General features: G+C 44.2%; 2 protein-coding genes across 2 annotated transcripts; one reads left to right on the forward strand and one right to left on the reverse strand.

Moving 5' to 3' along the window:
- The first annotated feature begins 26,513 nt into the window (after positions 1–26,513).
- Positions 26,514–38,223, forward strand: LOC127306179 (DExH-box ATP-dependent RNA helicase DExH15 chloroplastic). The gene is made up of 16 exons (XM_051336794.2): positions 26,514–27,078; positions 28,948–29,123; positions 29,652–29,765; positions 30,099–30,207; positions 30,290–30,376; positions 30,692–30,810; positions 31,710–31,887; positions 32,059–32,658; positions 32,734–33,012; positions 33,832–34,038; positions 34,346–34,690; positions 35,075–35,311; positions 36,645–36,865; positions 37,327–37,426; positions 37,525–37,671; positions 37,910–38,223. The coding sequence occupies exons 1-16, from the start codon at positions 26,566–26,568 to the stop codon at positions 38,006–38,008; spliced, it is 3,531 nt and encodes a 1,176-aa protein (XP_051192754.1). The 5' UTR covers positions 26,514–26,565; the 3' UTR covers positions 38,009–38,223.
- LOC127306180 (formin-like protein 16) lies at positions 38,169–42,844 on the reverse strand. Its single transcript, XM_051336795.2, has 2 exons — positions 41,460–42,844; positions 38,169–39,770 (listed from the first exon to the last, which is right to left on the reverse strand). Exons 1-2 carry the CDS (start codon positions 42,707–42,709, stop codon positions 38,324–38,326), a joined length of 2,697 nt encoding a protein of 898 aa, XP_051192755.1. The 5' UTR covers positions 42,710–42,844; the 3' UTR covers positions 38,169–38,323.
- Positions 42,845–72,089: the final 29,245 nt, after the last annotated feature.

The following is a 72,089-nucleotide window of genomic DNA, read 5'->3' on the forward strand; positions in this document are numbered from 1 at the left end:
TGGAGACGGTGGTGGAGATGACTCCGGGGGCAATTCCCCGTCCCGGCAGGGTGCCGGAACAGAGACTTCTGTCCCCCGAATTGGAGTTTCGCGATGGCGGCGGCTCTGGAAGGTTTTCTCGGATTTCGTCAATCGGTGTCGATGTTTTAGGTCAGGAGGCAACTTATAGGCAAAGAGGCGAAGTTGGAGGGGCCACAGGGCCACCTCACACTAGGGGGCGCCCCCCTGGGCCGCGCCGCCACCACGTGTGGGGCCCCCAGGCCCCCCCTCTGGTCCCCCTTTGACTTTCTGGAAGCTCCCGGGAAATATAAGATGTTGGGCGTTGATTTCGTCCGATTCCGAGAATATTTCCTTTGTAGGATTTCTGAAACCAAAAACAATGAAAACGACAGCGGCACTTCGGCATCTCGTCAATAGGTTAGTTCCGAAAAACGCATAAAAACGATATAAAGTGTGAACAAAACATGTAGGTATTGTCATAAAACAAGCATGGAACATCAGAAATTATAGATACGTTGGAGACGTATCAGCATCCCCAAGCTTAGTTCCCACTCGTCCCGAGTAGGTAAACGATAACAAAGATACTTTATGAAGTGACATGCTACCAACATAATCTTGATCATACTATTGTAAAGCATATAAGATGAATGCAGCGATTCAAAGCAATGATAAAGATAATGATTAAACAACTGAATCATATAGCAAAGACTTTTCATGAATAGTACTTTCAAGACAAGCATCAATAAGTATTGCATAAGAGTTAACTCATAAAGCAATAGATTCTAAATAAAGGCATTGAAGCAACACAAAGGAAGATATAAGTTTCAGCGGTTGCTTTCAACTTGTAACATGTATATCTCATGGATAGTTGTCAATGCAAAGTAATATAATAAGTGCAATAGGTAAACATGTAAGAATCAATGCACAGTTAACACAAGTGTTTGCTTCTAAGATAGAAGGAAGTAGGTAAACTGACTCAACATAAAAGTAAAAGAATGGCCCTTCGCAGAGGGAAGCAGGGATAAATCATGTGCTAGAGCTTTTCAAGTTTTAAAATCATATAGAGAGCAAAAAAGTAAAATTTTGAGAGGTGTTTGTTGTTGTCAACGAATGGTAGTGGGTACTCTAACTACCTTATCAACCAGACTTTCAAGAGCGGCTCCCATGAAGGACGTTATCTCTACCAGCAAGGTAGATCATCCCTCTTCTCTTTTGTTTACACATGTATTTTAGTTTCATTATTGATGACACTCCTCCCAACCTTTTGCTTACACAAGCCATGGCTAACCGAATCCTCGGGTGCCTTCCAACATTCACATACCATGAAGGAGTGTCTATTTGCAAAATTAAGTTGCTTACTGATGAATCAGAGCAAAACATGTGAAGAGAATTATTAATGCAAGTTGTAATTAATTGGGGCTGGGAACCCCATTGCTAGCTCTTTTTGCAAAATTATTGGATAAGCGGATGAAGCCACTAGTCCATTGTGAAAGTCTATCAAAAGTAAATGACAAGATCGAAAGATAAAACACCACATACTTCCTCATGAGCTATAAAACATTGACACAAATAAGAGATAATAGCTTTTGAATTGTTTAAAGGTAGCACATGAAGTATTTACTTGGAATGGCGGAGAAATACCATGTAGTAGGTAGGTATGGTGGACACAAATGGCATAGTATTTGGCTCAAGGATTTTGGATGCATGAGAAGTATTCCCTCTCGATACAAGGTTTAGGCTAGCAAGGTTGTTTAAAGCAAACACAAGTATGAACCGGTACAACAAAACTCACATAAAAGACATATTGCAAGCATTATAAGACTCTACACCGTCTTCCTTGTTGTTCGACCCTTACTAGAAAATATCTAGACCTTAGAGAGACCAATTATGCAAACCAAATTTTAGCAAGCTCTATGTATTTCTTCACTAATAGGTGCAAAGTATATGATGCAAGAGCTTAATCATGAGCACAACAATTGCCAAGTATCACATTGTTCAAGACATTATACCAATTACTACATGTAGCATTTCCCGTTTCCAACCATATAACAATGAACGAAGCAGTTTCAACCTTCGCCATGAACATTAAAAGTAAAGCTAAGGACACATGTGTTCATATGAACCAGCGGAGCGTGTCTCTCCCACACAAGCATTTATTCAAACAAAACAAAAATAAAAACAAACAGACGCTCCAAGTAAAGTACATAAGGTGTGACCGAATAAAAATATAGTTTCAAGAGAAGTGACCTGATAAGTTGTTGATGAAGAAGGGGATGCCTTGGGCATCCCCAAGCTTAGACGCTTGAGTCTTCTTGAAATATGCAGGGATGAACCACGGGGGCATCCCCAAGCTTAGACCTTTCACTCTCCTTGATCATATTATATCATCCTCCTCTCTTGACCCTTGAAAACTTCCTCCACACCAAACTCAAAACAAACTCATTAGAGGGTTAGTGCATAATCAAAAATTCACATGTTCAGAGGTGACACAATCATTCTTAACACTTCTGGACATTGCACAAAGCTACTGGAGGTTAATGGAATAAAGAAATCCATCCAACACAGCAAAAGAGGCAATGTGAAATAAAAGGCAGAATCTGTCAAAATAGAACAGTCCGTAAAGAAGAATTTTTTAGAGGCACCAGACTTGCTCAAATGAAAATGCTCAAATTGAATGAAAGTTGCGTACATATCTGAGGATCACTCACGTAAATTGGCAGAATTTTCTGAGTTACCTACAGAGAATTCAACCCAAATTCGTGACAGCAAGAAATCTGTTTCTGCGCAGTAATCCAAATCTAGTATGAACCTTACTATCAAAGACTTTACTTGGCACAACAATGCAATAAAGTAAGATAAGGAGAGGTTTCTACAGTAGTAACAACTTCCAAGACACAAATATAAAACAAAAGTACTGTAGCAAAATAAACACATGGGTTATCTCCCAAGAAGTGCTTTCTTTATAGCCATTAAGATGGGCTCAGCAATTTCAATGATGCACTCCTAAAAAATAAGAGTTGAAGCAAAATGAGAGCATCAAGAAGCAAATTCAAAACACATTTAAGTCTAACCCACTTACTATGCAAAGGAATCTTGTACACAAATGAATTCATGAAGAACAAAGTGACAAGCATAGGAAGATAAAACAGGAGTAACTTCAAGATTCTCAACATAAAGAGGGGAAACTTAATATTATTAAGATGCATATAACCATATTTCCCTCTCTCATAATAACTTTCAGTAGCATCATTGATGAAATCCACAATATACCCATCACTTGAAACATTCTTATCATGATTCATATGCATAGAAGTATCATTAATTTTGGCATAAGAAGAGTTCTTCTCATTAATAATAATTGGAGCAAGATTATTATCAAGAATTTGAACATGGTAAACAAGTTGCATACTAAGGGAATTGTTTTTGGCAATCCAATCATAACTATGACAAGTTTCATAAGGATAGTTATAACCTATATCATAGCATTCTTTATAATAATCATCAAAGGTCGGAGGCATAGTGTCATCATAAGAAATAGAATAGTTATCTTTCACCGTATGTTCACCTGTGACCATACCATCATTGTTACTAGAAGGAGATGTATCAATCATATAATGATCAGTAGCAAAAGGATTTTCAAACACCTCATCCCCAAGCTTAGAGCTTTCTATATCATTATGGGAGGAAGCATGGATAGTACTGATATTATGGCAATTATTATTATCATCATTTTCAGAATTAGTTTCCCAGAGATTTGCAATATCAAAAGTAGTGTGCTCCTTCAAATCATGATCACTAATGTAGGTAAAGGGCATAGGAAGATCATTGTATTCAGATTCATTATCATAATAATCATCAGGAGCAACATACTTACGGTTACCTATCGTTATCTCATACACGCGGGGATATGCCGTTACCTCTTTCTCTTTATTTCCCTTCTTCTTCTTCTTCTTCTTCTTCTTCTTCTTCGTTCCCTTCTTCTTCGCTCCCTCCTTCTTTTTATTCTTCTCTTCCTTCTCCCCGTTCCCTTCTTTAGGAGGAAGAGGCTTGAAGGGAGGCTTCTCCACATTACCTGATTCATTTCTAGAAACAATAGAAGAAACTTGGGAGGATTCCTCCTTTTCATTAATAAGTTCAAAACACACAGCAGTCCTATCATATTTTGGCAAGGTGTCATCTTCTAAAATATTTTGTATGTAAGTATTTGTATGGCAATTATTAATGCAATAAGAAAAACACCCATGCAGGACATCATCAATATCAAGATCACTCACATGTAACAAAGAGATTTTTCTTGATAACTCTTCACACCACAAAAATAAAGTAAGTTCATCATGCTGATTAGGAGTAATTTCATCATCACAATACGAATTTGCAGCACTCATGGGGTTCGAATTATCATTGGAGGAGCATTGAAAATTAAAATGACCCACTCTATGGCAAACTTCACAAATAAAAGGATAGAGGGCACAAACTTTTTTACCAAGATCATCTAGAGCCCTAGACCACTTTCTAGTTTTTTCATTAATATGATGGATACAATATTCATCTTCGATTTGATTAATTCCACAAGGTCTATGCATTCCACAAAAATTAACATGCTTATAGGAAATAGCATTCTTAGGAATTTGAGCATGTTTATTGCAATCATTAATAACAATTTCATCCTTCATGCAAGCATCTTTAAAAGGTTCATGATACTTATCAAAATTCTTCTTAGGCAATTCAAAATGAGAGGCAAAAGCTTTATAAAGATTTGCAGCAACTTGAGAGTCAAGACCATAAGTAGCACTCATATTTCGAAATTTACCAGTATCCATAAAAGTTTCAATGCATTCATAATCATAATTTATACCTGACTCTTTACCTTTGTTGTTCTCCCATCCTTCAGCGTTCTCCTCAATCCGATCAAGAAGATCCCACCTAGCTTCAACCTCCTTGCTTGTGAAAGATCCCTCCGAACAGGCATCTAGATAGTCCTTGTGATGTCCTGAAAGCCTTGCATAAAAATTATTAATAATAACATTACGGGGGAGCTCATGAATGGGACATTTGAGCATTAGTGACTTCAATCTGCCCCATGCTTGAGAAATACTCTCTCCATCACGAGGATAAAAGTTATAAATGTAATTCCTATCAATATGCACTTCATGAGGAGGATAAAATTTAGAATAAAAGAGAGATACAATTTCCTCCCAACCAAGAGAATGACTATTCTTCAGCAATTTATACCAATGCGCCGCTTTACCAGACAGCGAAAAAGAGAATAATTTCTTCCTCACTTCATCCATAGAGATACCTGCACACTTGAATAACCCGCATAATTCATGCAAAAACAGTAAATGATCTCCAGGATGGACAGTTCCATCCCCTTCATAGCGGTTATCCATAACACGCTCAATAATTTTCATGGGTATCTTGAAAGGAATACTTTCAGTAGGTGGATTTAAAATATCACAAGCATCATTAGAGTTATCGCATAAAGTGTTATCAGAGCAAAATATTTCTTCCAAAGCTGAGGAGCAAAAAAGATTATTTTTATATAAACTAGCTTCCCCAAGCTTAGACTTCTCCATAGCATTAGCAGTAATTGCGTTCATACTAATAACATTGCTACTAGCATGCAAATAAGGTTCCATAGGTTTTTAAATTTTCGCATCAAATAATTCATGTCTTAACTTAGGAAATAGAATAAGAAGCTCATTGTTGTCCATTATGCCTTACTAGTGTAAAACAAGAAACAAAAAGATGCAATTGCAGGATCTAAAGGAAATAGCTTCGAGCACTTACAACGGCGCCGAAAAATAGCTTAGTAGCCGAGATCCGGAGTGTGAGTACCTTTTACCTTTCCTCCCCGGCAACGGCGCAAGAAAATAGCTTGATGTCTACGCTCGCTTCTATTCCTGTAGACAATGTTGGGCCTCCAAGAGCAGAGGTTTGTAGAACAGCAGCAAGTTTTCCCTTAAGTGGATCACCCAAGGTTTATCGAACTCAGGGAGGAAGAGGTCAAAGATATCCCTCTCATGCAACCCTGCGATCACAATGCAAGAAGTCTCTTGTGTCCCCAACACACCCAATACACTTGTCAGATGTATAGGTGCACTAGTTCGGCGAAGAGATAGTGAGATGCAAATGATATGGATGAATATGAGTAGCAATAGCAATCTGAATGAAATATGGCAGCGAGTAAAAATGCAACGGAACAGTAAACAAACGGAGATTCGATGTTTAGAAACAAGGCCTAGGGATCCTACTTTCACTAGTGGACACTCTCAATATTGATCACATAATAAAACCACTCTACACTCTCTTGTTGGATGATGAACACCGCTATTTGTGTAGGGCTACAAGAGCACCTCAATGCCGGAGTTAACAAGCTCCACAACATTCGATATTCATATTTAAATAACCTTAGAGTGCATGATAGATCAACACAATTATACCGAGTACTAACATATCATGCACACTGTCACCGACAAGCTATGAAAGGGGGAATAGATCACATTAATACCATCATAGTAATAGTTAACTTCATAATCTACAAGAGATCACAATCATAGCATATACCAAGTACTTCATGATGCACACACTGTCACAATTACATCATGGAGGAGGAATAGACTACTTTAATAACATCACTAGAGTAGCACATAGATGATATTCAACTAGATCACAAAGAGAGAGATGAACCACATAGCTACAGCGGAGCCCTTAGCCCCAGGGGTGAATTACTCCCTCCTCATCATGGAGACAGCGATGGCGGTGAAGATGGCGGTGGAGACGGCGGTGGAGATGACTCCGGGGGCAATTCCCCGTCCCAGCAGGGTGCCGGAACAAAGACTTCTGTCCCCCGAATTGGAGTTTCGCGATGGCGGCGGCTCGGGAAGGTTTTCTCGGGTTTCGTCAATCGGTGTCGATGTTTTAGGTCAGGAGGCAACTTATAGGCGAAGAGGCGAAGTTGGAGGGGCCACGGGGCCACCTCACACTAGGGGGGCGCCCCCCCTGGGCCGCGCCGCCGCCACGTGTGGGGCCCCCAGGGCCCCCCTCTGGCCCCCCTTTGACTTTCTGGAAGCTCCCGGGAAATATAAGATGTTGGGCGTTGATTTCGTCCGATTCCGAGAATATTTCCTTTGTAGGATTTCTGAAACCAAAAACAGCAGAAAACAGCAACTGGCACTTCGGCATCTCGTCAATAGGTTAGTTCCGGAAAACGCATAAAAACGATATAAAGTGTGAACAAAACATGTAGGTATTGTCATAAAACAAGCATGGAACATCAGAAATTATTGATACGTTGGAGACGTATCAGTCCTTTACCTCTACAATGGGAGCCTTGGAAGGGACCGGAGCCAAAAGCTCGGCAATCATCTTTTTCATGCTTTCCATTTGGGCTTCCATGGAGGACTTCAACGAATTAAAGTCTTCCATGGAGACCGTCTTAGCGGCCCCTTCCGAGGGCTCCTCGTTCGGCATACTCTTAGGCGGTTAAGCCCGAAATAAGAGCCGAGGCTCTGATACCAATTGAAAGGATCGTATGCCGCACCTAGAGGGGGGGGGGGGTGAATAGGTGCTAACCAATTTTTAGTTCTTTTTCAATTTAGGCTTGACACAAAGGTAAATTCTCTAGATATGCAACTAAGTGAATTTACCTATATGACAAGATAAGCAACTAAGCAAGATATAGCTACACAATATAAGAGATAGAATAGGATAGAGGTAACCGAGAGTGGAGCACGCGATGACACGGAGATGATTCCCGTAGTTCCCTTCCTTTGCAAGAAGGTACGTCTATGTTTGGAAGAGTGTGGTTGCTACGAAAGCCAAACCAACAACCACGAAGGCTTCACTCAGATCTCCGGTGAGCAACGCCATGAAGGCCTAGCCCACTTCCACTAAGGAATTTCCTCGAGGCGGAAACCGGGCCTTTACAAGGTTCTTGGGGCACACATCCACAACTGAATTGGAGGCTCCCAAATCTGTAACGATACAACAATCAACAACAACACATCAACACAAATCAACTAGGGAACCAAATAGGAACACTAGTGCTTGCGCACAGTTGATGTGGCGTAGTAGCTTCCTTGTGACGGTAAAGCACTCGTCCGTTGGGAACCCCAAGAGGAAGGTATGATGTGTACAGCAGCAAGTTTTCCCTCAGTAAGAAACCAAGGTTTATCGAACCAGTAGGAGCCAAGAAGCACGTTGAAGGTTGATGGTGACGGAGTGTAGTGCGGCGCAACACCAGGGATTCCGGCGCCAACGTGGAACCTGCACAACACAACCAAAGTACTTTGTCCCAACGAAACAGTGAGGTTGTCAATCTCACCGGCTTGCTGTAACAAAGGATTAGATGTATAGTGTGGATGATGATTGTTTGCAGAAAGTAGTAAAACAAGTATTGCAGTAGATTGTATTCGATTAAAAGAATGGACCGGGGTCCACAGTTCACTAGAGGTGTCTCTCCCATAAGATAAATAGCATGTTGGGTGAACAAATTAGAGCATCCCCACTCGTTGGCGCTCCCCACGTCCAAATCCGGCGAATTTTTCGTCCGGATTGGAGGAAGATTTGGCGTGGGGAGGAGTAGTTTCCCAGTCGTGTGCTCCCCAAGCGGCGTTTCTCGGGGAAAAAGAGGATGGCTCGGGGAATCCGGACGAAAGAGGAGACACGTGGGCGTGGGCGGTTGGTTTAGCTTCGCCGGGGGGCCCCGCGCGCGCCCCGGGGGGCCGGGGATGGCGTGGGCTCGCCGGATGGATGAAGGGTCAAATCCGGACGAAAACGAGGAACCGGGGGCGCGACTGGGCCGAATTTCGCCGTCCGGATGGAAAAAACGTCGCTCGGGGGCCTCGTCGGGGGGACGAGTGGAGATGCTCTTACAGTTAGGCAATTGACAAATAGAGAGGGCATGACAATGCACATACATGACATGATGAGTATTGTGAGATTCAATTGGGCATTACGACAAAGTACATAGACCGCTATCCAGCATGCATCTATGCCTAAAAAGTCCACTTTCAGGTTATCATCCGAACCCCTTCCGGTATTAAGTTGCAAGCAACAGACAATTGCATTAAGTATGGTGCGTAATGTAATCAATAACTATATCCTCGAACATAGCATCAATGTTTTATCCCTAGTGGCAACAGCACATCCACAACCTTAGAACTTTCTCTCACTGTCCCAGATTTAATGGAGGCATGAACCCACTATCGAGCATAAATACTCCCTCTTGGAGTTACTAGCAAAAACTTGGCCAGAGCCTCTACTAACAACGGAGAGCATGCAAGATCATAAACAACACATAGGTAATAGATTGATAATCAACATAACATAGTATTCTCTATCCATCGGATCCCAACAAACACAACATATAGCATTACAGATAGATGATCTTGATCATGTTAGGCAGCTCACAAGATCCGACAATGAAGCACATGAGGAGAAGACAACCATCTAGCTACTGCTATGGACCCATAGTCCAGGGGTGAACTACTCACTCATCAATCCGGAGGCGACCATGGCGGTGTAGAGTCCTCCGGGAGATGAATCCCCTCTCCGGCAGGGTGCCGGAGGCGATCTCCTGAATCCCCGAGATGGGATTGGCGGCGGCGGCGTCTCAGTAAGGTTTTCCGTATCGTGGCTCTCATGCTTTGGGGGTTTCGCGACGGAGGCTTTAAGTAGGCGGAAGGGCAACGCGGGGGGCCACACGAGGGGCCCACACACTAGGTCGGCGCGGCCAGGGCTTGGGCCGCGCCGCCCTGTGGTGTGGCCACCTCGTGGCCCACTTCCTTTCCCCCTCGGTCTTCTGGAAGCTTCGTGTGAAAATAGGCCCCTGGGCGTTGATTTCGTCCAATTCCGAGAATATTTCCTTACTAGGATTTCTGAAACCAAAAACATCAGAAAACAAAGAATCGGCTCTTCGGCATCTCGTTAATAGGTTAGTGCTTGGGAAAATGCATAATAATGACATATAAAGTGTATAAAACATGTGAGTATCATCATAAAAGTAGCATGGAACATAAGAAATTATAGATACGTTTGAGACGTATCAAGCATCCCCAAGCTTAGTTCCTACTCGTCCCGAGTAGGTAAACGATAACAAAGATAATTTCTTAGTGACAATGCTACCAACATAATCTTGATCAATACTATTGTAAGCACATGTAATGAATGCAGCGATTTGAAACAATGGTAAATGACATGAGTAAACAATTGAATCATAAAGCAAAGACTTTTCATGAATAGTACTTAAAGACAAGCATCAATAAGTCTTGCATAAGAGTTAACTCATAAAGCAATAATTCAAAGTAAAGGTATTGAAGCAACACAAAGGAAGATAAAGTTTCAGCGGTTGCTTTCAACTTGTAATATGTATATCTCATGGATATTGTCAATGTAAAGTAATATAACAAGTGCAATATGCAAGTATGTAGGAATCAATGCACAGTTCACACAAGTGTTTGCTTCTTGAGGTGGAGAGAAATAGGTGAACTGACTCAACAATAAAAGTAAAAGAAAGGCCCTTCGCAGAGGGAAGCATTGATTGCTATATTTGTGCTAGAGCTTTGGTTTTGAAAACAAGAAACAATTTTGTCAACGGTAGTAATAAAGCATATGAGTTATGTAAATTATATCTTACAAGTTGCAAACCTCATGCATAGTATACTAATAGTGCCCGCACCTTGTCCTAATTAGCTTGGATTACCGGGATTATCATTGCAATACACATGTTTTAACCAAGTGTCACAAAGGGGTACCTCTATGCCGCCTGTACAAAGGTCTAAGGAGAAAGTTCGCATTGGATTTCTCGCTTTTGATTATTCTCAACTTAGACATCCATACCGGGACAACATAGACAACAGATAATGGACTCCTCTTTAATGCATAAGCTTGTAGCAACAATTAATGTTCTCATATGAGATTGAGGATATATGTCCAAAACTGAAACTTCCACCATGATTCATGGCTTTAGTTAGCGGCCCAATGTTCTTCTCTAACAATATGCATGCTCTAACCATTAAATGAGTGGTAAATCGCCCTTACTTCAGACAAGACAAACATGCATAGCAACTCACATGATATTCAACAAAGAAATAGTTGATGGCGTCCCCAGAAACATGGTTATCGCTCAACAAGCAACTTAATAAGAGATAAAGTGCATAAGTACATATTCAATACCACAATAGTTTTTAAGCTATTTATCCCATGAGCTATATATTGCAAAGGTAAAGAATGGAAATTTTAAAGGTAGCACTCAAGCAATTTACTTTGGAATGGCGGAGAAATACCATGTAGTAGGTAGGTATGGTGGACACAAATGGCATAGTGGTTGGCTCAAGGATTTTGGATGCATGAGAAGTATTCCCTCTCGATACAAGGGTAGGCTAGCAAGGTTGTTTGAAACAAACACAAGGATGAAGCGGTGCAGCAAAACTCACATAAAAGACATATTGTAAACATTATAAGACTCTATACCGTCTTCCTTGTTGTTCAAACTCAATACTAGAAATTATCTAGACCTTAGAGAAACCAAACATGCAAATCAGATTTTAGCATGCTCTATGTATTTCTTCATTAATAGGTGCAAAGTATATGATGCAAGAGCTTAAATATGAGCACAACAATTGCCAAGTATCACATTATTCAAGATATTATACCAATTACCACATATATCATTTTCCAATTCCAACCATATAACAATTTAACGAAGAAGAAACTTTCGCCATGAATACTATGAGTAAAGCCTAAGGACATATTTGTCCATATGCAACAGCGGAGCGTGTCTCTCTCCCACACAATGAATGCTAGGATCCAACTTTATTCAAACAAAACAAAAACAAAAACAAACCGACGCTCCAAGCAAAGTACATAAGATGTGACGGAATAAAAATATAGTTTCACTAGAGGAACCTGATAATGTTGTCGATGAAGAAGGGGATGCCTTGGGCATCCCCAAGCTTAGACGCTTGAGTCTTCTTGATATATGCAGGGGTGAACCACCGGGGCATCCCCAAGCTTAGAGCTTTCACTCTCCTTGATCATAGTGTATATCATCCTCCTCTCTTGATCCTTGAAAACTTCCTCCACACCAAACTCGAAACAAACTCATTAGAGGATTAGTGCATAATCAAAATTCATATATTCAGAGGTGACACAATCATTCTTTATACTTCTGGACATTGCACAAAGCTACTGAAAGTCAATGGAACAAAGAAATCCATCTAACATAGCAAAACAGGCAATGCAAAATAAAAGGCAGAATCTGTCAAAACAGAACAGTTCGTAAAGATGAATTTTTAACAGGCACCAGACTTGCTCAGATGAGAAAACTTAAAACTAATGAAAGTTGCGTACATATCTGAGGATCACTCACGTAAATTGGCATAATTTTCTGAGTTTCCTACAGAGAATTTTACCCATATTCGTGACAGCAAAGAAAACTATTTCTGCGCAGTAATCCAAATCTAGTATCTTACTTCTATTAGAGACTTTACTTGGCACAAAAATGCAATAAAACTAAGATAAGGAGAGGTTGCTACAGTAGTAAACAACTTCCAAGACTCAAATATAAAACAAAATTACTGTAGTAAAATTATGGGTTGTCTCCCATAAGCGCTTTTCTTTAACGCCTTTCAGCTAGGCGCAGAAAGTGTGTATCAAGTATTATCAAGAGATGAAGCATCAACATCATAATTTGTTCTAATAATAGAATCAAAAGGTAACTTCATTCTCTTTCTAGGGAAGTGTTCCATACCTTTCTTGAGAGGAAATTGATATTTAATATTACCTTCCTTCATATCAATGGTAGCACCAACAGTTCGAAGAAAAGGTCTTCCCAATATAATGGGACAAGATGCATTGCATTCAATATCCAAGACAACAAAATCAACGGGGACAAGGTTATTGTTAACGGTAATGCGAACATTATCAACTCTCCCCAAAGGTTTCTTCGTAGAATTATCAGCAAGATTGACATCCAAATAACAATTTTTCAATGGTGGCAAGTCAAGCATATCATAAATTTTCTTATGCATAACAGAAATACTTGCACCAAGATCACATAAAGCATTACAACCAAAGTCATTGACCTTCATCTTAATGATGGGCTCCCAACCATCTTCTAACTTCCTAGGAATAGAAGTTTCGCGATTTAGTTTCTCTTCTCTAGCTTTTATGAGAGCATTTGTAATATGTTTCGTGAAAGCCAAATTTATAGCACTAGCATTAGGACTCTTAGCAAGTTTTTGTAAGAACTTTATAACTTCAGAGATATGACAATCATCAAAATCCAAACCATTATGATCTAAAGCAATGAGATCATTATCCCCAATGTTGGAAAAAATTTCAGCAGTTTTATCACGACGATTTAGCGATTTAGCGATTTCAGCGGTTTTCGCGCTTTGCATTAGAAGTGGAAACATTTCCTACACTAATTCTTTTACCATTATTAGTAGGAGGTGCAGCAACATGTGTAGCATTAGCATTGCTAGTGGTAGTAATAGTCCAAACTTTAGCTACATTATTCTCTTTAGCTAGTTTTTCATTTTCTTCTTTTTCCCACCTAGCATGCAGTTCAGCCATTAATCTTATATTCTCATTAATTCTAACTTGGATGGCATTTGATGTAGTAACAATTTTATTTTCATTATCCCTATTAGGCATAACTTTCAATTTCAAAAGATCAACATCAGCAGCAAGACTATCAACTTTAGAAGCAAGTATATCAATTTTCCCAAGCTTTTCTCCAACAGATTTGTTAAAAGCAGTTTGTGTACTAATAAATTCTTTAAGCATGGCTTCAAGTCCAGGTGGTGTATTCCTATTATTGTTGTAAGAATTCCCATAAGAATTACCATAACCGTTACCATTATTATAAGGATATGGCCTATAGTTGTTACTAGAATTGTTCCGATAAGCATTGTTGTTGAAATTATTATTTTTAATGAAGTTCACATCAACATGTTCTTCTTGAGCAACCAAGGAAGCTAACGAAACATTACTAGGATCAACATTAGTCCTACCACTCACAAGCATAGACATAATAGCATCAATCTTATCACTCAAGGAGGAGGTTTCTTCGACATAATTTACCTTCTTACCTTGTGGAGCTCTTTCCGTGTGCCATTCAGAGTAATTCATCATCATTTCATCAAGAAGCTTTGTTGCTGCCCCCAAAGTGATGGACATAAAGGTACCTCCAGCAGCTGAATCCAATAGGTTCCGTGAAGAATTACCATAGCCGTTGCCATTATTATAAGGATATGGCCTATAGTTGTTACTAGAATTGTTCCGGTAAGCATTGTTGTTGAAATTATTATTTTTAATGTAGTTTACATCAACATGTTATTCTTGTGCAACCAATGAAGCTAACGGAACATTATTAGGATAAAAGGTTTGGATGATCATCCAAGTAGTCAGTCCATGGGTAGGGCAATTTTTAACCAAAGATTTCATTCTTTCCCATGCTTGTGCAACATGCTCAGTATCTAATTGTTTAAAATTCATTATGCTACTCCTCAAAGATATAATTTTAGCAGGGGGATAATATCTACCAATAAAAGCATCCTTGCATTTAGTCCATGAATCAATACTATTCTTAGGCAGAGATAACAACCAATCTTTAGCTCTTCCTCTTAGTGAGAAAGGGAACAATTTTAATTTTATTATGTCACCATCTACATCTTTATACTTTTGCATTTCACAAAGTTCAACAAAATTATTTAGATGGGCAGCAGCATCATCAGAACTAACACCAGAAAATTGCTCTCGCATAACAAGATTCAGTAAAGCAGGTTTAATTTCAAAGAACTCCGCTGTAGTAGCGGGTGGAGCAATAGGTGTGCATAAGAAATCATTATTATTTGTGGTTGTGAAGTCACACAACTTAGTATTCTCAGCAGCATTCATTTTAGCAACAGTAAATAAAGCAAACTAGATAAAGTAAATGCAAGTAACTAATTTTTTGTGTGTTTTTGATATAGCAAACAAGATAGTAAATAAAGTAAACTAGCAACTAATTATTTTGTGTTTTGTTTTAGTGCAGCAAACAAAATAGTAAATAAAATAAAGCAAGACAAAAACAAAATAAAGAGATTGGATTGTGAAGACTCCCCTTGCAGCGTGTCTTGATCTCCCCGACAACGACGCCAGAAAAAGAGCTGTTGTCGTGGGAGTTGGCAATCTCTGAGGTGTAACTTCTCTTTCGTTCCCCGGCAACGGTGCCAGAAAAAGAGCTGCTTGCGCACAGTTGATGTGGCGTAGTAGCTTCCTTGTGACGGTAAAGCACTCGTTCGTTGGGAACCCCAAGAGGAAGGTATGATGTGTACAGCAGCAAGTTTTCCCTCAGTAAGAAACCAAGGTTTATCGAACCAGTAGGAGCCAAGAAGCATGTTGAAGGTTGATGGTGACGGAGTGTAGTGCGGTGCAACACCAGGGATTCCGGCGCCAACGTGGAACCTGCACAACACAACCAAAATACTTTGTCCCAACAAAACAGTGAGGTTGTCAATCTCACCGGCTTGCTGTAACAAAGGATTAGATGTATAGTGTGGATGATGATTGTTTGCAGAAAATAGTAAAACAAGTATTGCAGTAGATTGTATTCGATTAAAAGAATGGACCGGGGTCCACAGTTCACTAGAGGTGTCTCTCCCATAAGATAAATAGCATGTTGGGTGAACAAATTACAGTTAGGCAATTGACAAATAGAGAGGGCATGACAATGCACATACATGACATGATGAGTATTGTGAGATTCAATTGGGCATTATGACAAAGTACATAGACCGCTATCCAGCATGCATCTATGCCTAAAAAGTCCACTTTCAGGTTATCATCCGAACCCCTTCCGGTATTAAGTTGCAAGCAACAGACAATTGCATTAAGTATGGTGCGTAATGTAATCAATAACTATATCCTCGAACATAGCATCAATGTTTTATCCCTAGTGGCAACAGCACATCCACAACCTTAGAACTTTCTCACATCCTTGTCCCAGATTTAATGGAGGCATGAACCCACTATCGAGCATAAATACTCCCTCTTGGAGTTACTAGCAAAAACTTGGCCAGAGCCTCTACTAACAACGGAGAGCATGCAAGATCATAAACAACACATAGGTAATAGATTGATAATCAACATAACATAGTATTCTCTATCCATCGGATCCCAACAAACACAACATATAGCATTACAGATAGATGATCTTGATCATGTTAGGCAGCTCACAAGATCCGACAATGAAGCACATGAGGAGAAGACAACCATCTAGCTACTGCTATGGACCCATAGTCCAGGGGTGAACTACTCACTCATCAATCCGGAGGCGACCATGGCGGTGTAGAGTCCTCCGGGAGATGAATCCCCTCTCCGGCAGGGTGCCGGAGGCGATCTCCTGAATCCCCCGAGATGGGATTGGCGGCGGCGGCGTCTCAGTAAGGTTTTCCGTATCGTGGCTCTCGGTACTGGGGGTTTCGCAACGGAGGCTTTAAGTAGGCGGAAGGGCAACGCGGGGGGCCACACGAGGGGCCCACACACTAGGTCGGCGCGGCCAGGGCTTGGGCCGCGCCGCCCTGTGGTGTGGCCACCTCGTGGCCCCACTTCCTTTCCCCCTCGGTCTTCTGGAAGCTTCGTGTGAAAATAGGCCCCTGGGCGTTGATTTCGTCCAATTCCGATAATATTTCCTTACTAGGATTTCTGAAACCAAAAACAGCAGAAAACAACAACTGGCTCTTCGGCATCTCGTTAATAGGTTAGTGCCGGAAAATGCATAATAATGACATATAAAGTGTATAAAACATGTGAGTATCATCATAAAAGTAGCATGGAACATAAGAAATTATAGATACGTTTGAGACGTATCAACTAGCATGAGATCCCTCAAACAAATGAGGGGGAAATGAAAAACGCTTCGGTGAGGATGTAGATCGGTGTCTTCTCCTTCGAATCTCCAAAGATCAAGAGCTTTGGTTGGGGGAGGAAGGAGATCTTGCAAATCTTGTGTTTCTTGAGGTGGCTCTAATGGAGGTGAAGCTTGGCAGATTTCTTGTGCAATGATTGAGCAAAGGGGGAAGGAAGAAGAAGAAGAGGGGTATAAATACCCCGCCCCAAAATCCAGCCGTTGCCAGGACAAAACCGGGACAATGTCCGGCCAAAAATCCGGCCTCTAACCAGACAAGCTTTTCTTCAGGTCCTTAGTCATTTTCGAGGGGGCCGGATATTTCCGAAATGTCCGGCCCGGATAATCCGGCCTTGGGACAAAACCGGGACAATATCCGGGCAAATGTCCGGCCCCTATCCAGAAGCATACTGAGCTGCAATTCCTCAAGTCCTTAGCCGAAAATCTGGGGGCCAGATATTTTGGAAATATCCGGCCCGGATTATCCGGCCTGATGATCTTTTTGCTGTTTATTTTTCACAGAACTGACCACATCCAACACACATACAAATGTATCTATATAATCCCTGTACCACTTAAACAAACATTAGTGTATCACATACATTGACATCAAACACACAAAACATAATATGAGAGATGTTCTTTCACGCTCCCGAAGAAGGCAATAGTCACACTTGACGATATATTGAAGCATGACTAATTATATTTCTTCGGTAGATAACTTTCTTTGTTGAAAAGAACTGTAACTAATTTGTAGAACAAAGACATGTATATATTTTTCTAGCCCCCGAGTGTTTCGGTGGCGATTTTCTGTATTGTATTTTTTGCGAGGTTTGAACCAAGGCAAATATTGAATATGTTATATTTGTGGGTATGAGCCCCCGAGCTTGTTGTTGATCACTATTTTGTATCTTTATTGACTTGCGAGGTATTTTATACCAAGGCAAAACTATTTTTTGTACTTTTGAAGAACTATATTGTATTTTGTCGGGCTTTTTAGCCCCCGAGCATGTCGAAGAAAAAGATGTATGTCATCACTATCTTTACTATATTGCAGCACCGCGAGCCCGCCTCATTAAAAACCTTTCCAGCCCCACTCGGTGCCCTAAAAAGGAAAAGAGTGCGTCTGAAAGCTCGCGGGCGTTTCAGTACATTGTATTTTTACAAAGGAGGATCTATATTTCGACTCTAGGCGTAGAACCGCCTGAGTTGCGCCACGTTCCAAGGGTTTTTCTCGGGAACCCCGGTCTTCTTATCCTTTATCCTGTACGCTCCTCCTTCGATAACTTCTGTGACGATGTAAGGGCCAAGCCATGGCGACTCGAGTTTCTCATGATTTTTTTGCGTGAGTCGAAGAACTAAGTCTCCCACCTGGAAGGATCTTGGTCGCAAACGTCGACTGTGATAGTTCTTCAAATCCTGCTGATACTTGGTGACCCGTGATTACACTTCGTCTCGAGCTTCATCAAGTGCATCGACATCATCCTCCAGTGCTTTCCTCGAAGTTTCTTCATCGTATTCCGTGACTCGTGGAGAATCGTGCTCTATTTCGGTTGGTAGTACTGCTTCAGCTCCGTGGACCAGGAAGAACGGAGTTTCTTGTGTCGCTGTATTTGGTGTTGTTCGTATACTCCATAGCTCACTGGGCAACTCTTCTGGCCAAGTGTGTCGAGCTTTCTCCAATGGTGCTAATAAGCGCTTCTTGATGCCATTGCAGATGATGCCATTGGCTTTCTCGACTTGGCCATTGGTTTGCGGGTGCGCAACCGATGCAAAGTGTAGTTTGATGCCTACTTCTGCACAATAGTCCTTGAATTCATTGGATGTGAAGTTACTACCATTGTCTGTTACGATGCTGTGCGGTACCCCAAACCTGAAGACGGTACTTTTTACGAATTTGATAGCAGACGCTCCGTCCGGCGAATTTATCGGCTTTGCTTCTATCCACTTTGTAAATTTATCGACTGCGACGAGCATATACTCGTATCCTCCTAGCGAAGCTTTGTGTAGTTTTCCCACCATGTCGAGACCCCATTGAGCAAAGGGCCAAGACAACGGTATTGGCATCAGCTCTGCTGCCGGAGAGTGAGGTTTTGCCGCAAATCTCTGGCACGCATCACAAGTACGAACAATTTCTTTTGCATCTTCGATTGCTGTTAACCAATAAAACCCTGCTCTGAAAACTTTGGCTGCTATAGCTCGACTACTTGCGTGATGGCCACAGATTCCTTCGTGTACGTCCTTCAAGATCATCCTTCCTTCTTCGGGTGTGACGCACCTTTGTAGCACTCCCGAAATACTTCGCTTGTATAACTCCCCTTTGACCACAGTAAAGGCTTTAGATCGTCTAATAACTCGCCTTGCTTCAACTGGATCGTCGGGTATCTCTTTCCTTAGAATGTATGATATGTACTCCTGGATCCAATGTATTTGTACCATCATAACCATGTCCTGTTCCTCTTCTTCTTCTGGTTCCTCTTTTGTAGCCCCCGAGGGTTTCTTTTCCTTCTCCTTTTTCTTTTGCTTCTTTGACTTCGTGGATCTCTCGGCTATCTCCTCCCAGAATACTCCTGGTGGAATTGCGAGACATTGCGACCCAATGTTTGCGAGAACATCGGCTTCATCATTGCTCAGCCTGCTGATATGATTTACTTCGCATCCATCAAACAGTTTCTCTAGCTCGTTGTATACTTCCTTGTATGCTATCATGCTATCGTTGACTGCATCACATTGGTTCATGACTTGCTGAGCCACTAATTGCGAGTCACCGAAGATTTTTAGTCGAGTTGCGCCACAAGCCTTCGCCATCTTCATCCCATGTATAAGAGCTTCATATTCTGTCTCGTTGTTAGATGCGTTTGGGAACGTCATCCTCAAGACATACTTCAGCTTGTCACCCTCAGGTGATATTAGTATCACGCCTGCTCCAGCTCCTTCCAATCTCTTGGACCCGTCGAAGTTCATGGTCCAAGTTCTCGATAAATCCGGTGGTCTTGTATTTTGTAACTCCATCCACTCTGCGATGAAGTCTGGTAGAATCTGCGACTTTATTGCTTTTCTTTTTTCATACGTGATGTCCCGAGGGGAAAGCTCTATTCCCCAAAGGGAGACACGACCCGTAGCTTCTGGGTTGTTTAGTATATTGGACAAGGGCGCCTCATTGACCACTATTATCGGGTGTGCCGAAAAATAGTGTCGCAATTTTCTTGCGGTTGTAAACACTCCATATGCTAACTTTTGGTACTGAGGATACCGCTGTTTTGAAGGCGATAAAACTTCGCTGATGAAATATATAGGCCTCTGTACTCCATGGAGTTTTCCTTCTTCCTCTCTTTCGACAACAAGTGCTGTGCTGACCACCTAAGGTGTAGCCGCAATGTATAGCAACAGAGGTTCCTTCTCCTTCGGCGCCACCAATATTGGTGGTGTCGAGATTGTGCATTTGAGATCTTCGAAAGCTTTATCTGCCTCTTCGTTTCATTGGAACTTCTCTCCCTGTTTGATCAAGGCGTAGAACGGCAACGCCTTTTCTCCTAACCTGGCGACGAATCTGCTCAAAGCTGCGACTCGCCCCATTAGTTGCTGTATTTCTTTTAACTTTGTTGGCTTCCTCATTGTTACAATAGCTTGTATTTTTTCTGGATTAGCTTCAATCCCTCTTGCTGAAACTAGGAACCCGAGAAGTTCTCCCGCAGGGACGCCGAAGGAGCACTTTGTCGGGTTCAGCTTGAGGCAGAACTTATCTAGGTTGTCGAAAGTTTCCCTTAGGTCTTCGATCAACGTTGCTCCTTTCTTTGTTGTTATGACGACATCGTCGATGTATACTTGTACGTTTTTTCCAATCAGTGTTGCCAGGCACTTCTGCATCATCCGCTGATATGTTGCTCCCGCGTTTTTAAACCAAAAGGCATTGTTTTGTAGCAAAACACGCCATAAGGTGTTATGAACGCTATCTTGACCTCATCTTCTTCTTTTAATCTGATCTGGTTATAACCAGAGTATGCGTCCAGGAAGGAAAGACGTTCGCAGCCTACCGTGGAGTCGATAATTTGATCGATCCTTGGGAGGGGAAAGTGATCCTTTGGACAGTGTTTATTTAGACACGTGAAGTCGATGCACATGCGAAGGACTTTCGTGTTTTTCTTCGGCACCAGCACTGGGTTAGCTACCCACGTGGCCTCTGTATGTAGTTCTTTGATGAAACCAGCTTCTCTTAGTCTATCAATTTCCGACAGCATAGCTTTGCGGTTTGGTTCCGAAAAACGCCGCAAAGGTTGTTTGATTGGTCTCGCTATTGGATCCAAATTTAGGTGGTGCTCGGCAAGTTCTCTGGGTACTCCTGGCATGTCAGCTGGAAACCATGCGAAGATTTTCCAGTGCTCACGGAGGAACTCGACGAGCGCGCTTTCCTATGCGAGGTCCATATCTTTTGCAATGGACGTCGTCTTCTTTGGATCTGTCGGGTGAATCTGCACTTCTTTGGAATTTTTCGTAGTGCTAAAGGTTGGCTCCCTTAGAGGCCTTCCTACATCTGGTAACACGTCATAATCGGTTGTGAGCCTTGACGCCATATATTCTGCCTGCATCCCGAAAGTTTCTGACAGCCTATGGAAATCCTTGTCGCACTTATCAGCTAACGCAAAGCTCCCTTTGACTGTGATTGGTCATTTAGGCCCAGGTAGCCTCCATAGCAGGTACGTGTAATGTGGTACCGCCATAAACCTGGCGTATGCTGGTCGTCCCAACAAGGCGTGGTATTGCGACGGGAAATCAACGACTTCGAACTCCAGCCTCTCTATTCTGTAGTTTTCTCGAGTACCAAACTGAACGTCGAGATTGATCTTCCCCAATGGGTAACTTGGCTTCTCTGGTGTGATGCCGTGAAAACGTGTGTCCGTTGGCTTAAGGTTTGCCAAGGATATGTTCATCTTCCTTAGTGTATCTGCATACATAAGGTTTAAACTGCTGCCTCCATCAATGAACACTAGAGATACGTCAAATCCTGCGATCACTGCTGGTAAGATAAGTGCTGACTAACACCTGTCGCGAAATTACTTTCTGAGCCCTGTTAGATGGCCTAGCCTTCTGAATCATCGACATCGCACCATTGGAATTGGGGTCGACATATGGAGGTGGATGTGGAGCTGCCGCTATTCTCAGCTGGTGCCGATTTTCGTCCGTAATTGCGGGAGGAGGTGGTAGGTGGATCTCACTCCTAGGTCCCTGAGGATTTCGACTCGCTGCCTGAGCATTGGCTTGCCCGGCGAACCTCAACATTGCTTGAAAGTTTCGGCAGTCTTTCTGCAAATGCCCCGACTGCCTCTTCCCGTTATTGTCGACATAGAAGTGCATCTGACACGGGCCGTTCATCATATCCTCGGGAGACACATACGGTTTCTGGAACCTTGGCCCACTATTTTGCCTGTTGTTTCGGGAATCATCTCTATTGTCGCTTTGCTGCTCGTTGCTTCGTTGGTAGTTATCTCTATTGCTTCCTCCACTGACTGCTCGAAAACCAACCGATATTTGGCCAGGAGCGTCATAACTCGAGAACTGCCGAAAAGAACGTCGTCTATTTTGAAAATTTCGACCACGGTCCTCCTCTGGTGACCTATGTCGTTTATTGTGAACAGCATCCTCTCCATCCGCCCACCTGTTTGCTATCTCCATCAGCGCTGATACTGTCTTTGGATTGGTTCTTCCCAAGTCCTCGACGAAATCGCCCCGCCGGATTCCTGCCACGAACGCATCTATTGCCCTCTCGTCAGATATGTTCTCTGCCGAGTTTTTAATTATGTTCCACCTCTGGATGTACTTTCTCATAGATTCGTCATGCTTTTGTCGACACGACCTCAGCTCCTCTAGCGATGCAGGCTTCTTGCAGGTGGATCGGAAATTCTTGACGAATATGTCCTCGAAGTCATCCCAGCTGTCGATGGAACCTGGAGGAAGCTTCTTTATCCAAGACCTTGCAGCTCCACTCAGGTGTACCTGAATGCTTTGCATGGCCGTTGCCCTTGTTCCGCCTATCAGCTTCACCGTCTCGAGGTAATCGACCAGCCAATCCTCGGGATCTTGCAGGCCATCGAATTTCTTGAAATTATCGGGTAACTTAAACCCCGAAGGCACCTGAGTTTTTCGAACCCTCCTCGTAAAACACGGTAGCCCACACATATCCTCTTCAGCTATGTCTGGAGAATGTCGATGCTCCCTTCTATTTTGTCGTGCCCTGTCTACCCTTGCTTGAATTTCTGTGTCTCTTGCTCCGCTTGTTCTCTCGGGAACTGGCGCTGCGACAGCAGGTCGTGGACTATTTTGCCTTGCTGATCCTTCGGGAGGTGAATTTACGAATGCCGCTCCCATGGCTCCAACTCCCGCCATGGACATGTTGTACAATGCCTCTCTTGGATCTCCGGCAGGTGGTTTGGACGCGAGGATGAAAGCTTGCGTCGCCATGTACCCTGCTTCTGGTGTCTTAGGAATAATGTTCCCCTCGTGTCTATCGACATAAAGGACATGTCGAGGTTTTGGACTAGATTCTCCCTCTCAGCTTCAGGTATGTTGTTTAGTCGAGACCTTGCCCTGTTGCGAGCCCCTCTGTGACTGCTTCCCGAAGTACCTGATTGTCGACTCAGTTCCGCTCTTCGCCTGCTCGATGCCGATGCTGCTTCTTGCCTCCTGTCTAGCTCGAGTTTCTGTTTTTCGAGTTCTCGCCTGGTACGCGCGAGCTTATATTGGTATGCCTGTAACTCCACTAGTGTCGCCGTTACAGTCATTGGCTCTGTCCCATTGATAGCTCTTTCCACTCAATCCCATACTGCATGCGGAAATCGCACCATCTCTCGCGTTGCCGTGCCGATATATTTTGTCCCTAGGCCTCGCGTGAGATCCGCATGATCAACGAACGGATTTCCCGCCTCGTCGAAGTTCTCTGATGTTTCTTCTTGAGGTCGGCTTGGTTCTCCGATCGCGTAGATCTGATGATACTTTATTTTTCTATTTTTTTGAGATCGGTGACACCGTCGTGTAGACTGGCGAAGACCTTTCCCACAGTGATGGATTTGTCGATGAAGTCGAAACCGTCGACACTGTCAGAATCACTGCTTATATTGGAGTCCGCAGACGACTCGAAGGACATGTCACTGAAGATCTTGACGAGTTTTTCGCTTGCCCTGGTACTGATGAAGCGTGGCGAGGAGATTTCTTCGCCGCCTGACTCGACTGATGATGTCGAGCTCGAAAAATCGGGATCGACCGCTGATAATCCCGACGAGATCGGAACTTCGAGACGATACGCTCCCTCCTTCTCGACGCGAAAGTGGAACCTTCCGAACGTCATCTCCATGGGCTCCTCCAGATACGCATATGCATCCAAACGGGAGGGCGGGTGAGGCACAAAATCGACTAGACCAGTTTCGATCTGTTTACCTCTGTCCATCGCTTTGCTTGCAGTTGATGAAGTCGACGATCTTGAACGTGCCATCGAGATCAGCTCCTTGACACCTCTAATCCCCACAGACGGCACCAATTGACAAGGGATTAACTTATCAATGCCTACAAGTTGTAGACTAGGGTTTTGCTGTAAGTAGAGGGCAAGTAGATCTCGAAGGTTTCTGCCGAAAAGTACTCGACGATTATGAAAACTATGGGTTTGTGAGACAATGATTCGATGCTTTCTTTGTCCCTCGACTCCCCCTTATATAGGAGGCGGAGCCGAGGGATTCGTGATACACAAGTTTACAGAGTCCGGGAGGGTTTCTGACCCGTCCCGCAAGATTACAAGTCTATGTTTCCTAATACAACCCTAGCTTTCCTTAATTCTATCTTGGGCTTCCGAACTTCATATTCTTCGAGTCATGGGCCTTCAATAAACCCCGGGTACCATCTTCGGCAGGCCCATTGGGGATGCCTATGTCACCACCACCACGAAGTAGCCTCTTCCTATCTGCGATGTCCGCCTTAGTCTCCTTCTACCAGGTCTTCATCCATGTTCTTTTTAGACATCATCGTGTGCTCCTTCTCCTCGGCCATGATCTCTTTCCATGCCTTTGCTTCCTTGAGCTTGATCATCCTCTCCTCCATTTCGACCTTTCAGTTGGTATCTTCCCGCCTAGCTTTCAGCTTTGCAAGTTTCACCTCTTTCTTTCTCTCAGTGATAAGGATTTTTGTCTCCAATGCCTTCAATGTCAATGTCTCCTTTGTCTTAATCATTTGATCAAGCTTGTCCTTCAAGCTTGATGCATCCGCTTCCAACTTCATCCTTTCCTTGGCCTTCTTGGGTACCTCGGGCTTGCCATGGTTCCTTCCTTCATCATTGGTATCATCCATATTGAGCATATCTGATTTCTTGGGGTTAGATAATTGATCCCTTACTTTCCACTTGTCAAGATCTTTAAGCAATTCCCAACAATGCTTGAAGGTAAAAGGTTTTCCCTTGGAACCGGCCATGTCCTTGTACCACAAATCCGCATATGTCTCCTACAATATGCATAATCGGAAGCATACCATGATCACAACCGTGCATAATGTAAAAATAGGCATGAACCAAAGAGTGAGATTGAGTATACTCACATAGTCACTCTCAACGGTGCCACTTGGTGGGGCGTTGATCACTTGGTCTGTTGTGGGTATACTTCATGGGTATACCATCGATAGTGCCTAGATCCGGCAAGGCCGGGTGACCCATAGACGGTGATGGAGGCATGAGGCCCATCGGGCGGCCCAGTTTAAGCGGTGATGGAGGCATGAGGCCCATCGGGCGGCCCAGTTTCTGTAGATCAAGATGGATGAAGTCCAGCTCAGGAACAAGGAGCCGGATCCACCGACTAACTCTAAAAGTCGGATCCAGCCTGGCCCATTAAGGGTAGCCGGATCTGGGACGACGTAGAAGGGAAGGCGGATCCTTGACGTAGAAGTGAAGACGGATCCTTGACGTACACGGCAAGATATTGTACCGTAGTTAGGCAATAACTATTTTATTTCCGTAGTTAGGCGGAACCTTGACGGATCCACCGACTAACTCTAAATGCATGATTTTATTTCTATTTGTTTGCCTGTATGAATAATTTAAGTACTATTTATTTATTGGGTTATGTGAATAATGTAAGTACATTTATTTGATTGATTATATGCATAATTTAAGTACTATTTATTTGATTAATTATATGAATAATTTAATTCTATTTGTGTGATTGTATGAACAAAATGAGATTGATATGGCAAACAGAGCTTGGCTCTGGTGGTTAGGTCCTTGTGGTGGAACCAGCCCACCCAGGTTCAAGTCCTAGACTTGACATGGGTGTTTGCATTTACCTGGATTTATTCCAGGATTTAACCGGCGCTATGCTTTCAGTGGTACGTGACGTGCCCGTCAACAGCCGAGCGCCATGGTGACTTCGTCAACCTCAAGATATGCCGGCTCAGTCCCTCGGAGGTGCTCATAGGGGTAGGGTGTGCGTGCGTGCGTTCATAGGGGTGTTTGTACGTGCGTGTTTGTGAGCGTCTGCGTTGTACTGTGTTCTAAAAAAAAAAAAAAAATGAGATTGATATGTTATTTTAAAATATTTTAATTTGTTTTGGGGAGTCGCCCGCGATTATTTGGGCCGCAGGTGGCAGATGCTCTTATCCCGTCTACCCCGCCTCTTCCGGCCGAATCACCACCTCCCGCCATGCACTGCCTCTCCCCGCACTTCCTCCTCCTCCTCCCTCTCCCCACCGCCTCCCGCCACGCGCTCCCCCAGACCCCGCCGCCGCCCTCTCTCCTCCCGCCGTCGCGCCCAGCCCAGCCCCGCCCCGCTCCGCTCCACCTCCGCTCCGCGCGCTCCCCGTCCCGCGCCGCCGCGCCGGTGTCAGACGACGACGAGGACGAGGAGGAGGCCGACGAGGAGGACGACGACGAGTTGGAAATACACGACGTAGACGCGGAGTACGACGAGGACGAGGATGGAGAAGGAGATGAGCGCGACGAGGAGCTGGAAGAGGAGAGCGGCGGCGAGTACGACGAGGAGGGGGACGCGGCCGGGGATTCCCGAGAGGAGACCGCGGCGCGGAGGCAGCGCTCCGAGGATTACAAGTCGCAGCAGGTGGCCAAGCTCGTCGCCGAGGTGCGGGAGTTCGGTGAGGATATGATCGACTACAACGAGCTCGCCGGGATCTACGACTTCCCTATCGACAAGTTTCAGGTACCTGACCGACCTGGATGAGCTAATTCTGGTTTCTCAGTGGAGCTGCATTGAGCTTTGCTGAGAGTTTTGTCGGATTTGGAGTACCGAAATGGTTAGCATTTTGAGCTAGCAGCGACGCGCGTGTGATTCTTTACTGCACTATGTTTTAAGTTTGTAGTTTCACGAATCCATCCATCTGTTTTATAAGGATAAGAACCAGATGAAATTTCCTTAAATCCGCTAAGGAAAGGGAGGGATAAGCTAAGAATTATCAAAAGATCTAACCCTTCCGTCTATTTTATAGTAAAAACCAGTGACAGTTGATTTTACATCCTCCATAACTCCATAAGAAAAGGGAGCAATATGCTAAAATTTATCAAAAAAACGGCCAACCTTAATTTTGTGGATCTAGTTTGAAAGGCTTACATTTTAAGTTTGCTAGAGATATAGGAATATGGGAAAATTCTAACATTGAGTTAGCTGAACCTAATTTTAAAAGCTTAAATTCAATGGTTGGATTAGGGACGCAGTGATTAGAAAATGGAAATAGAAAATAGGTAGATAGCATTAGCTACAATTCAGTCCTATCTTTCACATAATGGGAAGGAGATCTCAAATAAATCACGCTAATTAAACATGGTTTAAATGAGAAAAGTGTTTTTGGCCCCTCACCTAGTTGCAGAGTTTATTTTTCGGCCCTTGAAAAAAATACATATATATTTCGCCCCTCGTTTTCTTAAACCAGCTATTCATTCCTGAACCCAACTCGGCCACCGAGTGGTCGAGAGCCCCGGGATGATGGACCGGGGCCGGCACAGCATGTCGACACCGGTATCAGTCTGGAGGGGCAGGCATTGCTCTGCTAACGGGATTTCAACGACAGTGTTAAAACAATGGGTTAGCTGACACCAACTGCTCGGGGAAATGCCCACCAGAGAAACAGAGAGCACCAGGATATGGATGTCAACTTGGACCGCCACGTGTCAGCTTGGTTAAAAAAACCACACAACATCAGCTAAAAAACCATTTTGCTCGGATCAAATGTGTCTGGTTCAAGAAGATGTGGGACCATATGCGTACACATTTTCTTTAAGGGTCCAAAAGCAAACTCTGTGACAAGTTGAGGAACCAAAAAGTACTTTTCCCAAAATAATTATCCAAACTGTATGTTGTTTGCAAAATAGTTTTTCCAAAAGTTAACTTGCAAATAAAATTTTGCACCTATACCATAACAAGAGACGTCACAATTGTGCGGGCCAATCTGCTAGTTAGAATGTTAGATACGTGGGATTACATCAGGCACATCTCTTTTCTTTTTACCGCAACACACTTTCTAATTATAGCATTATAAAGCTCACAAATAGTGTCATGTTCTCTTTACCTAAAACACTTAGTTGCAGTTAATGATTGTGATAAGCAATGAACTCTACTGTATTTCCTTGCGGCACATTAGTTTGTGCTCCAGGCGGTATTATTTTGGAGATCTTCTCCACGTCCTTGTTTATGGTAATCTGAGTACATTTCAAGTTAACTGGAATAAATTTTGAAAATTATAGGCACTCATTGACACTGAAATAAGTAGAGGCAAAATTGTTGCTTTGGTTTCTGCAAATAAATCTCTACCTCTTCCTCTTTGGTAATGTAATAAGTTTGGAAGCCCGATGCTAATATTTACTGACACAAAAAGCATAGGACAACATTTTTTTCAAATATGAATCCAATTGTATACTTTTGGTGACATACAACTCATATTTTGTTGGTCAAATTATTAGTCAAAGTTCTACCTCGAAATACGTGATGGCCTTATATACAAAAACGGAGGGAGTACACAAAAAGTCTATACCATATTGCTTTCGTTTTTCTTACACTGCTTCCTTCTTATTTTAGCGCCTGGCTATACAAGCATTTCTAAGAGGCTCGTCCGTCGTAGTTTCTGCACCTACAAGTAGCGGAAAGACACTAATTGCAGAAGCTGCAGCTGTTGCAACAGTGGCCAGAGGAAGGCGTCTCTTCTACACAACACCGTTGAAGGCCTTGTCAAATCAGAAGTTCCGCGATTTCCGGTAAAATGCTCCTTTCATGATTCATGTCCTTCCTTTTGCAGGCTTGTGATAACCTGCAAAATTTATCTTTTGTCTTGTGTTTTTTGGGACATGCCTAGAGTTATCATCTTAATGGCATCTTCATGCTCCCAACAGACGGAGAGCCTTGCAAACCGCCCCCCTTTTCTTCATAAAATTGAGGCATACAATGAAATGCCTACCTTAAACTCTACCCTGCTGGATCCGGCGGCATAAGCCACAAAAGTGAAGATGCTCCTGCATCTTTACTTATCTAGTTATTTTGCTATGTTATAAAGTTATATCGTGCATGCTGTCAATTCTTGTGTAACTTGAAACTCTAGAGAGTTGCAAGTCCACTGTCCATATGATGAGTTCTGGAGAACATTTATGACTGCCGGAAAATTCCATAGCTGGGCTGTTGGAGTATTAGAGTACTGCAAGGCTGAGAGTCTTATATAATTTACCTAGATGGTCAGATTCTGAGTAATAAATTTATTTTGACACATTGTCGTTGTCTAATTATTTCAGGAATACCTTTGGTGATCATAATGTTGGTCTTCTTACAGGAGATTCTGCTATCAATAAAGATGCTCAGATCCTAATAATGACGACAGAGATTCTGCGTAATATGCTGTACCAAAGGTATTTATGCATGGATGACATATAATGTGATATAATTGAGATGCTACAAGTATTCACGCTGTAGCATACTGTTACTACTTTGACAATTTGCTACTTCCACTACTGCAATTAAATATTGCAGAGCATTCTGTGACAGGAATAGTTAGAGTATACCATAGTTCAACTTTACCTATATACGATACGTGTTAGTATTTCCCAAGTTGTGCATGTCCCTTTGAGGTAGTATTTGGGGGTTCAGGTGGGGAGATTAAGCTTTAGTGGTAGTTAACTATTGATTGTAACTGATGTTGCTTGTCCTTTCTGAAAGAATCCCGTCTTCTATTTGAACTGCAGTGTTGGTATGTCAGCATCCGAAGGTAGATTATTTGAAGTTGATGTCATTGTTTTGGATGAAGTCCATTACTTAAGTGATATCTCACGCGGTACTGTTTGGGAAGAAACGGTATGCTATTTTAAAACTCTCTTTGTCGTCTCCATGAGTTCACATTGGTCATTTGACTTACCTATTTTGACCACATCCTTAGGTGATATATTGTCCAAAGGAAGTCCAGCTTATATGCTTGTCTGCCACCGTCGCAAATCCTGATGAATTAGCTGGCTGGATAGGTCAGGTAACTGTTCGCATCTACACAACTAGTGGATTACCTGTGTTGTCATTGTTTTGATTCTTGCAGTAGCATGATAGGTGTAAGAGTTTCTCCAGCTCCCACTTTAAATGGATGTATTTGGTGATTAGCACCAGAAATACATGTGCAGTTTCGTTCTAAGAAAAGTACATTCACAAGCAAACTTGGTACATTCACAACTAGAAATACATGTGTGCTTGTGCAAATGTTGGGACCATACATTGTGATCTTCCTTTATTTCTGGTCTTGCAACGCTAATTTTGTGTTTGCGAAAATCACTCTTATGCTGTCTCTTTGTAGATCCATGGAAAAACAGAGCTGGTGACATCGAACAAACGTCCTGTTCCACTAACTTGGCACTTCTCGAAGAAATTTGCACTTCTACCCCTTCTCGATGAAAAGGGAAAGAAAATGAATAGGTAGCCACCTTGTTCTTGTTAGCACCATACGCTAGCTTACTTTTTAAACCACATGCCTATAAAGAAGTGTTACTATCGATATTCATCCAGCTGCCTTGCTTATTTTAACCATATCCACCGCTTTTGATAAATTGGACCATCCCATCAGAATGTGGGCAACTGCCATTAATTAATCTGAATAGGTGGATTCTATCTGCTAAAAAGTTAAACGTCTAATCTGAATAGTTTCCTCTCTGTGCCTGTGTGCGCGCGCGCCTGTTTACCAGTTGTCGAGTGTCAGAGTCAGGAGTTTGCTAAATTGTTACAAATATTAGTCGGGCACAAGACATATGAAGGGCTGTTTAATGTCTATTGATATCTTATGGTACTTGCGTTGTTTGGTCATTTGGGGATAACATAGCTGCACCTTTAGGCAGCTAAAATGGAAATATGTGCGCGTTATGTATAATAGATATTCTGAGCTTCTAAATAAGTGGGTTCATCTGAACCTAGTAGGGCCTAATTAGGTCTGCCTTGCCTACACCATTGGCTATGTTCATCCGGGTTAATATTATTGGATTATCAAAAATAATGCTAGAAGTGTATCAAAGGCATAATGAGTTCTTAATTTTTTTTCTTGAACATGCACCCAAGTGCATGTCATTTTGTATTAGGAGAAAAATTCATGACACAGGAGTCTTACAAATCGGCAAAATCAAAAGGAAAAGAAAACAAAACAACCTAGGTTATCAAAGGAAAAGCAGAGAAACTTAGAACAAGATATACACCTAGCTAGCTTCCTAAGTTCTTCAGATTCTATCTGGTTATCTTTTGTGCATTCTAATATTACCTTCATGCACATTGTTTATGTTAGTGCGTAAGCTAAGCCATCTATATATCCTTTTATTCTATTCATACAGGAAATTGCGAATGTCTCATGTCCAGAACATATCTTCTCCCAAAAGTGATTATTACTACGTGAAAGGAAAGAGGAAAGTTAGAACAAATAAAAATGAGCAAGGTAGCAGAAGCCCGTTGGACATATCAAAACAAGTTCAATTGTCCAAGCACGAGGTCACCAATATGCGGCGTTCCCAGGCATTGACTAGAATTCATTTTTGACTTGCATTTTCATATAATAGCTTAAATTTTCCATGTTTTTTTGCTAGACCAAATGTGATATTTTTATCGAAAATGGAAAAGCTTTATTACCCCTAACCTCTGTGCTGTGACTAATGGCTGTCATTTCCTGATTACCTTACCGTGCAGGTTCCACTAATACGTGACACTTTGTCACAGCTTTGGGAAAGCGACATGCTTCCAGCAATCTGGTTTATCTTTAGTAGAAGAGGATGTGACGCAGCCGTTGAATATCTCGAGGATTGTAGACTTTTGCATGATTGTGAGGCTAGTGAAGTTGAACTGGAACTTAGGAGGTTCAGGATGCAATATCCTGATGCTATCCGGGAAAATGCCGTGAAAGGACTCTTGCGAGGTGTTGCTGCCCATCATGCTGGTTGCTTGCCACTGTGGAAGTCCTTTATTGAAGAGCTATTTCAGCGTGGCCTTGTTAAAGTAGTCTTTGCGACAGAAACCCTTGCTGCTGGGATCAATATGCCTGCTAGAACAGCCGTGATATCTTCTCTCAGCAAAAGAATTGATGCCGGGCGCCAGCTCTTAACCCCAAATAACTTATTCCAGATGGCAGGTCGTGCTGGAAGGAGAGGGATCGACACAGTTGGGCATTCTGTTCTTGTTCAGTCTACTTATGAAGGGCCTGAAGAATGTTGTGACGTTATCTTTGCTGGACTTGAGCCACTTGTTTCACAGTTTACCGCATCATACGGGATGGTTTTGAATCTCCTTGCGGTATGTATCCTGCTGTAGTATATCTGTATATTTTCTTGTTTTCTCCCTGTCCTTATCTTCAATTGTGTCGTCCAGGGCTCGAAAGTTACTCATAACAATAAAGGATTGGGTGATGTCAAGGCTAAACGTTCTGGAAGAACATTAGAAGAAGCTCGGAAGTTAGTGGAGCAAAGCTTTGGGAATTATGTAGGGAGCAATGTGATGGTTGCTGCTAAAGAAGAGCTCGAGAGAATACAGAAAGAAATACAATATCTCTCTTCTGAAGTTACGGATGAATTCATTGACCGGAAATGCAGGGAGGAATTATCAGAGGAACACTATACGGAGATCTCTTTTTTACAAAATAAATTAAAGGTAAATTTATTGCTTGCTTTGATTTCTCTATAGTAGTTCAATAACATGGAAGTCAATCTAATGTATCTGATACTGTTTAAACCCCACCTACTTTAGATAATAAATGATAATCCCACTTAGAAGTACTATACTATTTGTGTCAATGTATTGATGACAAATAAGCATGATACACATTATCATGGTTCTTTGATAATTGTATATATTGCATGGAGCTCTTTAATTTACCAGTACTTGATTGCATGTTTACAAATAGAATAATTTGCCTTCACGCACTATGGGATTTTAGAGAACACTTCAAAATCTAGACGATCTTAGGTATACACAAGTCCCCTCTTTGTTTTTAGCAGTCCTCTGGTTTCAGTCTGGCTACCAACTTGTTTTTTCAGGGCTCAGTTTAGGATTATGTTGGCAGTCATAGATCTTGGTCTTTTCCCAGGCCATCCATTTCATTGGAACCTGAGCTGTAGTTTTTGGTTTGTTTATATTGTAACTGAAACCAAAACGACACACTGAAATCCTGTCTATCTTGATGCAAAAAATGTTCAGCCATCCTACGTGCTCTACAAAAAACCACACCATGTGGGCACTTGATTTTATGTAACATGCTAATATTGACATATAGCTTTGCTAATAGAAGTTAAACCTAAAATGACGCACCCACTGTTAAAGCCCAATCACTTCAAGCCATTGACACTTACGAGAATCCGAGTAAAAGCTATTTACATAATTAAAGGTGTTTTTGCATAACCTGTTGATCAAAGTACTGCCCATCCTGTATTATTTATTAAACCTTATATGTTCTGCACACTTATTCCTCAGGAAGAGAAGAAGATAAGAAATGAACTGAAAAAGAGGATGGAAGTAGAGAGAATGGCTGCATGGAAAACTCGGCTAGAAGAGTTTGAAAGTGGCTACCTTCCTTTCATTTGCTTGCAGTATAAAGATAAAGATTCAGTTCACCACACAATTCCTGCTGTTTTTATTGGAAGCCTCAGCTCCTTTGATGATCAAAAGATCGTGAGCATGGTGAGTGAATAGGTTATATACTCTTCCATGCAAGATGTAGAGGGAAAAGCTGGATGGTTTTACTTTGGGATTGTTTACATCTCATCTCTTCGAAGAACTTTAAGCATTAATTATTAGATTTCTCTGACAATATGAGTGCCGAAGCATACTAGTGTATATCCTTTGATGTTTATGTATCTATAATTTTGTTGGCCATTCCCTGAGGTTTGAAATATGAAAGTTTTCTTCTGTATCTGTCTTCGTGATTTATGCCATTCTTTTTTTTTTATGTCCTTCTCGTGTGTTCTTACCAAAATAACAATTGCAGCTAGAAGATGATTCTACTGGCCCAGACAAGCGGGAAGTTGATAGTGAGGAACAGCTTCATTACCCATCCTACTATGTTGCTTTGAGTTCGGATAATGCATGGTATCTGTTCACAGAAAAATGGATAAAAGCTGTTTACCAGACAGGTTTACCCGCTGTTCCTTCAGTGGAGGGTGGGCCACTCCCCAGAGAAACCCTGAAGCAGCTCCTTTTGCGTGAAGATATGATTTGGGATAAAATTGCAAAATCTGAACATGGTTCTTTGTTATGCATGGATGGATCCCTAGACACATGGTCATGGAGTCTTAATGTTCCTGTGCTTAATAGCCTCTCAGAAGATGATGAGGTTTGCACTCACTCCTTGACTTTCCTGATATTTTGTGCTAGGGTTATTGCAAATTAGTTCTCTGTTGGTATCTTCAAAAGATATCCATTTCTCAAAAGATTCACTGGCCAATTCTTCCTTTGTCCCATCTGTGTCTTCTGAATTCTGATAGGTTAGTCAATCGTAGTGGTATTACGGTATTACCATAGGAGTCCACTGTGCTACTGAATTTATTTTCAATGTCTATAGACAACCAATGCAACATTCACATGCTCATTTTATATAATATCATGTAATACTTTTTAAATAGTGTCTGATATGATGTTACGGATTATCACTTGCAACTTGAAGCTCTGTTGACGTTTTAGCCAGTTTGCATTAAAATTTCTTTATTACTCTTCACAGGTAGAACGATTCTCCCAGGAACATCAAACCGCTGTAGAATCTCACAAGAAACAGAGGAGGAAGGTTTCACAATTGAAGAAAACAATCAGGAGTACTAAGGGTTTTAGAGAATTTCAAAAGATCATTGACATGAGAAACTTTACAAAAGAAAAGATTGAGCGTTTGGAAGCCAGATCCCGTCGTTTAACTAGACGCATAATGCAAATTGAACCAACTGGTTGGAAAGAATTTTTGCAGGTAACCATCTATGATTTTCTATGTTTGATGAATCTATTTAATTGAACTACTCCGCATATGGTTGTCGAAAGCACTGCAGTAGCTCTGGCACTGTATCATATTCTGTAGAATATATTGGGTTAGTTGCTTCCACTTCATGCAGGAAGTAACTATGTAGCTGAACACATTTTTTTCTTTTCGAAATGGGGATTAAAACCCCGGCTTCTTCATCATGATGATGCACATGGCCTTTTATTAAAAAGTTACGAGTACAGAGTTTAGACCATCTCAGGCATCGCCCAGAATTGATACAAGAATCAACCAGCGAAAGAAACAAAGTAAAATTGGACTACACATCAACGTAGCCTCCTATTGTGCCGCCAGCCAGCCTGGCACAAGATATCCTGAGCGACCATCTGGAGCCGTGTGCATCCAAGCCATAGCACCCCGCTGTCCCTCCGGTGACAGTAGAGCCCACAGCTGAACCCAATGTGACACCATATGGATAACCTGCAAAAAGTGAAAAGATTGTTTTTTGTTAAAAATAATATCATTCCTCGTCCTCCATATTGACCAACATAAGGCAGAAACCCCAATACGGATGAAAGCCTTATCACGAATATGTTTCATAACTTGCCCTTTAGCTAAACTACTTTAGCGCACGGTTAATTTCACTTTTGATCTTCCACCTCCAACCAATATTACGAATATGTTTGGTAATTGGTTAAATGGAGTTGATAGACAATCTATGTAGCTGAACACATGAGATAGAATTTTTTTTTTTGAAAATTTCAAGGGGGGGGGGGGGGGGGGGGTCCCCACCTGAATTTCATTGATGGCAAAACCCTTTCTAGGGTTCAGAATTACAAGCTGAGAAATGGTTCCGCCATAGCATGGCATCCTCTTTGTGTGCAGGGCTTTTAAACCTGTGCAACCAGAGGGATAAGTCTGAAATTACATTAGCGATAGAGGTTCGAGGGGTTATGAGCTGGTCCCTGAAGACAAGCATATTCCTGGCGTCCCAAATGTTCCACATGACGGTGAGAAGCACTGAGAGCCAGACAGAGGAAGGCAGTGGTGTTGCCACAACATATTAAAGCCATTGTAGCATCTGCTGCTGCTTCTGGTTGTGCCCCCTTTTGGCCCCAGCCAGTGCTCCTTGTCCACCTTCCATTATTCTCTATACCGGTGCTCACAGACTAACTAAACCCTCAGCCCTCTGTAGAATGGCATGATTTGACGAGGGTGTTCAAACTCTTTTAGATTAACTAGTATGATTGCACAATACTAAGCCTTACGCTTGCCATCGATTAGTAGTTTCTTAGAAATTAATTTATAAATGGATGTTTACCAGATTAGTAAAGTCATACAAGAAGCAAGAGTGTTAGATATCAATACCCAGGTAATCTATCCTTTGGGTGAGACGGCAGCAGCCATACGAGGGGAAAACGAACTCTGGCTTGCTATGGTTCTTAGGAACAAGGTCCTTTTGGATCTGAAGCCTTCTCAACTGGCAGCAGTTTGTGGAAGCTTAGTGTCAGAAGGGATCAAGCTTCGTCCATGGAAAAATAGCAGGTACAAACTTCAACAACACTTGTTTCTCATGCTTACAACTTGGTATTGCCTATTTCTTGTAAAAGCCAACTATTATGTCATGTTTATCTCTGTACAGCGGTCCCTATTCTTTGTTGGTGCAGCCCAAATTTGTGAAAAATGCACTGGCATGTAACATAAATCAATTGGACCATCAATTCCACATGTTGTGCTAAATTGTGGACCAGCACATTGGCTGTCTCAAATATGCTTTATATTGGTGCAATTCAAATTAAGTTCAGGAACTGAACTCTCCAAATTATCGACCAATCTACTCCAGCAATAAAATATGTTCATCCAATTAGTTGTCAACATCTGTTATCCTTTACATAAAGTGAGAACATGAGCTAGGTGTACGCAATATCCAGCCCAAAAATTGTTAACGTTTAACACATCCAGATATTTTATGCTAAGACAATCGTGGTGATTGCTTGAATTTGCAGTTATGTGTATGAACCATCTTCAGTTGTTATCGGAGTTATAAATTACTTAGAAGAGCAGAGAAATTCACTCCTCGATCTCCAAGAGAAACATGGTGTAAAGGTTTGGCACATGATCTTCCTGTTTTCCCTTGTATTTTAATCAAGAGATCGACAGCTGCTCTAGTTACCATTCTCATCTGCCTGCTTCTCGGCATACAGATACCCTGTGACATAGATACCCAGTTTGCTGGAATGGTTGAAGCCTGGGCATCAGGGTTGACTTGGAGGGAGATTATGATGGACTCTGCAATGGATGATGGAGATTTAGCCCGTTTGCTCAGACGAACAATGGATTTACTAGCTCAGGTATATTATCAGGAATGCAGATAACGATGGGCAGTTGTTCGTTTTTTTTTTTTGATAGATATGTTCGTATTTTTTTTATATGCTGATACCATATTTTTCTTGGATTTTTTTGGTTCCTGAAGTTTCATGGTAATGTATTATGTTCATGCTGTCGTTTCTTATTTTTTCTGGGTAACCTTGCAGTCCTTCAGCTCTATTTTATGATTTGCACGTAATACTCTTTTAACTTCTATTCCAGATTCCAAAATTGCCAGACATAGATCCAGTTCTCCAAAAAAATGCACAGATTGCTTGCAGCGTCATGGATCGAGTACCACTAAGTGAGCTTGCTGGCTGAAAGCCTGAAAGCTGTCAATACCACATTGGTCATTTGTTGTAGGTAGGCAATTCTTTGTTGTACCACGGTCAGATGGTTAGCAATTAGCTGAAGCCTCATTTTGTAAGGGATTGTTGATATTTGTACATCAAGTTCCATTTCTGAACAAAATTGTACCTACTGTTGTCGATATGGTTCATATATAAAGAAATGAAGAGAGGAACAAATACCAACAATTCATTATGTACAGTCTGCTGCTAACCTATACCTCCAAAAGACCAAAAAACCAATTCAAACCAATGCAAAACAATCATCATTTACACCTTCCCATGCATCCTATTCCTCATCACTACTTGAATCAGAGTCTGCATTGTCCTTCATGAAGTGCGCCGGCAAGTTTGGGAATCTTGGCATGACCCTCTTCCTTTTGCTATCTGCCTCCTCCGGTGGTTTCTGCGATGGTGCTGCAGCACCATCAGCTGCCCCCTTAGCAACGTCAGCTGGCCCCTTAGCGGCAGGAGCCGCAGCCGCTGCCGTTGCTGCCTGCGATGGTGGCTGTGATGATGAGACTGGTGGTTTCTTCTGCTGTTGTAGCCTTCTCTTGATGTCTACACATGCCTGGTCCACCATCCCCAGGAAGTCCCTCACTATGACGAACAACTGGAGCGGGTGCGCGTTCCTGTCCTTGGTAGCGCCTGTATGGTAGTACTCCGTTGTCTTCTGAACCAGATCAAGCACTTTCTCCTGCTCTCCAGTTAGCGCCTTCAACTCTTCTTCTGCAGCCTTGACAAACCCTCTCAGCCCTCTTGAGAATCCATCGTCCCCACAGGTCTCCAGGAGCCTCTTGATATTTGTTAGTCGGCTGCCTAAGACTGAGCACTCGTTGACAACCGAATCGTAGTCCACAGTCGCAGCCTTCTTCACGTTGGTGAACTCGCTGCTGAGGCCTCCAACAACCGGCAATCCTAGGTTCAGGTATTCATTCTGCCTGTCCTCGCGCGACGGCCCCTGGACCGTGGAGCCTGACGCTGAAATGCCACCGTCGGTGCTTGACTTCGCGAGGCTGCCAGAGCGGCGGATAGTGTAGTTGCGGTTGACGGCGAGGCGTTTCCCCTCCGCACGCACAACCTCCTCGATGACGAAGTGGAGCAGCGTGGTGGCTCCGTCAGTGCTCTTCACGTCATTGAGCTTGCGCAGCGCCGCGAGGTTGAATGCCTGCGCATTCCCCCGTGCCGTGCCGGCGTTCATCCGGTTCCCTGCCTTGAGCACCGCCTCGAGCAGCTTAAGGAAGAGCCCCTTCGTCCTCAGTTCCTGGCTCGCCATCTCCAACGTCTGGAGCGATCGCTTGAGCTGCGCGACCTCAGAACTGTAGTTTATCTTGAACAGCAGCGCGTCGACACGGGCAAACGGGCTGGGCACGTCGAGGAGGAGCCGGAGAAGGAAGGCTTCCGCGGGTGCAAGCCTGTCGGCGTTCCCGGAGAACTTCAGGATGGTGGCCTCCTCCTCCTTGGTGATGCTGATGCGGGACAGCTTCTCGAGGACGTCCGTGGTGAGCTCGGTGTGGCCGTCGCGGAGGGCGTCGATGATCTCGTCCCGCCCCACGGTGAGGGACTTGAGGATGATGGAGATGTTGTGCGACTTGCGCGCGTCGATCAGGAATATCTTCTCCTCCGAGTTGGCGCGCCCCAGGCTGCTTGAGGCGTCCTTGGAGTCCGCGGATTTCGTCTTGCGGTTGTTGGCCGCCCCGGCGCCGAACAGCGCCTCGATGGTGCCTTCGTCCAAGCTGCAAACACAGCAGAGCAACACGGTTAGAATGTGTTGGATCGATTACATACAAAGCTGAAACACCAGTTCTGTAAACGCTAGTTCATATCATTGTCAATCATGTAAAGTTGCGAACAGCAATGTTTTCCAATCAGTCACACCCATGTTACCGGGATATGATTCTGTTATAATTGGTTGGAACTTAAGGGATGGTTGCCGTTGCAAGCCGTCCAGCTCAAGCTGACAGAGACAATTGGGTGACATCTTGACCGAGTTCAAGGTCTTCCCAAATCCCCCCATCATTGCTTAGGCTAAAATATCTCCGTCCCCCGTCTAGATTCATACACGATCAAACAAGCTAACAGTAGCTAATCCATGCGCATGGTTGATTGTTTCTGTCAAGGTAACACATGCGAACTTCCTGCCCGTTCAATGACAAGCATGCGTCGCCAACTCGTATACCTGTTCCCGTGTACTCGTTCTACGAAACTCCCATCGCCGGTGAAGCCAGGATGACGCTGATTAAGATATTAACACGAAAGGTACCCCATCTGTCCTTGTCTGCCGTAGCTTAACAACAGGTCCAGGATCCAGATAGAACATACGCGCACAAAAATGCGCCCCAGGATTTGGGCACCGTTTCGAGGAAAAAGCGACGTGCTAGATCCCGTTGAAGAATCAACCTCCGCCTACGCCCACCCATGGCTATGACAGCAAAAGGGCCTTTCCAGTTTACACTACTGCATCTTTGCACATTGTGGGATTGCTCTTTTTTCGTGACTAGTGCGCCAATCTCTCCAGTTTCTACGGGACTACAGCTAGCATGCTTTGCAAATAGCACAGCTAAAATGCTAATGGGATGATCTTTCAGAGGACGAAATGCTTACTTGCTTTGTATAATGGCACTATTTCAGATGCAGTTTACACAAGACTAGCCCTACGGAGAACCAACCTGAGGTTGGGTGGTTATGAGGGTGGTTGTACCCCCAGCCCACCAGAGTTCAAACCTCAGGTTTGACATCTGTGTGTCTCATAAAGGCGGAATATTCATTCAGTGGGAGGCGACGTTCCCGTCGACAGCGAGGCGCCTGTGGTGACTTCGTCAATTTCAAGATCCAATCCGCCGGCTCAGTCTTCCGAAGGTGCTCATAGGGGTAGGGTGTGCGTGTGTGTGTTCATAGGGATGAGTGTATGCGCGTATATGTGAGTGTCTGCGTTTGTACTGTGTTTCTCAAAAAAAGACTGTAGCCCTACAGCTAGCATGCTTTGCAAGCACCACAGCTAGAATGCTAATTGGATGATCTTTCAGACAACGAAATGCTAACGTAACCAGCTGGGTTCATGCTTAATTGGTGTGTATGACAGTCCTATTTTCAAGTGCAACTGTTGTTTCAAGGTTCAGGGACAGGGGTCTGCATTCACTGTTCGTGCTGTACTGTAGCTAGCACTACATTCCTACTATGTCTATGATCACCATTAGTACTACTGTTCGTACCAGCGAAATCTAAATGCAGGTATGCACAAAAAATAGCACCGAGAGAATTAAACATCAATGGCAATGGCAATAGTACGATCAGGCTGAATCTAAATGCAGGTATGCACAAATAGCACCGACAAAATTAAACATCTATGACCATGGCAACAGTGCTAGTACTAGGATCAGGTGAAATGAGAAGCGGGGTTTAATTCAGGAGTGCGGGGGGCTTACTTGAAGGAGCCGGCGGTGAGCTTGTCCCAGACCATGGAGTGGTCGGTGGCGGCCACGTTGACCTTGTCCCAGTGCAGCGGCTTGAGCTTGGCGAACTGGTCCTCTTGGGCGCTGGACCCGCCCGGCGACGCCGGCGGCCTCGAGGACGCCCAGGCGGGCGGCGGAGGCGGGCCTCCCTTCTTCCCTCCGGGCGGTGGCGGCGGACCAGGCGGCGGCGGGCCTCCCTTCTTTCCGCCTGGGGGCGGCGGCGGAGGCGGGCCTCTGGGGGCTGGCGGAGGCGGCGGGCCCTTCGGGGGTGGGGGCGGCGACGTGGAGGGGATTGGTGGCGGCGGCGGCGGTGGCGGGCTCGCTCTCCCCGGCGGGGCGGCTAGGGATGCGGATGCGGTGGGTGGCGCGGGAGGGGCTGGCGGCGGCGGGGACGGGCGGGGGACGGCGGCCATGGCCATGGGCGCCGGTGGCGGCTTGCGCGCGTAGTACTCGACGGAGAAGGTGGAGCTGGAGGAGCTGGCGCTGGCGCCCGGCGCGTCGTTGTAGAGCTCGGAGGCGGAGTCGAGGGAGCCCCGGGGTATGAGCGGCTCGTGGTCCACCCTGCCCTTCCGCAGCGGCCGCGGCGGGGACGGCGCCGGGGAGTGCGACCCCTGCGAAGCGGCGCCGTCGCTCCGCCGCTCGGCGCGGTTTTGTTGCTGGCGGGACGAGGACGACGGTGGCTGCGGTGGGCGGCCGCTGCTGCTGCCCGCGGGCCTCCTGCCCCTGCCGCCGCCCCCGCCGCCGGTGTTTTCTTTCTCGTACTCGCGCCAGTATATCGCGTCGAGGCCGTTCTCGTCCACCATGCCGCCCCGCGGCGGCTGCTTGGGCGCGCGCTCCGGGAGCTTGCCGGGGAAGGCGCCGTCGTGGTACCTGGCGGCGGCGGGGTTGGTGAGGTCCTTCTTCTTGCCGCGGCGGAGGAAGATGAAGAAGGCGAGGCCGCAGAGCGCGAAGCTGCTGAGCGCCGTGCTCACGACGGCCACGGCGATGTCGCTGCGCTTGGTGGAGGAGGAGGAGGAGGAGGAGGCGGCGGGCTGCGTGGGGGTGGGGGTCGGGCCTGTGGGGGAGGGGGACGGGGAGGCGATCGGCGGGAGGTCGATGGCGGGGGTGCGGGTGGAGGGGAAGCGGGTCTGGACGTTGCGCGGCGACTGTGCGGCGGCGAGGGGGCAGAGGAGGACGGCGGCGGCGGCGAAGAGGAGGAGGAGGAGGAGAGGGGAGGGCGCCATCGCCGCCGTGGGCAGGGCGGCGGTGGTGGGGAGGGTTGAAATGCGGCGGAGGCGAGGCGAGGCGCGGCGGGCGGGATTGACTTGCGGAATAGATGATCTGAGTTGTGGTTCGCTGCCCTTCCTGCCGGCCGGCGGCTACGTTATTGCTGTTGGGTTTGGGTTGGGACTTGCGACTTGGTGGTGCGCATTGACTTGTTCCGGTTGGGTTTAGTTTACGGGGAATTGGTCCGGCGGAACGGCACGATGGTTGGGTGTGGGGAAAGAGAGAAGAGAAACGCGTTGCGTTGCAGCCGCCGCGTAGAAGGAAACCGCGAGTGCGCGTGGTCCTGCTCCTGCCGCCGTTGCGTTGCATGCGCTGCTTTTCCAATTTGTCGCGCCTGCCTCGATGCGGAACTCACGGAGCGGGTTCCGCCCGATTTGACCCGGGAAAAATTCTGTTTTAAACCCTTATTAATTCAAAGAGTTTGCGCGATATGAACCCTAAATTTTAACCATCTATGCCCTGAACTAACCGATCCCGGTCTAAATCGAACCATAGATAAGTTTTTCTAGGCACAAAAACCCTAACGTCTGCAACTGTAAACAAGGATTGCTGCCACTAGTGGGCCAGCTAACACTCGCCTTAACTGCATCGCGGGTTTGATACGTTGCTCACGGGGGAGACACCAACGTTAGGGTTCTTGCAGAGGGGATTTGGTGGCAGCGGTGAAGAGAATGTCGTGGTCTTCCGGTGCTTCGTTTAGCCCTCGGCTTACGATATGACTAGGGGTTTCATTAATATTTGGCCAACAAGACTCATCTTTACAAAAAGGGGTTGACCTAAACTACGACGACCGTATGTACTCACCATCGAACACCTTGCCATGGTCGCCGCTGCTCGCAGGCGTGGTCTACTGTCTGTTGGTGTGGCCGGAAGGGCTGTCACCATCAGCCACCCATCGCAAGCCCCAAACCTCGCGCTTGTACAGTTGTACTAAGCGAGGCAACGATCCCTCTCGACTCACGCGTTGCGCCGTGGTTTGACGCAAGGGACCCGAGGGGGCATCGTGATTGGTCGCCCTCATGTCCGCGGTGGCTTGTTGCTTGGCCGACATGGGCTCGCGAGTGGCCTCACCGCGTTGGGCGCTGCAGAACAACTTCATCAGGGTCCGCTGCTCGGCGCTCATGTTGGGTGTGTCATCGTTGAGGAATTCAAGGTCAGCGTCCTCCCAACCGTTTCTCGTGGGGGAAACATTGGGATTGCCGCCAACTCCTCCTCGAAAGAGAATTTCTCGCCCTAAATGGGGTTTGTATGTTTGGTGTGAACACAAGCAATATTTTTATGTGCGGTAATGTTTCCATGAATTATTGTATCACACAAGACGGTGTTGGACACTTTGAAGAATAATAGTGGCGCTAGTCACCCACTAGTTTTTTTATAGCTTGTAGGGTAGTAGTGATCTCGAAGGAAGGCCAGGTGGGTTCACGTCTCTCCCGCGCACAAACAAAATCTTCACATTCACAACCATCATATACCACTCAATCACTCCCCCTCTTGACCGTTGGGCAATTTTTCTATAGAAAATTGGAGGCCGGAACTTCCGTATGGTAGCTCGGGTGTTGCATTTCTCCTCCTTCCCTTGTTGGCTAACCGGAAGTTGGCCGGTATTACCGGTGGCCGGTAATACCGCCCTACTTTTGATACAAGTTTCAAAAACTCGATTTTAGAAGTAGAAGGGTACATGTAGCCATTTCACGGGTACCGAAGTTAGGCCTAAAGTTGGCTAGTACTACCGTTCAACGATAGTACTGCCCTACTTCCGCCCACTTCCCTCCACAAATGTGACCTTTGGGTGTTTCTGTTGACTAGCGGAACTTCCGGTGGCTAGGGGCAGAAGTTCTGGTTTTACAAGATTTTCTGGGTGATGACAAGATTTGAGAGAGCCCATATAAATAAGGTCTTCTTCCCCAAGAATACAGATCTCTTGACTCTCTCTTCCACCATTGATACATTGAGCATCATTCCCGTATATCTCTCTACATATCCACTAGAATATCTTGATTCTTGAGGATCTGGTGGAGAAGGCATATATCTACACCCTCACCAAAGAAAATTGTACCCCCCGTGTTTCTTTGTAGATCTTTATGAAGTCATCCTGAAGCTGGAGCCTTGGTTGTAAATATTCGTGGGCATTGTTGGGAGCCTCTGATTAAGTTGTTGATGTGTGGTCCAACCTTTGTATAATGGTACCGGTTGTCCCCTTGAAGGCCACCGTTAGTGGAGCATGAGCTTACCTTCATGGTTTGATCACTTCTATCCTTTTTGTTGTTCCTTTATTACTTGTATCAGGTTCTGGTTTACTTGCTTGTATCTGTCATATAGAATTCTCCACCTAGTTGCATATCTAGACAATGTATATTCTTATCAAGCCTAAATTGAAAGGAACTAAATATTTGATTAGCAACTATTCACCCCCTATAGATGCCCATGTGATCCTTTCAATTGGTATCAACTATGTTATCCTTGGAATCATACATGTTTAGCTGGATGCAAGAATTGCATGATATGATGAAACTTGTCCTATATAATAAAACCCCTAATTCCTCCACCAATACTCCTCCGGGTATCTGAAAGTTCAGAGATGGTAAACCTAGAGGGGGGTGAATAGGTTTCTACAGATTTTAATTCTGTCTTTGCAATATTAGGCTTTGCGGAATATAAAGGTGAGCCTAATGCAAACTAGGTGAAACAACCTATATGAGGATACAACTAACTCGAGCACGAAGGCTCTCACAGGCAGTTAAATCACAAGTAAGGAGTTCGGTTAGAGATAACCGATAGCACGCGGAGACGAGGATGTATTCCCGTGTTCCCTTCCTTTGCAAGAAGGTACGTCACGTTTGGAGGGGTGGAGGTCCCACGAAGGATTCCCCACGCCACGAAGGCTCACCCTATCCTCCGGAGCCTATCCCACGAAGGAATATCTCACTCACTTGTGGTAGACTTTGAGGTAGCCTCCAAACCTTCACAATCTTGTCAGGAGCAAATCCACAGCCCAGATGCTTCCGGACCACTCTTGCCCACCTAGGGTTTCCAAGGAACCATAGAGAGCAAGCTTCTTGATGAATACAAGGGGGAATGAGATTTGGCTTGGTAGAACAGTAGATCGGGTCCTCCTCTATCGTTTCCCCGGAGGGATTTGAGTTTGGGTGGAGGAGGAGCGAGATCTGAGGCTTTTGGTGTTTCTAGCAATGGAGTATGAGAGAGAGAGCTCAAGAACATCTTGTAGTGTAGTGCCTACCCCTTCAGAGGTAGAAGAACGGCTTTCAACTTTCGCCATGAACATTAAAAGTAAAACGAAGAACACAAGTGTTCAAATGAAAAAGCGGAGCGTGTCTCTCTCCCACACATGGATTTCTAGGATCCGAATTTATTCAAACACAAACAAAAATAAAAACATACAGATGCTCCAAGTAAAGCATATAAGATGTGACGGAATAAAAATATAGTTTCACTAGAGGTGACCTGATAAGTTGTCGATGAAGAAGGGGATGCCTTAGGCATCCCCAAACTTAGATGCTTGAGTCTTCTTGAAATATGCAGGGATGAACCACGGGGGCATCCCCAAGCTTAGACTTTTCACTCTTCTTGATCATATTATATCATCCTCCTCTCTTGACCCTTGAAAACTTCCTCCACACCAAACTCAAAACAAACTCATTAGAGAGTTAGTGCATAATCAAAAATTCACATATTCAGAGATGACACAATCATTCTTAACACTTCTGGACATTGCTCAAAGCTACTGAAAGTTAATGGAACAAAGAAATCCATTCAGCACAGTAAAAGAGGCAATGTGAAATAAAAGGCAGAATCTGTCAAAACAGAACAGTCCGTAAAGATGAATTTTTTAGAGGCACTTAACTTGCTCAGATGAAAAAGCTCAAATTGAATGAAAGTTGCGTACATATCTGAGGATCACGCACGTAAATTGGCAGATTTTTCTGAGTTACTTACAGAGGGGGCTACTCAATTTCGTGACAGCAAGAAATCTGTTCCTGCGCAGTAATCCAAATCTAGTATCAACCTTACTATCAAAGACTTTACTTGGCACAACAATGCAATAAAATAAAGATAAGGAGAGGTTGCTACAGTAGTAACAACTTCCAAGACACAACAAAATAGTAGCAAAATAAAAACATGGGTTATCTCCCAAGAAGTGCTTTTTTTATAGCCATTAAGATGGGCTCAGTAATTTAATGATGCTCACATAAGGATGAGAATTGAAAAAAGAGCATCAAAAAGCAAGTATGAAACAAATTTAAGCCTAACCCAATTCCTATCAAAATGAATCTTGTACACAAATAAATTCATGAAGAACAAAGTGACAAGCATAGAAAGATAAAACACAAGTAACTTCAAAATTTTCAGCATGTAGAGAGGTGTTTTAGTAACATGAAAATTTCTACAACCATATTTTCCTCTCTCATAATAATTTACGGTAGCATCATGAACAAACTCAACAATATAACTATCACATGAAACATTCTTATCATGAGCTACATGCATAAAAGTATCATTACTCTCCACATAAGCATAGTCATTCTTATTAATTGTAGTGGGAGAAAATTCAACAAAGTAGCTATCATTATTATTCTCATCACCATAATCATCAAATATAGGAGGCATAGTATAATCATAATAAACTTTATCCTTCATAGTAGGTGGCACCAAAATACCACTATCATTATGATCATCATAAATGGGAGGCAAAGTATCATCAAAGTATATTTTCTCCTCCATGCTTGGGGGACTAAAAATATCAAGCTCATCAAAACCAGCTTCCCCAAGCTTAGAATTTTCCATAGCATTATCAACAATGGTGTTCAAAGCATCTATTATATACTAAAAGCACAATACGGTGTTTTAAAATAGCGGATGAAGCCCGGTGATCAGGGGGGTACGTGAGCACCCCCTAGCTACTCGACACGTGTCTAACGGCATCCAATATTCCGTTAACCCTCTCCAAAACGAACCACATGAGCCCCTGTCCCCCACGTTAGCTAGGCATCGATCATACTGTAGAACCTGGCAAACAGCAGTAGCAATCGACAACTGAATCATAGTCTCTTCACGACGCGAAAATTAACGCAACAGCTTGCAAGAAAAACACCCAAAATCTGGGTAAGAACCAAGCGACGAACAGACCAGGAATTAGCGATCGATCAGAGCACGGATCATGTCGCCGGAGCGCCAAACGCATCCTGGCGTGCGCGGCTGACCAGCGAGGCGCAGTCCTCTGCCATCGCCATCGTCTTCTCCAGGGCGCCGGCGTCACGGAGCCGCACGCTGCCGTTGCCGTCGGTGAAGTCATCGTCCGCGCCAGGAACAGGGGCACGCGTCGTAGGGTCTAGCAGGAGGTCGACAAGCAGTAGGCGGTCGCAGCACAGCTCCATTGCGTCGCATGCTTCCCCGGCGCGCAGCCTCGCGTCCTTGCCTGTAGCGCCACCCAACAGCGCGGACTTGGAGACGGCGAGGTTCTTGGCCGCGCGCCCGAACGCCTCCTGGGGTCAGTTCTGGGGCGTCGCCGGCCTCGCCCTCCGTCTCTCCTTCTGGGCTTCTTGGCGAGCGTGGGCTTGCGCGAGGGCGCGGCCGCCTCCGTCTCCAGTTCGACGCGGACGGCTACGGTGTCTCACGCCATCACGCCGCCGCCGAGCGAGTCCGCGGGAGGCCGCGAGGTGGGCGCTTGGGAGAGGGGTGATGGGGAGGCGGCCAGCTCGATCTGGAACGCCGCTCTGGTTCCCCGCACTCCAGGACCAAGGGGCGGCCATGGCGGCCCAAATAACACACATCTTCTGGTCGGCCTCGCCGCGTTCGTCCCTGAAGCCGGCCTCCGCGCAGCCGCCGGCACCCGCCACGTCATCCGCTGCAGCACCTCCTCCGAGTCGAGGAACACGAGGTCGCCGCCCGCGCTGTCGCCCAACTTCTCCAGCTCCTGCCCCCTGCCGGCCTACCTCCCCTCGCGATCCGAGCGGCTCTCCCCATCTCTTTGGGTAATTAGTATCTCTCGGCTGTGGGGAAGACAGCGGCGAGGGCCGTGGGGGAGAGAAGAGCGGCAGGATGGGGCCATGGGGTGGACGATGCCCACCTCGAGGCAGTCAGCGGGAGGCGCCGGTGGCCGAGGCTGACTCGGGCGGCGCGGTCGGCGATGCAGAGTAGCGGATTGGGATTGCGAGAGGAGAATCGAGATGGGGATTGGGATTTCACGGCCGTTTGCTCGCTGTGAGCAAGAGCGAATCTAAAAGCAAATCCAACGGTGTCTAGGGGGTGCGCACGTACCCCCTGAACACCAAATCCACTCTCTTTAAAATAGAGACGACATATTAAGCCACATCATTCTAATTATTTTGTCAGTTAGTTCTAAAATTTACGGCTAGGATTTTACGTTGTTGCGTAACATGTGCATGCACCTATTATTTTAGACGTACCTTAGTGGACCCATCTTTATTACTTAGGTAGAAAAACCGAATTGATCAATTATATCTAACGTCAAAAGGTAGTCTCCAAGAAAAAAATTGCATACCCTTTCGTGAAGGAAGCGATTTGCTTCCATGTCAAACAAAAAAGAAGAGATTGGCTTCCACACGATACGTGCAATATATATATCAATAAGAAAAAAGAGTTGTATGTCAGATGCAGGTTAGAAAATAAGATTTTTTTTTCCAAAGAGCACGATGCACGCAGCATTAGGGAATCTTCAACGCGGCGACCCATCATGCATCTGCGCGCTCGGATAGGTCAAAACGGATAAAAACGAGGCCCAACGCGGCCACACATCGCAAATGCGGATGACCGCGGTATCCGGGATGACCCAAACTCGGTCCAAATCTAGGCCAGGTTTGCGTGGCCGCGGATGGCACACGGCGTCCTCGCACGTCCGCCTGCTCGCCTCCTCGCCTCCTTGAGCCCAGCTGTCGGTGGGAGGCGTGCGTCCTATTAAAAGTGGGCTGGGAGGCAACTGCCGCTGTCCAGTCCACTTCCCCACTCGCGGTCCACCTCCCCCACACGCTCGCAACCGCCTTCATGGCCCCAAAGAGGGCTTTTGCTCCCGGCGCCAACGACGGCGAGGCCAGCAGCCGCCGCCATCTTGCGCCGGCGTTGAGGGCGCTGCCGGACACCGCGGTGGTATCTACATCGGATAGGTCGGCCGCGTCGGCGCGACATTGGCGCAACTTGCGCCGCTGGTGCCAAAGCCGGAGGAGGACGACGACCCGGACATGCGCGCCGGTCTGGCGTTGTCCATCGCGGAGGAGGATAAGCCAGCAGCAGCCGCCGTCTTGCGCCGGCGTTGAGGGATGCCAGACACCACGGCGGTCTCTACATCGGATAGGCCGGCCGCGGCGGCGCGGCATTGGCGCAACTCGCGCCGTTGGTGCTGAAGCCGGAGGAGGACAATGACCCGGACATGCGCGCTGCTCTGGCACTGTCCATCGCGGAGGAGAAGGCCAAGTGGCCGAAGCTGGCGGAGGTGATCCGCACATGCGCGATGGAGGAGGAGGCCCGGTAGGCGGTCGAGGATGCCAAGGCCTGAGCGTTGCTCAGCCAGGCCCGCCAGGAGGAGGAGGCCTTGCAGCGGCGCGACGAGGCCAGGCTCCAGCACGAGGAGAACAGGCGTGAGGAGGCCAAATGCCAGCACAAGGACGACAGGCGCCGGCGCGAGGAGGACAGGTGCCAGGATGACAGGCGTGGCATGCATCACTTGTAATGTTTAACGTCTTTTCCGGTCAAGACCACGAAGCTTTGTGGCTTATGTCTATTTGATGCTAACAGTATATGCGAGACATTAATTGTGTGCCACAAACCTGTGCAACAAAGATTTGATTTGGGTTCTTATGTTATATACCTACAACAAAATTCACTTTGGGAGATTTGGAATGAGCGGAGCGCGAGGATTTTTGAAACTTCGAATCTATGCACATTGCTATAACATCCCATGCATGTTTGTTCCGGTCAAGACCACGATAACAGCTTTGTGGCTTATGTCTATTTGATGCTAACAGTATATGCGAGACATTAATTGTGTGCCACAAACCTGTGCAACAAAGATTTGATTTGGGTTCTCTTATGTTATATACCTACAACAAAATTCACTTTAGGAGATTTGGAATGAGCGGAGCGCGAGGATTTTTGAAACTTCGAATCTATGCACATTGCTATAACATTCCATGTTTGTAATAACGTGATAACTTAGCATAACATGCATTTAATTTGACTCTAAAAAACATTCCATTAATCGAAAACTATAAATGAAATCATTAAAATCATTTAAGCAGCTAATGGCTGAGATTAAAAGATGAAAAAGTTACGTAAAACATTAGTTATGTACAAACAAGATAACAAACTAAGATGGATAAAATAATACATGGCGAGTAGCGACGTTGCCATCTGTTCATGGATCCGAGATCGGGAAGCCCAGATTGTGTTGCGCTGTGGAAAAATAATCCTCACGTTCAGCGATTTATTTCCTGTTTTTCAATATCACCACATACAAAAGACACATATAGTCAACGATATATTGAAAAGTGTCTTTGGCTCATGGGCACCAGTGCTCCTGCTGTTTAAAAAATTCGAAAATCATACATATTTATTTCAAAAAATTCTGAAAATAAATCTACACATAATAAATGACGTAACCTCAAGGTGTGTAAAATTTTAATATGAAATTCTTTATATTGTAGACTACATAAAAAAGACAAAATCTGTTGAAATTTGGAGATTTGAAATATGCATACCCAGATCCACACGTTTGTTATTTTTGTGCAACCAAGAATTGTTTGTATTTGAAATTGAAATTTTACACGTTTATGGGACAATCCATTGGGTACACCATGATTTTTTTTCTAACTTTTTTGAAACACATAAATGTGATTTTTATTTTTTCTAAAATAGCAGGAGCACTGGTGCCCAGGAGCACCAAATCTCTGTCCTCACGATATATTCCTTTCTTATTGCAAAAAATAATTCTCCAGCAAATTATAAATGGTTAAAGATGTCTTTGGCACAAATGATATTTTGTTAATATAGTATTTATGGTGAATATAGAACCATGCTAATTCAAATCTCATATATAACTGCCGATAGATCTATAATAGACAAAAATTTACGTTGCCCTCGCATTTGCGAGGGCCACCTTTCTAGTTCATACTAATAACATTACCATTAGCATGCATATAAAGTTCCATAGGTTTTTAATTTTCTCTTCAAACACCTCATGTCCTAATTCAAGATAAATTTCATAAAGATCTCTAATTTTGTTGTTGTTTTCCATTAAGCCTAACTAGTGAAATAAAAACAAGAAACAAAAAGATGCAATTGCAGGATCTAAAGGAAATAGCTTCGAGCACTCACACACCGGCAACAGTGCTAGAAAATAGCTTAGTAGTCGGAGGATGTGAATACCTTTTACCTTACCTCCCCAGCAACGGCGCTAGAAAATAGCTTGATGTCTACGCACGCTTCTATTCCTGTAGACAGTGTTGGGCCTCCAAGAGCAGAGGTTTGTAGAACAGCAGCAAGTTCCCCTTAAGTGAATCACCCAAGGTTTATCGAACTCAGGGAGGTAGAGTTCAAAGATATCCCTCTCAAGCAACCCTGCAATTACGATACAAGAAGTCTCTTGTGTCCCCAACACACCTAATACACTTGTCAGATGTATATGTGCACTAGTTCGGCGAAGAGATAGTAAGATGCAAGTCATATGGATGAATATGGGTGGTAATAACAATCTGAAATAAATATGGCAGCAAGTAAACATGCAGTAGAACAATAAATAAACGGTGATTCGATATTTGGAAACAAGGCCTAGGGATCATACTTTCACTAGTGGACACTCTCAACAATGATCACATAAATAAATAACTTCTCTTCACTTGTGCTACTTTCTCACACTCTCTTGTTGGATAACAAACACCATTCATTGTGTAGGGCTATAAAAGCGCACCTCAAGCCGGAGTAAACAAGCTCCACAACATCCGAAGTTCATATTAAAGTAACCTCTAGAGTGCATAATAGACCATTGCAATTTAGACCGAGTACTAACATAGCATACACACTGTCAACAATAGCTATGAAAGGGGGAATAGATCGCATCAATACTATCATAGTAATAGTTAACTTCATAATCTACAAGAGATTACAATCATAACCTACGCCAAGTACTACATGATGCACACACTGTCAACATTACATCATGGAGGAGGAATAGACTACTTTAATAACATCACTAGAGTAGCACATAAATTAATAGTGATACAGAGCTCATGATCACATAAAGATCACACCATGGGAGAGAGAGATGAACCACATAGCTACCGGTAGAGCCCTCAGCCTCGGGGGAGAACTACTCCCTCCTCATCATGGGAGACAGCAACGGCGATGAAGATGGCGGTGGTGTCGATGGAGATGGCTTCCGGGGGCACTTCCCCGTCCCGGCGGCGTGCCGGAACAGAGATTCTGTCCCCCGAATTGGAGTTTCGCGATGGCGGCGGCGCCCCTGGAGTCTTTCTGGAGTTTCATCAATTCGTATCGAAGTTTTAGGTCACGAGGGCTTATATAGGCGAAGAGGCGGCGCAAGAGGGGCACCAGGGCGCCCTCCCCACCTGGTGGCGCGGCCAGGCCTGGGCCCGCGCCCAGGTGTGGTGTTGGGCCCCCCTGGCCCATCTTCGTCTCCCCTTCGGACTTCTGGAACCTTCCCGGTGAAATAAGATGTTTGGTCTTTGTTTCGTCGAATTCCGAGAATATTGCCCGAATAGCCTTTCTGGAACCAAAAACAACAGAAAACAGGAACTAGCACTGTGGCATCTTGTTAATAGGTTAGTTCCGGAAAATGCATAATAATGACATATAGTGTGTATAAAACATGTGAGTATCATCATAAAAGTAGCATGGAACATAAGAAATTATAGATACATTTGAGACGTATCAGCGCCCGGTCCGACCGGGCCAGAGACCGGACCCGCCGGTCCAAACCGGGCGGCAGACCGGACGTCAACCGGAGCCTTCCAGAGGCTTACAGTAGCCCGCCCGGTCGGTGTAAGCGCAGGGGCCGGTTGGCGCCGGGGCGCCCGGCCCAGCGCTCGGTCAACCCGGTGGCAGACCGGAGTCTGCCGGCGCACGGGCCGGTCCAACCGGTCCTATGACCGGCGCCCTGTTGTAGACCCCCTTTTTGATTGTTGTCGAAGTGGGGGGTCTCCTTTAGCCTTCTTGTTCCTTTGATACACCATTTATGCCTCTTTGGCTAATACCTGGGATTATCCTTACAAACATGTATTAGGCCAAATACTCTTAGCACGGTGTCATTGTTACCAAAATAACAGATAAGGGTAAAATACCCTTACAATCTCCCCCTTTTTGGTATACGATGACAAACCGAGCTAGAGTCACAAATAGATATTATGATAAGCTAAACCTTGATTCCATATAAGATATTACGACAGCTCCCCCATAATGTGTGCACTTGGAGAATTTGCGTTTGAATGCAAAGTGCACCATTTGTGGTATATGAGAAGCTCTCCCAATATCTTTAGGAAACAAGCATGGTATGGACATGTATATCGAGATATAAAAGCATAAAGCATGATCATCCTAATAGAGTGATTAAGCATACAAATACTCGTCCATACATGAATGATTTGAAGTAGCAAATGGTTCAAGAGAAAGCAAAGCAAATAAGCACAAGCCATATAAGAATCAAATAAAGCAACACCCATGGCTTGTGACACCTAAAGAACTCCGTGAATCCTAGACTCTACTCTCTTCTCCCCCTTTGGCATCGGAATACCAAAAAGGCGAAGAAAAGAGGAGAGATGCTAGCGCCCCCATCAGTAGAACTCATGGCCATCGGAATATGAGCCCTCGCCATCAGCATCCTCAGCCTCATCCGCATCACCTTCATCCTCTTCATCATCATAATCAACATCATCAACAGTAGGGGCACGTGCAGACCTAGGAGGAAGACCACCATGAGCATACATGGAGAGGTCGAAGTTCTGGAGCATCTCATCAGTAATGGGAGGCATCTCCCAAGCAGGTGCAACCACAGGCTCCAACTCAGGTCCAGAAGGAGGAACAGGGCGATTCCTTGCAGTCATGAAGTCATTCTGTCGCCTTCGTGTCTCCTGGTTCAAAGCAAGACTCTGATGTGCAACATCATTGGTATTCTTGCACATTTGCCACATGCTAGAGAAGAAGCGAGAAGCACCATGCTTGGGGCGCCTGGAGTAACTGGAGCTAGATGCAGGATCATGGTGCTCCTTGGAACGACGCTCAGATGGCATCATGGCAGGGACTTCCTGACGTGTGTCCTGAGCGGGGAACTTGAAAGGTTCCATGATGATTCTTTGATCTAGCAAGTTGTCGGGAGGAGGTACCACCTTGTTGATGAGCCGTTGAACGTACTGAGCATAGTTGGGAGTCATGCGGCCCAAAACAGAACGCTTCAGTTCACAGTAAATGAGATCACAGCCATCAATTTTCCTCAGGTTGTCAGGATGGCAATAGTACATCAGATTCAAGTGGTAGTTCCTGACTTCACTGGTGTCGCCTGACTTGCTGATGAGACTCTCTCGGAACATCATGGCCAGCAGGAGATAAGAGTAATACATCCTAGAGATAGTGGGAGGACCAGCTGTAGGATTCGGAGGATAGCAAAAGGAGATGTCACCTTTAACGAGCTTAGGTCGAGAATGAATCCTGAACCCTTGAGCTCGGCCACCACCAAAACCCATGGCTTCACAGAACTCAGTATAGGTGCATGAGTACTTCTCCTTGCCAGTCATCCAAGTCATAGTGCGATCCTCATCATCATGGAAGAATACGGTGCAATGGAATTGACGGACAAGAAGGGGACAATAGATGCCTTCTCTTTGGTCATCATCAGGCTTCATGCACACAAGCTCATACAGTCCCAAACCCTTCAAGGTATCCACCACAAAGCGGTATCTGGTGGCTTCATGCAAGGCAAGCTCTTCAGTATTGATGATCTTGGGCATCACAACAACACCGTTCTTCATACATTGTCTAGTGTCGTAGAAATCTTCCCATATGCTTGCTTGAGTCTTGGTCCAGAAGAGCTTGTACCCACCAGTGTAAGTCCGTTGCACAAAGCGATACGGATTTTCCTTCCTCAGACTTTGCCAATCACCAAGATGTGATGTGCCCACATTGTAGTCTGGCACAATTTCATCACCATCTTGGGTTGCATGTTTGTCTTTCCTCTTAGCGCCAACTTTCTTGCTCGATGTTCTGCCAGATGAGCTACCTGTGCCAGGAGCTGCTTTAGGAGGCACGCGATCGCTACTACGGCGTCCCGGAGGCACCGTAACCTTTCCTCTTTTGGCAAGATCGCCACGGTCACGGTCTTCACCACTCCAACTATCTGTGAATTAGCAAAAAGAGCAAGGATAGCAGTGGGGTAAGTGTACATGTCATCAGTAAATAGGGAAGCCAAAAAGCATAGGATATATTCAAGTGTTTTGACGGAATTGTGCGAAAACTGGGCGACCTGGCGTATGGTCCGGTCCAACCGGATGAGAGACCGGGCTGGCCGGTTACCCATCCGGTTGACCGGGCCACGCGCCGGACCGGCCGGTTGAGAGGCCGGTTGACCGGGCGTATGACCGGGTCTGTCGAATTGTGAGGTGTTGCCCAGAATTTCTACCACAAAATCATGCAAAAACTCATAAACTTGAACATAGACTATAGCAATAGAGTGGAATATGTGCATGGGGGTGTGAGACACTCTAAGTGGAAAGAGGACTTACTAACCCTAACCCTAACCCTAATTTTCCTCAAATTTCCTCAAAATTGTGCAATGGGAGAGGAAAAGTGAGAGGGAGAGGGAATGGAGAGAAGATTTACCCGAAGACATCGTCCTCTTGGCCCAAGTGAGCAAGAAGAACACTTGGAGAGGGCTTGAGGACCAAATCCCCAAGATCTCCAAAATTGGCTTGAGGGAGACCAAATCCCTTGGTGAAGATGCTTGAGAGATCCCGATCTACGATTGGGTGAAGTTTGGGGAGAATCTAGTAGTGGGAAGGGCCAAGGACGTGGTGGAGATGGTGGAGGCGGCGGCCATGGAGGTTGTGGAGGTGGGGGATAATGAGGAAGATGACCCCAAGGGGTAACCTCCTCAAAACATAACCAGCCGCATGGCCGGTCTGCCGCCCGGTCGACCGGGCGTGGCGCCGACTGGCCCGACGCAGAGGCCGGTCCAACCGGGCCAGAGACCGGCCAGGGTTATTCTGCCCAGTTTTTTTTGTTTTGCCTCGATTTGCCTCTATTCTTTGTGTAAATGTGTATAAAAGCTCAGTTGATGACATGTACATATAGATAGATAGATGATGATGAGATGAGCATAGACATGGGGTTGGAAACACAAAGTTCTCTAGGCATACCCATTGGAGTGAAAATCCAAACAAGATGTAAATAGCAACAATGGGCATGATTCGAAATATATATCAAGAATCATAAGTCATTTTAAGTGATTTTTGCAATAAGATCATTTAGCATATATGGTAAAATCAAGTTGCAATTGAGGCTAAATGAGGGGCGGGGGATTACTCCCCCTATGTTAAAGCGCAAATGTCATGAGACCTCGAAGAGACATGCTTGGGTCCATATAATGACATTGGGTCTATTTATGTTGCACACATAGGTATGCATCATACCAAGACATGGTAAGATGACTATCCCCATATGTGCGGTGCCTCTAAGCTAGATAGCAAGATAAATGCAAGAATATGTGCAAGAAGTTATTCAATCTAAGTTTTTAGGACCAAGAATACCAAGTTCTCCTCTCAAGTTAACAAACCGGGCTTCATCCAAAGGCTTAGTGAAAATATCCGCCAATTGGTAGGTTGTCCCCACATGAGTGAGATCAATATCCTTATTGGCAACATGGTCACGTAGGAAGTGATGGCGAATGTCAATATGTTTGGTGCGACAATGTTGAACCGAGTTATTGGCGATCTTAATTGCACTTTCATTGTCACAAAGAAGAGGCACCGTACCAAGAGACACACCATAGTCTTTCAAGGTTTGCTTCATCCATAACAATTGAGTGCAACAAGATGCCGCGGATATGTATTCGGCTTCGGCGGTGGATAAAGCGGTGGAGTTTTGTTTCTTGGATGACCAACTCACCAATGATCGGCCAATAAATTGGCAAGCCCCGGAGGTAGACTTCCGGTCAACCTTATCACCGGCCCAATCGGAATCCGAATAGCCAATGAGTTCAAAGGTTGACCCCTTTGGATACCATAGCCCGAGAGTAGGAGTGAGAACAAGATATCTTAGAATCCGTTTGACCGCCATTAAATGGCTCTCCTTAGGAGCGGATTAAAAACGAGCACACATCCCTACACTTAGCATGACATCCGGCCTAGAGGCACAAACACTACAAGAAAAGTTGCCATGGCCGACGAAGTTGAAGTCGCGCCGTGGTTGCTGGTATACCATGGCCGACGATTTTTGGTCCCTCCGTGGTGCATGTCAAAACTTTTTTTTTCTCGTTTTTGAGGCCACCTAGCCCGACGAAAGCGGCCAAAACGTCGCGTATGGTGGCCCGGGACGTGGTGCATCTCGAAATCTCGGGTTCGCCGGCCGAGTCAACGCAAATCCGCACCGCCGAGGGATGTAGGGCCCAGATGGCAGCCTCTCTGGCATTATTTTTTTTCTAGATCGCGCCATCTCGTTCAACGTTCTCCGATCGAGCCGTTTACGATGCAGGATCATGGGTCCCGCATGTCATCCTCTATGAACCAAAATTCTTTCTATTCTTGGATTTTTTTGACCCCCTGATTTCTGGCTACTTCCTTTTTCTTTTGATCCCTTGCCGCCTTGGAAACGTTGAGACCGCTGCTGCTAAATGGGACCCGCATGTCATCCTCTATGTGCAATCAACTTTCTTTTCTTGGAGTTTTTTTTGGCACCTCAAATTTGGTCACTTGCCTTTTTCTTTCGATCCCCTGCCGCCTTTCAAACGGTGATACCGCTGCTGCTAACTGGGACCCGCATGTCATCCTCTATGTACTATAAAACTTTCTTTTCTTGAATTATTTTTGGCACCTCATATTTGGTCACTTACCTTTTTCTTTCGATCCCCTGCCGCCTCTCAAACGGTGATAGCGCTGCTAAATGGGACCCGCATGTCATCCTCTATGTACTATAAAACTTTCTTTTCTTGAATTATTTTTGGCTCCTCATATTTTTTCACTTGCCTTTTTCTTTCGATCCCCTGCCGCCTCTCAAACGGTGACACCGCTGCTGCTAAATGGGACCCGCTTGTCATCCTCTATGTACTATAAAACTTTCTTTTCTTGAATTATTTTTGGCTCCTCATATTTTTTCACTTGCCTTTTTCTTTCGATCCCCTGCCGCCTCTCAAACGGTGATACCGCTTCTGCTAAATGGAACCCGCATGTCATCCTCTATGTACTATAAAACTTTCTTTTCTTGAATTATTTTTGGCTCCTGATATTTTTTCACTTGCCTTTTTCTTTCGATCTCATGCCACGTTTGAAACATTGAGGAACCTGCAGGCTCATGGGACCCGCATGTCATCCTCTATGTACTATAAAAGTTCATTTTCTTGGTTTTTTTTCACCCTCTGATTTTTGGCAATTTCTTTTTTCTTTTGATCCCCTGCCGCCTCTCAAATGGTGATACCGCTGCTGCTAAATGGGACCCGCATGTCATCCTCTATGTACTATAAAACTTTCTTTTCTTGAATTATTTTTGGCTCCTCATATTTGGTCACTTGCCTTTTTCTTTCGATCTCATGCCACGTTTGAAACGTTGAGGAACCTGCTAGCTCATGGGACCCGCATGTCATCCTCTATGTGCTATAAAAGTTTATTTTCTTTATTTTTTTTTCACCCTCTGATTTTTGGCTATTTCCTTTTTCTTTTGATCCCCTGCCGCCTTGGAAACGTTGGGTAAGCTGCTGACTCATGGGACCCGCATGTCATCCTCTATGTACAATCAACTTTCTTTTTCTTTTGATCTCAAGCCGCATTTGAAACATTGAGACCGCTGCTGCTAAATGGGACCCGCATGTCATCCTCTACGTACAATAAAGTTTCTTTTCTTGGATTATCTTTGGCTCCTGATATTTTGTCACTTGCCTTTTTCTTTCGATCTCATGCCGCCTTTGAAACGTTGAGTAAGCTGCTGGCTCATGGGTCCCGCATGTCATCCTCTACGAACAATAAAAGTTTCCTTTCTTGGAGTTATTTTTTACCCCTAATTTCTGGCTATTTGCCTTTTTCTTTTGATCTCCTGCCCCCTCTGAAACGATGAGGACGTCATTTGTTGGCAGGTCGGTCCCACATGTCATCCTCTATGAACAATAAAAGTTTCCTTTGATGGATTTATTTTGAACCCTAATTAATTTCTCGGATATTTCCCCTGCCGCCTTGGAATCGTTGAGGATGTGTTGCCTCATGGGTCCCGCATGTCATCCTCTCGTAACGGTAAATGTTTATTTTCTTGGATTTTGTTGACCAAACGATTTTTGGCTTATTTTTTCTTTCGATCACGTGCAGCCTTTAAAACGTTGAGGACGCCGGCTCACGGGTCCCACATGTCAACCTCTATGAACAATAAACGCCGAGGATGCTGCTGCCTCATGGGTCCCGCATGTCATCCTCTCAGAACGAAAATGTTTCTTTTCTTGGATTTTTTACCAACAGATTTATGGTTTATTTTTTCTTTCCATCCCCTGCCGCCTTTAAAACGTTGACGACGTTGTTGGCTCATGGGTCCCCGATGTCAGCCTCCTCGTACAAGAAATATATGATATCTTGATTATTTTGCAGACAATAAACAATGTATTGCGCTCTGAGCTATTTCAAACGGATAATTAAATCTTTATTTTTACATAAACAAACTTATATGTTGAATCTCCTTGTTTTTTTGTCTTTGCGAAGCATAGGACTTTCCTGTTTTTTTAGAAAATTTGGAACTTTCCTGTTTTGGAGTGGGCTGAAATTGTACGAGTCAAAAGGCCAAGCAGGATAGTTCGAAGGCCCAGATGTCCAGATGCAGCCCAATTGAAATCTTTCTTCTTGGATTTTTTTCACCCCCTGATTTCTGGCTACTTCATTTTTCTTTTGGTTATGTGCCGCCTTGGAAACGTTGAGACCGCTGCTGCAAAATGGGACCCGCATGTCATCCTCTACGTACAATAAAATTTCTTTTCTTGGATTATTTTTGGCTCCTGATATTTGGTCACTTGCCTTTTTCTTTCGATCCCGTGCAGACTCTCAAACGGTGATACCGCTGCAGCTAATTGGGACCCGCATGTCATCCTCTATGTACAATCAAGTTTCTTTTCTTGAATTATTTTTGGCTCCTGATATTTGGTCACTTGCCTTTTTCTTTCGATCTCATGCCACGTTTGAAACGTTGAGGAACTTTCTTGGCTCATGGGACCCGCATGTCATCCTCTATGTACTATAAAAGTTCATTTTCTTTTTTTTTTTTCACCCTCTCGATTTTTGGCTATTTCCTTTTTCTTTTGATCCCCCGCCTTGGAAACGTTGAGTAAGCTGCTAGCTCATGGGACCCGCATGTCATCCTCTATGTCCATCAACTTTATTTTCTTGGATTTTTTTTGACCCCCTAATTTCTGGCTACTTTCTTTTTCTTTTGATCTCAAGCCGCATTTGAAACGTTGGGACCGCTGCTGCAAAATCGGACCCGCATGTCATCCTCTATGTAAATAAAGTTTCTTTTCTTGGATTATCTTGGGCTCCTGATATTTTGTCACTTGCCTTTTTCTTTCGATCTCATGCCGCCTTTGAAACGTTAAGTAAGCTGCTGGCTCATGGGTCCCGCATGTCATCCTCTACGAACAATAAAAGTTTCCTTTCTTGGAGTTATTTTTTACCCCTAATTTCTGGCTATTTGCCTTTTCTTTTGATCTCCTGCCCCCTTTGAAACGATGAGGACGCTGTTGGCAGGTCGGTCCCACATGTCATCCTCTATGAACAATAAAACTTTCCTTTGATGGATTTATTTTGAACCCCTAATTAATTTCTGGCTATTTCCTTTTTTTCTTTGATCCCCTCGCCTTGGAAATGTTGAGGATGCTGCTGCCTCATTGGTCCCGCATGTCATCCTCTCGTAACGATAAATGTTTTCTTTTCTTGGATTTTTTACCAACCGATATTTGGTTTATTTTTATTTTCGATCCCCTGCCGCCTTTGAAACGTTGACGACGCTCGCTGGCTCATGGGTCCCCGATGTCACCTCCCCGTACAAGAAACATGTGATATCTTGATTATTTTGCAGACAATAAACGGTGTATTTCACTCACGAGCTATTGCAAACGGATAAATTAAATCTTTATTTTTACAACTTATATCTTGAATCTCCTTTTTTTTGTTTTGGCGAAGCATAGGACTTTCCTGTTTTTTTTTTTTGAGAAAAATCCGAACTTTCATGTTCTGGAGTGGGCTGAAATTGTACGAGTCAAAAGGCCCAGAAGGATAGTTCGAAGGCCCAGATGTCCAGATGCAGCCCAATTGAAATCTTTCTTTTCTTGGATTTTTTTCACCCCGATTTACGGCTACTTCATTTTTCTTTTGGTCCTGTGCCGCCTTGGAAACGTTGAGACCGCTGCTGCAAAATGGGACCCGCATGTCATCCTCTATGTACAATAAAGTTTCTTTTCTTGGATTATTTTTGGCTCGATATTTGGTCACTTGCCTTTTTCTTTCGATCTCATGCCACGTTTGAAACGTTGAGGAATCACGACTCATGGGACCCGCATGTCATCCTCTATGTACAATAAAAGTTTGATTTCTTGGATTTTTTCACCCTCTGATTTTTGGCTATTTCCTTTTTCTTTTGATCCCCTGCCGCCTTTGAAACGTTTAGTAAGCTGTGGCTCATAGGTCCCACATGTCAGCCTGTATGAACGATAAAGCTTTCCTTTCTTGGAGTTTTTTGACCCCTAATTTCTCGGCTACTTTCATTTTCTTTTGATCTCAAGCCGCATTTGAAACGTTGGGACCACTGCCGCACAATGGGACCCGCATGTCATCCTCTATGTACAATCAAGTTTCTTTTCTTGGATTATTTTTGGCTCCTGATATTTGGTCACTTGCCTTTTTCTTTCGATCTCATGCCACGTTTGAAACGTTGAGGAACCTGCTGGCTCATGGGACCCGCATGTCATCCTCTATGTACTACAAAAGATTATTTTCTAGGGGTTTTTTTTTCACTCTCGATTTTTGGCTATTTCCTTTTTCTTTTGATCCCCCCGCCTTGGAAACGTTGAGTAAGCTGCTAACTCGTGGGACCCGCATGTCATCCTCTATGTACAATCAATTTTCTTTTCTTGGAGTTTTTTTTACCCCCTAATTTCTGGCTACTTTCTTTTTCTTTTGATCTCAAGCCGCATTTGAAACGTTGGGACAGCATGTCATCCTCTATGTACAATAAAAGTTTCTTTTCTTGGATTATTTTTCACCCTCTGATTTTTGGTCACTTGCCTTTTTCTTTCGATCTCATGCCGCCCTTGAAAACGTTGAGGAACCTGCTGGCCCATGGGACCCGCATGTCATCCTCTATGTACTACAAAAGTATCTTTGCTTGTTTTTTTTAAACCATCTGATCTTTGGCTATTTCAATTTTCTTTTATTCCCCTACCGCCTTGGAAACGTTGAGTAAGCTGCTGACTGATGGGACCCACATGTCATCCTCTATGTACAATCAAGTCTCTTTTCTTGGATTTTTTTACCCCCTTATTTTTGGTCACTTGCCTTTTTCTTTCGATCTCATGCAGCCTTTGAAACGTTGAGGAAGCTGCTGGCTCATGGGACCCACATGTCATCCTCTATACTATAAAAGTTTCTTTTCTTGGATTTTTTTTCACCCTCCTATTTTTGGCTAATTCCTTTTTCTTTTGATTCCCTGCCGCCTTGGAAACGTTGATTAAGCTGCTGACACAAGGGCCCCGCATGTCATCCTCTATGTACAATCAACTTGCAAGATCTTGGAGCGAAAGAGCTTGTATAAGTGGGACCCATATGTCATCCTCTATGTACAATAAAAGTTTCTTTTCTTGGATTATTTTTTGCTCCTGATATTTGGTCAGTTTCCTTTTTCTTTTGATCTCATGCCGCCTCTGAAACGTTGAGTAAGGTGCTGGCTCATGGGACCCGCATGTCATCCTCTATGTACAATAAAGTTTCTTTTCTTAGATTTTTTTACCCCCTGATTTTTGCTAACTTGCCTTTTTCTTTTCGATCATATGCCGCCTTTGAAATTGAGGTCACCGCTGGCTCATGGGTCCCACATGTCAGCCTCTATGAACAACAAACATTTCCTTTGTTGGATTTATTTTTTACCCCTAATTTCTGGCTATTTGCCTTTTTTTCTTTTGATCCCCTGCGGCCTTTGAAACGATGAGGACGCTGCTGGCAGGTCGGTCCCACATGTCATCCTCTATGAAGAATAAAAGTTTCCTTTTTGGATTTATTTTTGACCCCTAATTTATGACTATTTGCCTTTTTCTTCTGATCCCTGCCGACTTCGAAATGATGAGGATGCAGCTGGCAGATCGGTCCCACATGTCAGCCTCTATGAACTATAAATGTTTCCTTTGTAGGATTTATTTTTTACCCCTATTTTCGGGCTACTTGCCTTTTTCTTTGAAACGTTGAGGACGCCATCGTCTCATGGGTCCCACATGGCATCCTCTCCGAACGATAAACCTTCATTTCTTGTTAACGACGGGTTTATCATTATTATTTTCAGACTAATACAAGCTCTTTCGCTCCAAGATCTTGCAAGTTAATAGAATAAATCATGGAATTATTAGGATATGTTTTAAATTTCAAATCCACTTTATGAATTTTTGAAAATACCGTGATCTATGTGGGTATGGAGCGATCAAGGATTTTCATATTGGCCATGAGCAGTTTCAAAAATTGCAACCCAATAATTCAAAATAAATACAAACAACTTTTATGTAGAATCTCCGTGTTTTTGTTTTTTGCCAATCATAGGATCTGTGGTTCTTTAGAAAAGGGCCAACATTGCATGAGCGTAAAGGCCCATTTGTAGTTATTGGGCTTCGGACAGTAGGAGCAAGTAGGCCTATAGCAAATACCTTGTAGATGGCCGTTGGAACCCAAAAGTATTTGTTGCCTAGACTTAGATGCCAAACTCAGCCTTATTGACATGAACCTTGCTATGCACACGACAATTTCAGTCCGATCCGTGTACGAAACACAAGATCCAACCCTTCGTGTGAGGAAGCAGGTGGCAGCACACCTCCAGATGCTCAATCGTACATACGCATATCATTTAGGAGTTGTCGTATGTACATCAGTTCCGTATTGACATGTTTTTCTTTGGTTCACATGTGGGGTCCGCACAATACCTAGGTCGCACATCTACTTCCTTGCTCGTAGTTGATGCATGTTCGGTTTGGGGATGGGGTGGAACCGAACACACCCCCGTGCCAGTGGATGTACTTTACCCTTTAGCGGCGAAAAAATAGGAATGGTCCTCTCATGAGTATGATCAACAAGAGGTGGCTATATTATAAAGGACGTACACACATTGTAATTATAGTGCTGAAATAAAGTCAATCCTAAAACAGCCATGCATGGGTTATAATATGAAGGCAACACGAAATACAAAAGCGAGGCGGTGTTCAAATAAACTCATTCAAACTAGTACATACTAAAAACAGTGTACTACTTCTCAACACTTCAAGCATAATAAAAAAGTGTCACTTTGTTTTTAAAGGTAACACCGAACGGGCAATGTTTAAAGCAGGCTTAAACCACATAGCCGCTTGTCGGACACTATCCCAACCATCCTTGGGAAGGCTGATAACTCCCACAGTCTCACCTTCACATCTGGCTGGAGGTTGCAGCGCAAAATTTTAGGGTATTGATTATAACGAATATTCCGGTATGCTGTGTAGACGCAGTTTTTCCTCATGAATGGAACCAATGTGCCATCAGGAGCTTTGGATTCACGCTTCTTCAGGTTGGCAATGATTGGGTAATTGAGTCCGAGGAACAGAGAGTGGTCGCTGAGGCTGTTAACCTGCCTCCAAAGAAAGTCCCCCGCACGTGCGGTAGATAAGGGATCCAGCTCAAAGACGTAGGTGGCAACAGGAGGATCTGCCGTAGCCGAAGCCCATTAGCGACATAGGGAATGTCGAGGTACTTCAGCATTGGCAATCCCAATCTTGTTTCTTGTAAGGATGATCATCAATCGCTTGCCATCAGCGGATGGAGCGAGGAACCACGCGTACTGCTTGATCATCCACCACCGGTGGCGGGATTACAAACGGGAGCATCGGGTTTCTGCAATATTAGAAATGGAGACGAATAGGGTGTTACTGGCAACCATATTCAAACAGCAACATTGTTCATCGTTCATGCTCACAGTATAAATACGACTATGTAAGCTAAGGACATTGGTCATTCATGTGTTCAAATCGAGTGTCCAATATATCAGTTATACTGCATCCATCCCACGAAACTAGTCTAAACTTCGCCAAAACTAGACACTAGTTAGTGTATACACGATTATATACTACCTCTGTCCCACCGAAAGTGTCCGAGATTTGTCCAAATTTAGATGTATCTAGACAAAGTGAAAGCATATAGATACATTCAAATTTTGACAAATATATATCATCTTAAGTTTAAGTCATGTGTTGTAGTTAATTCCCTTTGTCTTAAGTGATCTATTAGAGAGCTTCCCGTGACCACCCGAAGGGTAAGAAATGTTTAATCGTATAAGTGGATTGCCTAGACCTTTCCATCAGTTCGGACTTTTGGTTGCGTTGGCTAGTCCATGAAGCTTGACATGGTGTCAGAGCCAGGGTCTCGAGTTCGAGTCCTGGCTTTCGCAATTTATCCTAAAATTGTTGTTGCCCCCTCGGAGTCCACGTATATGCCTCTTGAGCTATACCTCTGAGTCTTTCCACATGTTGACTTGTCTCCCATCACACATGAGGGGGGGTGTTGAATTGTATAAGTGGATTGCCGCCCTTGCGATCAGTTCGGACTTTTGGTTGTGTTGGTAGTGCATGAAGCTTGACAAGAAAGAAATGCTCTTTGTAGCTAACCCCAAGTCTGGTAACATTTGCAAAATAGGTATCAGATGCAGCTATCCATTCAGTAGAAGAATTTGCATTTTAGAGTTGAAGGTTCATAATCTCTTCTCTACTATTGATAGTAAAGGGTACACATGGTATTTGTTTACCTCATTTTCGCGTTCTAAAAAAGGTACGCTATATGGTTGTGCTAAGTTAAACTGATTTAAGTCTGTTCAAGTTTATCGAAAATTATACTACCAACATCTAAAACATCAATATAGGTTCATATATTACAAAAGTTATTTAGATTTTCTTTTCTCGAACACATGCCTAGTCGTGCATCATTATATATTAGAGCATACAGGGTTGTAGCAAGGCTACGAAAAACTGAGAAAGCAAAAAGAAAGAACTATACAGGGGACTAGAGGCAGCTAACTTTGTTAGGCCTGCAGGTGCTAAATCTTATATATATATGAGGTTGTAGATATTAATCGTAAACTTACTCAAACTTAAATATCATTGAATTAGGAAAAAGATAACCCGAGTTATTTTGAATGAGGGGACGTCACAATCACTAATGAAAGATAATTGTGGGAAACTGAAATCTATTCAAGAAAATGGGAGAAAAAATGTATCAAAAACAAAATTAATTATACCATTCTGCAGATTGTTCACCGATATAAACAAAGAACTGTTTGATCTGCATGTAGGTACATCCAATCAAGGCTTTTTCCCCGATCTCTAGAAAATATAAGCTACGCATGTAATTACAAACGATTTTCTTCTATTTTTCTGTTTCTACGTTAACATTTGAGATACTTGTTAATTACATCCATATTCTGCAGTTGCATAGAGTTACTAATTCAGGAATGTATTCACATACGGAGTATACTATGTTTGCTGATGACTGACTAGTACTAATTCATTGCAAGCAACGGTTCATTCATATTCAGATAAAGGATGTGATCGTTAAGTCATATACTTATGAAAGTCCTTATGCATCTCTCTGATGCAGATGGCGGGGGTCTCTCGTCCTCCTTTTGGAGGCAAAATCAATTAGTTATATATGAAACAATGGGTGTAAAAGGTTATCAAAAAGGGTGCCTTCATAGTGCCACGTTATCTTTTGAGATACTGGTTAATTACACCCATATTCTGCAGTGGCATAGAGTTACTAATTCAGGAATGCAATCACATACTGAGCATACTATGTTTGTTGGTGACTAATTAGTACTACTAATTCATTGCAAGCAACGGTTCATTCATATTCAGTAAAAGGGGGTGTGATCATTAAGTCATATAAGAAAGGTAAAATATAAACAAGGTAGTTCATGAATAACTTCATTGGTTAAGGCAGTGTATCATGCAATGCAACATAAGGACTGAAAAAAATACCATTGCGGTGTCCCAGAAGTACGTGGAGCCGTTAGTTTCGTCCACCGCAAAAACGTGGCCACGGAGTTCAATGGCATCACAGTAATTTGGATAATCAGGTGCAGGTGTAAGGGCCTCCAGCATTCTCCAGTCGCCACCCCCTTCAAGGTAGAAAATCGTTTTGTCGAACAAGGCGATGAGCTTGTAATCTGCGTACCTCCCACCTTTTGTGGGCACTTGGCAGATTACAATCTTCAACAAATAAATTGCTGGACCCCAGTTAAAAGAGTATGCAGGTCGATATGAAACAATACTATGATGAATCTTCGAATCAGGTAGGGATGGAAGGGGGATATGTCGCTCGGTGTAGACGTTCACGAGGCACCACTCATGATGATCGGCGGCGGCGATCCAGTCGCCGTTCGCGCCAAGCCATTTTCTGTCGTGCATGAACGGCAGGCGACGTAACGGCGAGGATGGTCGAGGGCACCAGGTCGTACACGGTATCATGCGGACGAGATGCCGTCGCCAGGTCCCAGTTGTTCACCGAACCAATAAGCGAGCGGAGGCATCGGCGAGTGGGTTCATCCCAATGGTGCATCTTACCTTCATCCTTGCTGATCATGTCGTAGAGCTCCCTGGAACATGCAGCAAGTCGGACGGTGTAGGTAACGTCCAGATGCCCAGCGATGAGGTCGATGTTGTCGCCGGTGAGAGCCTCCAAGTGGCCGTCCCCGCCGCCCCGGCAAAGCCTAGAATAATCCATCACGTGAAGATGGATTTAGGTGGATGGCGGATGCAACTGCGCTTGGGGTTTTTGGAGGAGAGGGCGAGCGCTATGGAAGGAACGATGCGGCGCGCGGCCGGCCGGGGTAAGGAGAGAAAGGTATACGGAGTAGTACTAGTGATGCGGCGTGGTGGGGATCGAGATCCTGCGCGTGCGCGTGATTCTGGGAGGGTGAAGAAGAAGATTTTTTATTTTTTTTGTAACGGGGTGAAGAAGAAGATGATAGACATGCAAGGGGCAAAAACTAGGTAGTACTCTAGGCTGCTGCTGCGATCGGGCGCCGATTTGACTGTTGGTAGACTAGCACGCCACCCATCTATAAATTTGCGACGACGTTTGGTGCAGTGATGTCTCGTCACATCAGGTTGACCAGAGAGGGCGTTTTTTTTACAGTTTCCATTTCGATATATTTTTCGCCAATAATCGTAGTTCTCTACATGCCAGAGACACGTACCTTAACACGTGGGCAACATGCAACCGTGCGAGCACCAAAATGGAATGAGAAATGTTTTAGAGCAGAACTTCATTTTCAATGCCTTTCCTAGCTTGGTTTGGAAACCGGACAGAGCTTCAGTGACTTGATGCTTCCAAGATACATTGTGACTGTGTCCCACCATCTACCATCCATTTGAGATCCAACGTTCCAAACTATCTCTTATTTCGAAGCTAAAAAGAAAAACTATTCAGAAAATTTTGAAAAAAATCCAGTAATATGTAGATTCCTTGTTTTAAAATCTATGAATATTTCATCCCATTCGGATGACTAGCTTGTGATTAAATAGATTCTTACGTACTCGAGCACTAGTTTAAACTAAATATATATTTGCTCACAAACCTATGATTCAAATCGAATGAAACTTCACCAAAATATAAATCGAAATATGCATGATTTACTGGAAGTTTTTCAAAATTTTCATGGTCCATGGGGTCCTCCAAAGTGCAAGCTTTTTTTTTCTTGGTTGGTACTTCAAAACCGAGTTTGGATGGTGGCAAGACTTGCACAAAGAGGATGTCAAAATTTTGGCCTTTGTGAACTTTGCAATCAACATCAAGTGTCGGACTCTCGAGAAAAAAATATGAGTTGGCGCCCACCTTTCTTTCAACCATTGGTTCTCAATCCGAGGGTGGTCCAACTAGCTAACAAAATTGGCTTGGTATTCATGGTCTTGAACCAACGATTTGGCATGGCTTTCAATCGGTATGAGAGGTGATGTATGGAGGTGATTCATACGAGAGGGCAATAAAGAAATGTTTTGTCATCCTCGCAAAGCTAGTCTATTTGGAAAGAAATGAATAATTGGTTTTTCGCAACATTGCATGATACTAATTCATGATACTATGCATTGAAGGTGTTGTATCATAGACTAGTATCAGTCTACGATACTTCCCATTGTGACTAGTCTAAGTGCTTTTGCACCATGAACACTAGCTATGCACAGACCTCAAAAAACACTTCTCCATCATTCTACTATTCACACTTTCTTTTTCTAATAGAACTATGTACCATTGTTTTTAATATAATCTTGTGTCGAGAGTATATATTTCTAAAATAGTCATTTATGTTTCGCATAAGCTCAAAGAGGGGTACTTACTTATGAGAGATATCTTTCAACTAATACGTTGTAGGAGTACTTTAATTATGTGAGCTATAGTGTGAAATGCTTACTAGAACGAGTACAAAAGGTGTTTGATAACATTACAGGCCACACGCCCGATGTAGCACACATTGTAGGAGCATTACATCAATTTAACAACTACGGAGGAGTAGCCTAGGTAGAGATAACAGGCAAAGGAAATAGTTCAACAGATAGTACAACACAACTACGGAAAGGGAGTAGCCTAGGTAGAGATAAACATGCAAATGAAATAGTTCAACAGATACAAATCTTGCATTGCAACACGAGTATTACATAAAGTACATCAGCCCTTCTTTCTGGACCTGTGACGCGAAGGCAGGTTCCATTACCGGGCGTTGGCGAAGCTTGGGATGAGCCACAACGGAACCTGCCGCCATGTCCATCTAATGTTGGTTTGGAAACCAACAGTACAGTCTTCAGAATTCAAACTGAAGCGGCAAATTTCTGGAGAAGGAGGATATGCAAGGCCTACTGCATGGTGCGATGTGTAAACAAAGTTGCTTCTCGCCATATTTGGACGGTCATGTTCTGCCACGTCTTCTACTGGAATGATAATCGGATAGTTCACTCCAAGGAAGAGAGAATATGATCCAAGGGAAATAATCCTCCTCCATGGCCTCGGTGGCATCAACTGACTGGTGTCCATGCTGTACACCTCACAGCCAAGTAAACCCTTACCATACCCGCGAATAGTGCGACCATGACGACCCTCAGAGGTAGCAGCAGCAGGTAAAATCCGAACCAGTCCAGTATAATCCCGCCCGTCGATGCGCCTGGTATGGACCAGAAAAAGTCTAGAACCATCAGGAGATCGTGCTAACCACCAGGAGCCAAGATTGTACCGACCTTGTTCATCAAGTTCTGGCGGAATAGGTGCCGTGCTGATCAACGAAGGACCTTGCAAAGGAAAGCACAGCTTGAAGTCAGTTCAGCAAAACTTGATTAGTTCATTACATACATGAATAATGATGTAGCTAAAATACTGCCTCCGATCCAAATTAATTGACTCAACTGGATGTGTCTAGCTAGAAAAGCACAAATTAATTGACTCAAGTTTGTCTAGCTAGATGCACTGGCTAGACAAAGCTGAGTCAATTTGATTTGGATCGGAGGGAGTACTTTATTTTGACTCAAAGGCATATCGCTGCTGATTTTGATTGAATATAGAGGGGGAAAAGTACAGGCATGACACGAAAACTGCACAACAAAAAGAAAAAGGCTAAAGCTAAATCTGAAACTAGCAGGTAATAGCGAAAACACATCATATGAGATGAGAAAAATTACCCCAAGAAAGTTGATTCCATGCATAAACTTCGCCTGTCTGAGTTACAAGAAATACAATACCCTTGTGGATGATTGCATCGGAGTAGCCGTACGCTAAGAACTGGTTGTCAAGAACTGTCCATCTGCTAGAAGCACGGTGAAGGACTGCAATTGCCGCGTTGAAGATGGCAAGAACGAGAGAAACT

Source organism: Lolium perenne, chromosome 6, assembly GCF_019359855.2.
Source record: "Lolium perenne isolate Kyuss_39 chromosome 6, Kyuss_2.0, whole genome shotgun sequence".
NCBI classification, from domain to species: Eukaryota; Viridiplantae; Streptophyta; class Magnoliopsida; order Poales; family Poaceae; genus Lolium; species Lolium perenne.

Coding starts and splice junctions, on each gene's coding strand:
- LOC127306180 (XM_051336795.2), bottom strand. CDS start 42,709: ATGGCGCCCTCCCCTCTCCTCCTCCTCCTCCTCTTCGCCGCCGCCGCC. Junction 39,771..41,459: donor CTCACCGCCGGCTCCTTCAA/GTAAGCCCCCCG, acceptor CTGTGTTTGCAG/CTTGGACGAAGGCACCATCG.
- LOC127306179 (XM_051336794.2), top strand. CDS start 26,566: ATGCACTGCCTCTCCCCGCACTTCCTCCTCCTCCTCCCTCTCCCCACC. Junction 27,079..28,947: donor TCCCTATCGACAAGTTTCAG/GTACCTGACCGA, acceptor TTCTTATTTTAG/CGCCTGGCTATACAAGCATT. Junction 30,377..30,691: donor TAGCTGGCTGGATAGGTCAG/GTAACTGTTCGC, acceptor GTCTCTTTGTAG/ATCCATGGAAAAACAGAGCT.